Genomic DNA, 72089 nt, shown 5'->3' on the forward strand with positions numbered 1-72089 from the left:
CTATATTTCACGAGATGCCGTGTTTAATGAACTTGAATTTCCCTTTCAAACAGGATTTCTTAACAACTATCAATCTGAAAAACCAGTGATCATACAAAGTTCTACTTGGTCTATTTTGCCCACTTCTGAAAGTCCATCTTTAAGCACTCAAGGAGCAGAATCTTCAACTCCTCAGTCTCACAATTCTTAGGTACATCCTACTGTCACTCCTCTCACTTCTCACTCATCTACTGGCTCTCCTTCAGGTGGTGAGAGGGGATTATCTGAACATCAGCCTCCTAGTCCCATTGCTACAGCCTTCTTTGATCCTGAATCGGCCTTAAATCTTGCTGAAGCTGCGGTAACTCCTGCTGAACAGTCGACTGCTTCCACTACTCAGGCTGCTGCTGGACACCCGATGATCACCAGAGCCAAGGCTGGCATTTTCAAGCCCAAGGTGTTCATGGGACAAGCAGTTTGGAACCCTCGATCTAGGGAACCAACAAGTGTTGTTGAAGCACTTGCACACAAAGGCTGGAACAATGCTATGAATGAAGAAATTACAGCCTTAAAAGCCAACAAAACTTATGTTCTTGTTCCTCGTCCACCTGGTCAGAACTTAATTGGTAATAAATGGGTGTTTAGAGAAAAGTTCAACTCTGATGGATCTTTCCAAAGACTCAAAGCACGGCCAGTTGCTAAAGGCTTTCATCAAAGACCGGGAATTGATTTTGGAGAGACTTTTAGTCCAGTCATCAAAGCCTCAACAATCAGAATCATCCTTGCTATAGCAGTTTCTAAAGGCTGGGATATAAGGCAATTAGACATAAATAATGCCTTTTTAAATAGGACACTTGAAGAGGATGTTTTCATGGCACAACCTGAAGGATTCGAAGAGAAAGGGAGAGAACATTTTGTTTGCAAATTGAACAAGTCTCTATACGGCATGAAGAAGGCCCCTAGAGCATGGTTTGACAAGTTGAGGGCAACACTGTTAAGTTGGAACTTTCAAAATTCAAGAGCAGATACGTCTCTTTTCTTCTTCAAAAATGGCACCACTTTTATCATAGCTCTATATTATGTGGGTGATATAATAGTGATCGGAAATAACAACAGGAAAGTAAATGATTTTATTGCTGAACTTAACAGAAAGTTTACATTGAAAGATCTTGGTCCTTTACATTTTTTTCTTGGAATTGAAGTGTACAGGGACGAGACAGGTCTTTACTTAACACAGACAAAATATATTGAAGATTTATTGAAAAGAACAAAGTTCATCAATCTCAAGTCGTGGCCCACACCAGCCACAGCAGGGAAGCCAATGTCCCTTAATGATGGAGAGCCATTGCACGACATCACAGCCTACAGAAGCATCATTGGAGGACTGCAATATCTCTGTCATACTTGTCCAGATGTTGCCTATGCTGTTAACAAATTGAGCCAGTTCCTGAAGGCTCCCACGACAGCACATTGGAATGGTGCTAAACGTGTTCTGAGATATCTCAAAGGAAGCATGAACAAAGGCCTTCACATCAACTGTGATTCTCAACTCGACATCACTGGTTTTTCTGATGCGGACTGGGCTTGCTGCCCCAATGATCGAAAATCTGTTGCAGGGTATTGTGTTTATCTTGGCAACACACTTGTTTCATGGTCCTCCAAAAAGCAACACGTTGTATCAAGATCGAGCACGGAATCTGAATATCGTGCTTTAGCTCATGTCTCGGCTGAAATATCATGGATAGAATCTCTGCTGAAAGAAATTGGCTTCCCTCTTAAAACTGTTGTCACTTGGTGCGACAATCTAGGAGCAAGTGCCCTTGCTTCAAACCCTGTGTTTCATGCAAGAACAAAACATATTGAGATTGACATTCACTATGTTAGAGATAAAGTGCTTAGAAAAGAACTAGAGGTAAGATACATACCATCCTCATATCAAGTGGCAGATTGTTTGACAAAAGGTTTGACAAGCTCTCGGTTTCATTTCCTTGTCGACAAACTTGGAGTCATGGATTCCCCCTTGCGTTTGAGAGGGGATGTTAAAGAAAATGAAGCAGAGGAGTACACATGAGACTACTGTACTCTGCACTGTAGAGAATTCACTACTGGGCTATCCTAAGAATCAAGAAAAGATCCTTTCAATATTTTCTGTTATAGCAGTGGTCCTGCCAATGCACAAGTGTCACAATGCCATTTACTGCTGCTGAATTCAAGGAAGATTTTTACCGTTATATGCCAATCATTGTATTTGAAAAGATTCTCTTTTACCTATAATTTTGCCAGCTGTAATGAGCAATTTGCTCACGTTTTGTAATTGGCCACTGGCCATCTTTTTCTATATAAAGAAAACCAAATCTCAGCATTCATTAAGCTGAGAAAATCAATTCACATTATTACAATATTTTCACTTCAAGGGTCTTTGGGTGGAATAAAAAATGATTTCAGGGTTGGGTTTTGAGGGAAGAACAAGAGTAAAATCATTTTGTATGCTCTATTATCTCGTTTTAAAAAAAAATCTTCTAATTTTCTTAAGTCTTGGTTTTGGCTTTAGTATCGGGTTACTAACCGACACCAATGGATTTTTTAAATGTTGGTTTTAGATCGATACCTCAACTTGAGGGTACTCTATAGAGTCAAAATTTTAAATTAAGCAAAACTCAAACCGACACCAAAACTATATCTTTTTAGTATTAAACCTCTACATTGCCTCTCAAATTATTATTGTTCCTTGATACATTCAGCCCTCACCTCCTACTTCCTCTCCTGCTATGCCTTCCATCTCACAAGTCTAGTCAAAGCTTCCATACTGGCTATTTCTAGTCATCCCGATCCAATTCCTTCTGGTCAGGCAGCTAGTGTTCCTAAGTAGAAAATGATATGCAAGCTAAGCTCTCTTCTCTTGAATAGAACAATGCACATTCTATTATGAGTTTACCCCCTAGTAAACATGTTTTGGGATGACAATAGGTATATAAAATCAAGTATTATATATTCAGATGGCTCTTCTAGTGAAAGGTATTATTCTAGATTGGTAGCTAAGGGTCACACTCAACTAGAGGGCATCAGCTACAATGAAGCTTTTACATTAGTGGTAAAATTAGTCACTATCAAAGTGGTCCTAGCTCTAGCTGCAAAAAAAAATGGCTTCTTCATCAGCTAGATGTTAATAATATCTTTCTCCATAGAAATTTTCATAAGGAAGAGTTTCTGACTCTACATCAAGGTTATAGTCTTACCACAATATCTAATTACAAATCTCTATACGGCTTAAAGCAAGCCTGTAAGAAATGGTTAGCTAAGTTTTCTAGTGCACTAGGATGAGCACTTTACACAATTTGCAACAGATCACTCTTTTATTTATTAAACATCAACAAACCAAGTTCATCATACTACTGGTTTATGTTAATGATGTGATTGTTGCAAGTAATGACTTGAGGTAGAGAGATTCAAAAGATGACTCAATGACAAGTTCAAGTTAGAAGATTTGGATACTAAGGTACTTTCTGAGGATAGAAGTAGAAAGATCTAGAGAAGGGTTTCTCATTTCTCAAAGATGTTTTGCTTTGCAGGTCTTTGAAGAATCTGGCTATTTGGGGTGGAAACCAGTAAGCAATCCCATGGAACCTAATCTGAAATTACTAAGTCAAGTACAAGGGGATACAATTACAAATGTATACAAGGATCATTGGGAAGCTTCAACATCTTACCATAACCAGACCAATTGTATCTTTTGTGAACAAGCTTAGCCTGTTTTTAGCAACACCTCAGGTACTTCACTTTACAAGTTGTTCAAAGGATACTTCAGTATATAAAATCTCATCCTAGTTTAGGGGGTTGTTATTTCCTAAAAACTCTGAAGTTAAACTCAAAACTTACACTGATTCAGACTCAAGATCTTGTCAAGACACAAGGAGATCAACATTTGGTTTATGCATACTCGAAAAATCTCTAGTTTCTTGGAAATAGAAAAAAGCAACACACGGTGTCACATTCATCAGCTGAAGTCGAGTATCGTGATATGGCTAACATTATGAAATTGTTTGGTTAGTCTCTAAACTAAAGGAACTTAAACAAGATCATGTCGGCCAATTGAGTAATTTTGTGACTATGCATCAATCCACATTGTAACCAATCCAATCTGTTACGAACGCACAAAGATATCGAAATACATAGACTGTCACTAGGTCAAGAAATAGGTTCAAACAAGACTCGTCAAGACCACTTGGCTAACATATTGTTCACCAAGGATTTTTTTCATATACAATTCATATATTTTGTAAGAACTATTATTTTCTGTAGTGACAAATTATGTCCAGTTGCATTCCAGTTGCGTCTGGGACTCGTAGTGTTTTGTCTGGAGTTTGTACTGTTAGTGTTAGTCCATGTCAGCAAAGATATTTTAGGTTTTAATTGTTCAGATTGTAACATCTGTCTATTTCGGGTTTCCTGGTTTAGCTGGGTATAAATAAGACTTGTGGGTATTATGTTGACGAACTTTTTGATCGGAGATTAGGGATTACGTTTCTTTCTTCTTGTTTCTTCTTTATGTTCCATGGCAGGTGATCTTTGAGCTTGAAGGTATTACTCCAAAGTTGCAGATCAGAGCTTGAAGTTGTTGAGTTCAAACTGAAGGGATTTCAGTATCATCTTCATCACCAGATCTGAAGAGAGTTCAGATTGAAGAAGTGTTGAAGAGAGCTCATCATTCACACAAGGGCATCTTGTGTCTAATCAAGGGTCTTGGTTTGTATGGGTATGAATCCACTGTATTTTGTAAAAGATTTTATTGTTTACAATATTGTTGGTTTTTGTAAGATACATCTTTGAATATAGTGAAAGTTATTACCCTAGTTCGGGGAACCCAAGCACTAGCCGCCTAGAATGAGTTTCTAGGGTAGGTGAAGCTTGTAAAATTCTGGTGTTGAATCTTTAATTTTGTTCCTTTTATATTCAAGCTTAAATCAAGATAAAATCAATCTAAATATGAAAAAGATAGGTTAGACAAGAACTTGGAGTTTACAATTGGTATCAGAGCCAGCTATTTCTGTTAGAAATATTGATCCTTAGAGTTCTTGCAAGATTCGTTGTACTGAAATTCATTGTTACTACAATTCTTGATTTTTTCTGCATTTTTTCCTTTCTGCAACACCCAATTGGAAGTAACCCCCTTTCTAGACACGACTCTGGGAGTATACTTCTCTCTATCTTTATTTTGTTTTTCCTTGATTCGTACAGGAATGGAGATGTTCAGAGAAGGAGGGTCCATATCACGACGCCCAATGCTGGAAGGTGCCAATTACCCATACTGGAAAACCAAAATGCGAGCATTCTTGAGGGTGGTGAATGAAAGAGTTTGGATGGCCAAAGAAGATGGTTGGACATGCCCAACAGTGATGGATAATGGTGTCACCAAACCAAAACCTATGAGCTTGTGGACTCTAGATGAGATGGAGAGGGCCAATTTTAATTCGAAGGCCATGCATGCTCTATTCAATGCAGTGTCCACAAATCAATTGAAGATCATTGCGAACTATGAGATGGCCAAAGAGGCTTGGGAAAAACTACGAATTAAAAATGAAGGAATGGATGCAGTAAAGAAATCCCGTCTTCATGCTTTGGCAAAAGCATTTGAAGATTTATCAATGGAAGAAGAAGAAACGGTGGTTGAGTTCCATGCTAAATTGTGTGACATATCAAATGAATCTTATGCTTTGGGAAAGACTTATTCAAATGCAAAGCTGGTTCGTAAAGTCCTTGGAGTTCTACCTAGGAGATTTATGTCTAAAGTAACCTCCATTGAAGAAATGAGAAACGTGGAGGAATTGGATCTTGATGAACTGATTGGATCCTTGCAGAATTATGAAATGTCATTAACAAGGTGGAAGAAAGAAAAAAAGAAGAAGGATGTGAACAAAGAAAAAGGGGACAATAGTATTGCGTTCATTCACAAAGAAGAAAAGAAGTCTATCCCAGATGTGTCTGCTGGTTTCTCAGATGAAGCTGTAGATTTGATGACCAAGAACTATGCAAAATTCTTGAAAAATAAGTACAAGAAAGTGTGTTCTAAGGGTAAGGAAAATGTTCCCAAAAGAAATCCTCTTGGGAACTTCTGGCATGGTCAGCAACCCAGTGACAATAAGAGCGTGGGCATTCAATGTAGAGAATGTGATGGGTTCGGACACATTCAGATCGAGTGTGCCAACACTCTCAAAAAGAAGAAAGCCCTTGTTGCCACCTGGAGCGATAATGACGAAGAAAAAGATTCTGTTGCAAGAAAAAGTTCTGATGAGGATAAACAGGTAGTGGCTTTCATGGCTCAAAGTCATCATTCTATTGAGTCTGAGGATGATTGGGTTTCCACTGTTTCTGAAGCTGACAGTAATGGAAGACAAAATGCATATGAAGAGATGTTTGCTCAGTGGGAATATATGACCAAGCAGATTAGAGGTCTGAATAGTGCCAAGGAGCAGATAGAGTCTGAAAAAAGTCAAGCTAGAGGACACTTTTAAGAATCTCAACAAACTTCTTGATGATAAAGACCATGAGATCTACAAGCTTTCAGCTGAACTCATAAGAGCTAAACAGGCTTTAGAGTTTATCCCTCCAAGAACGGCTGCCATCAATCAAACTCTTCAACTTCAAAAACCTTATGGTGATCGAACCTCTATCGGATACAAGATGTTGTATAATCAAGGAGATAACTTGGGGGTAGAAGAGTCCATTACACCAGTGATCAACCTGGACAAAAAGGCTGGCGAGCAATCGTCACTTCCCTCGACACCTGAGTCCTCAGACCCCACTGGAAAATTCCACGTTCCATCTGGACCTACCAAGGTGAAGTTAGAAGGAAGAAGAATTGCCTCGGAGAATATATCTCAGATGGAGAGATTCATCCCAGTGTGTCACTTCTGTAACAGGAGGGGTCATATTCGATCCAGATGCTATAAGCTGCAGAACTACTTGAAAGTTATGATCAATCAACCTAAGAGTTTTCAAAAACCTAATAAAACTCGAGGGGAAGGATCTCGAAGTGAGTGGAGATTGAGGTCTAATCGTGAATCGAATGTTGGGTTGGTGGCTCAAGTTTCACTGTCTGCATTTTTGGAAGGACAGTGGTACTTGGATAGTGGTTGCACTCGACACATGACTGGCAACAAGAAATTGTTAGTAAATTACAAAGAAGCAAAGGAGGGAGCTGTCACTTTTGGAGATGGAAATAAGGGCCAGATTATTGGGAAAGGAGACTTGGTGATGAGTAGAGCTGCACCTCTTACTGAAGTTCTGTATGTGAAAGGGCTCAAGGAAAATCTGATAAGCATCAGTCAACTTTGTGATGCAAACACTACTAGAAAAACGGGTTTTAGTGACACACATTGAGTAACTCTAAAACTATATAGTGACACTCCAATGCGCGTCACTAATGAGGGTGACTGGAAAGACAGTTTTTAGTGACACTTCACACGTGTCACTGAACTTTTTTACATTCATTTTCTGCGCGTCACTATAAGCGGTAACAGCCACACACATGAAGTGTCACTATATCTTTTTTTTATTTTTTATTAATATTTTTAGAGATATAGTGACACACAAAAAGTGCCACTATATTAAATATTTTTCTAAAAAAAATATATTTATTTATTTTAATTCAGATTTTATATATTATAAATAATAATTTATATTAATTATATACAAATATAATTAAATATAACAATAATAATTTTAATTAAGTATACAATATTTTGTATTAATCATTTTGCCAAAATTACCACAGTTTACAAATATATAATTTTTTTTACTAATACTTATCTTTTTTCATACAAAGAATCCAAATTTACAGTATGAATATCAACACTTCAAACCCAGAAAATAAGAAATAAAATTAAAGTTATAACTCAAACTTTACAAAATACATTTCTGAAAAAATAAATTGCTCATTTTCTAAACATGAATAGTCCAATCACAAACTTGGGCCATGATAGAACTAGAGTCTAACAATCAATATCAAATATTTCTGGCCAAAATCTATTGCCATTTTCACCATCTCTATACACATTTCCAGTCTTTGAATCACCATTTCTGCTTTATACCTTACTTTGCTTTTCTTTTCTTTCTTCTCCTTCCGCTTCTTCTCCAAACATGATCACCCCAAACTTTTTTTCGTCCACCTGCATACACACACAGAAACATAGAATGGAGGATGACTACTAATTTAATAAATTAACAAAACTCTTCATTTCAGATCAATATAAAATTAAATAAAATATCAAAATGATATATAACAATTTCTTTTACTTGTTCATACAAATGGATTGCTGGGCACTCGAGGAGGCAGATCGGGAGAGAGAAATATTGGAGAAATTATAAAGGTTTTACATGGACTGGACTGCTGGGCGCTCGAGGAGGATCGACGACAACGACAATAGTCCGATAAAGCTGCAATCGGCGACGGGAGCAGAGAAGGAGCCCAAAACTTAGACAATAGGGCGGAAAGAGTGGCGGGGTTTCACGGGACTGCTGGGCGCTCGAGGAGGATCGACGACGACGAAAATAGTCCGGCAAAGCTGCAATCGGCGACGGGGGCGGAGATGGAGCCCAGAACTTAGACAATAGGGCGAACAGAGTGGCAGGGTTTCACGGGGTTTCCTTGGGCTTGGACGGGGAAAATGTTTATGGTGATGTCTGCCGTCGGGGTGGGGTAGATCGCAGAGAGAGAGAGAGAGAATTCGATTGAGAGAGGAGGCAGGTTAGGTTTGGGGCTTTAGGGTTTCAAACTATCCTTTTATATCAGATTTATTTATTTAGTTAAATAAATAAAATTAAAGTTTTTTTTAAAAAAATAAATAAAATTAAAGAAATTATTAAATTAAATAGCTAATCATTTGCATTTTTTATTAACATATAGTGACATGCAAGGCATGACTGGGTACCCAAGTCCCAACGCGCCTAGCGCGTCACTATATCTTAATATTAAATTTATTTAATAATAATTAAATATATTATTATGATATAGTGACACGCTAGGCATGTCGGGACATGCTTTTGCAGTCCCTCCTGGCATGACTCTATAGGTCAGCAATATTTTTTAAAAAAAAAAAAAAAACTATTAGTGACCCTTCATAGTTTTAGTGACACACATTACATGAGACTAACACTAAAAATTTAGAGTCTTATTATGAGTGTCACTAAAAATCACTTCTAACTCTTTAGTGACACGCACTTTTGTGCGAGTCACTAAAGAGTCTCACTAAAAGGCCAAATTGTAGTAGTGAAATTACACTGTAAGTTTTTCTAAAACTCATTGTTTAGTTTCATCTGATGGATGCTCAGTCTTAACAGGGAAGAGATCTAGTGATGGTAGTTATTTGTTGGACAATGTTGTCCTATGTAATAGTGCATCATTGGATAAATCAGATATTGAAGACTTTACTGCTATTCCAAAAGTTTTAACCAAAAGAAATAAGAGTGTTAAATCATCACCTCGTCTTTCAAGAGCTCATTCACTATTATTAGTGCTATGGTATGGTCTTTTAAACCTTATATGGTTGAATCTTTGGTTTAAACAAAGAAAGGGTGACGTATTTGTCCTAGTGTATGCTAGTTCTGATCATGTTGTACATCGTACTCCCTTGCTTCAAAAGCAATATGATACACACATGATACGTTGTCTACTATTCCTCATTGCTTGTTTATGTGTCATCATGTGTGATAATGAAAGTTCCACAAACATTCCTCAAAATGCATGTTGACTCAAAATATATATAGATAACAGATATCATTTTTTAGAATTGGTTGAGTAAAAATACATTGGATAATCACATATTATTCTTGATGCTCTCTTGGATTTTTGTTTACTAAAGCCTTGAATTCTCGTATTAATGTGTGCAACTTGGGAGGTTTTTTTTTATCTGTTCTATCTGATTAATTCGTTGTGGTATATGATCATTATCTTTCTCAGTTTGTTCAGCTAAGGCTTGATTGCTATCATTTTTTTCTATGAGGCACTTCATGTCCCATCTACAGGTTCTCTAGTTCTATCGAGGAAGCTCTAAATAGGTGAATTTTCCAGGATCTTTTGAACCTTTATTTTTCCCAGCTAAAAAGGCTACCTCTTTTAGATGCAATGGGAAGAGCTCTCTTTAGTCCATTTACTAATAAGAAGTATGCTCCTGTTGGGTTTTATGCCCTAAATAAAACTCATTTCAATATAATCAGATTTACTTATTAATATAGATCAGAAATAACATTTAATGTTGCATGGTTCACATGATTTATTTCATGATTATATGTACATAATGTATAAATTCATCTGAAACCCTTTTCACATACTTGATCCTGTTTATTGTGCTGTCAACACATTGGAAAGTAAACATTACTATGTGAATAAAGTTTCCTAGATTTATCAGACATAGGGTTTTACTGATATGATAATCTACAACAGAGTTTACTTGCATTTGGAGAAGTGCTATGTTCTTTCCAGAGCATTGGTTAAAGTAAAGCTCAGGTTGGATGCATGGAGTATGCATCGGAAGGGACCGATATTGAACTTTGACTTAGATTTATTAAACTTACCGTAATATCTATTCAAGTCAATATCGCCTAGTTGATCCTAGATCAAATGTTCTTAATCCTGTTATGATTAGGCTCAATCTTGAAAGGCTATTCGTGTTCTTTGATTTGTTAGTTAAGCCTACTTTTAGGTCAGGGTGATACGTACATTTTGGGAACACTGTAGTGCAATTGAGTGGGAGCGCTATCATAAACATGGAATCTATAGCTTCTATCTGGCGAATAGTAAGCAAAGGATGATCTCCTTCGAGCTTGACCAAACGAACATAAATGGTGGAGTACTCATTTCACATAAGCTGAAATATCATTTATACGGGGTCAAGTGTTTTAAGGAATAAATACATTGTAGGGTGTAACGGTAATTTAATCCCTTTACAGTGTAGATCATTCATATAGAGGATCATTGATCACATTAGGATTATAACAATGGATAACTAATGATGTGTCTATATGGTGGAACATATAGAGCATTCTATATACTGAGAGTGCAATTCTAAGTTCTATGCGTGGATTCAACGAAGAATTAATAAGTTAGTGAATTTTAGTGCTAAATTCTTGATCTACTTATTGGAAGCTCGGTTATATAGACCCATGGTCCCCGCACTAGTTGAGATAATATTGCTTGTAAGACTCATGTAATTGGTTTTGATTAATCAATTATAATTCTCAAATTAGACTATGTCTATTTGTGAATTTTTCACTAAGTAAGGGCGAAATTGTAAAGAAAGAGTTTATAGGGGCATATTTATTAATTATGATACTTTGTATGGTTCAATTAATAAATATGATAAATGACAATATTATTTAATAATTATTTATAGTTATTAAATAGTTAGAATTGGCATTTAAATGGTTGAATTAGAAAATTGGCGTTTTTGAGAAAATCAGATGCAGAAAAGGTAAACCTGCAAAATTGCAAAAAGTGAGGCCCAAATCCACTAGTATAGGGCCTGCCACTTTTGTAGGAAATTTAAACTGATATTTTCATTATTTTAATGCCAAATAATTCAAACCTAACCCTAGTGGAATGCTATAAATAGATAGTGAAGGCTTCACGAAAATTACACTTAAATTTCTACACTTCTGATTCAGAAAAAACTGAGCCTTCTCTCTCCCTATCTTTGGCTGACCCTTCTCTTTCTCCTTCCCTCTTCAATTTCGAAAATCTTAGTGTGAGAGTAGTGTCCACACACAGCAAGTGATACCTCAATCATAGTGAGGAAGATCGTGAAGAAAGACTTTCAGCAAGAAGGAGTTTCAGCATAAAAGATTCAGAGAAAGAGATCCAGGTTCAGATATTGATAATGCTCTGCTACAGAAAGGAATCAAGGGCTAGATATCTGAACGGAAGGAGTCATTATATTCCGCTGCACCCAATGTAAGGTTTCTTAAACTTTATATGTGTTTAATTTATCGTTTTAGAAAGTTCTTATTTAGGATGTTAATAAACATACTTGTGAGTAGATCTAAGATCCTGGTAAAATAATTTCTAACAACTGGCCTCAGAGCCATGGTAATTGATTTACTTGCAAGAAATTTGGACTTTAAAACGATTGTTTGTTTGTTTTTGGATGGTATCATGTTGTATTGAGTGTTATTTGATGATTGATTGATGTTTGTAAATTTTCGTAAAAAATAATTGCGATTCTGTTTCTAGAATTATTTTTATTGGATAGTATGGAAAAAATTAAGCAAGTTAGCCTTTTACAAAACTCAATTTCGATTTTTTTTGAATTAGTTATGATTTTTTGAAGATTCAAAAAAATCGGAGCTGTGCTGAAATTTTCCTGCGATCGCGAAAACTGTCCGTACAGCTCACAATTTTTTCGTTTTTCTTCGATTTTTCATGCTTTTTCATGGAATTAACTTCCGATTTTTTGTATAGTTTTGTATATATACTATTACTATTCCTAATTCAATTCTAATTATCATTTTGAATTAATTTAATTTTTTTTAATTTAATTCAAGATATTAGTGTAATTTGAATTTGAATAGAATTAGTATCTATCTTCTTGCTTAAAAATCTATCTTATTTTTAAATTTGATTATATCTTATCTTATTTTTAAATTTAAGGTCAGATTTTATATATATTTTTAAATTAAATCTTTTTTTTAGATATTTTGACCTTATTTAAATTTAAAATAAGATAATTATAATCATGTAATTTTAAATAGACGTAAGATATTTTGCTAACTTTTAAATTTTGTTATTTTATTTATTTAAATTAAATTTAAAATCTGAAAAAGATATTTAACTTATCTTTTCTAATTTTTATTTAATTTTTATTTATAAAATAACATTTAAATTTTAAAAGTAGTTAGCAAATTTTGAAATGATATTTAGGTTGGTTGAAACCTAATTTTTCAAAATTGTAGGTTTAATTTTAAATTTAAATTTTTTTTTAAAATTTTGAATGATTCAAATTTTTTTTAAAATTTTCGAAAAAATTATTTTTTAATTATTTAATTTAAAATTAAATAAATCCTACATCCAACTATCCAGCTAACCTTGTTGCAGGAGTATGTGTTTTAGCTTGTTTGTAAGTTTTCAAAACCTATTATTACTTGATTGCAAATAGCCATGGTTACTTTTTGCCAGATCTAATGATCTGATGGCTCCCTTGGTCAAGTTAATAATTTGTAACAGGTATATTTACAATCTTCTTTCATCTGTGTATGACCTAGCAACATGATAGGACCCATCCAAAGTGTCCTGTGTGAGCCTATGTGTTTAATTTTATTATAGATGCATATAGGTTAATACATTTTGCTAAAATAAATTATCATAGTTCTTGATAGAATTTATTTAGGCCCATTTAGTTTTTTGGCCTATTCAATTAATAACAGTTGTTCTTATTAAGGTTAAATTCCTCTCTTTTGGGCCTTGTGTGAGAGTTGGGAGCCATAGTAGTGGGTACGACATACTGAACCCAGCACCCCCTCACATGAACCACCCCAATTGTGAAGGCCCATTTGCCTGATTTGAATAACTGTACTAGGTTAATTAAACTAGTTTAACCTAATAAAATTGATTAGCAACATAATTAATTTCATTTATTTTGAAATTAATTTAAGAAAATTATAGTTTAAAGAATTCTTTATTCTAAGCTAAACTATATGTATTTTCTTGTATTTAATTAAATATAGAATTATAACCATCTAGATTCTTTCTAGAGCTTAATTTAAATTTTTCATTAAATATTCCTATTTAAGTTGATATTTAGTTATCTTCAACTAACCAACTTAAATCTAAATATCTCTTGGATTTAAAATTTCAAAATTAAGTTGAGGAATTTTAGGCATTGGTTATTAAGATTCTTTAAGATATTTTTTTTAAGTTAATATCTTTTCGAATATTAACTTAAAATGGAATATTTTAGATATATTTTTAAGTTAATATCTTTTCGAATATTAACTTAAAATGGAATATTTTCAAATTAAGTGGTTACAACTTAATTTTTGATATTTAATTAAATTTAAATTTGAAAAATATTTAAGTTCTAGATTTTTTCTAATACAACTTAAATTAGATATTTTTTCAAATTTTGTGGAAAAGATACTTAGTCAAATAAGATATTTTCTAGATAGTTATTTCTAGACTACTTATTATTTCTAATATTAAATAGGAAAATATTATACATTGTGAAATTAATTATTTATATAATTAATTTTGGTACAATTTATTTTAAGTATATTTTTCCTAGTATTAAACTAGAGACTAATAATTAAGCCTTCTCTACACTTAATTATTTATTTCTTGAATTTAATACATTTAATTAATTTGAAAATTAAATATCCAAGTTGATTTTCATCATCATACTTAAATATTTCTTTTTCATGACACTTAATTAAATAGAAAATTATTTTTAGTTGAAATTTATTTTTTCAACTAAATTTAAATAATTTTCAAAATATATTTTTTCTTTATTTTATTAATCAATTTTCGAAATTGCATTTCTTAAATGCTAGAATTTTGAATTTTATCTTGAAAAATAGATTAAGTTGTAAATTAATTATTTATTTTAATTAATTCTTGGATCAACTTAAATCAATGATTTTTTTTCATTTATTGATTAATTTAAAATAAATTGAATTAAAATATATTATTAGAAATTGAATTAATTAGTCAAAGGAAAATCTAGATAGGTGATATTTTTGCTTGAAGTATTTTTCTAGTGTATTTAATTAAATAGAAAATTAATATTTAAGTTGATTTTTATCATCATACTTAAATATTTGAAATTTTTCTGATATATATTTAATTAAATAGAAAATTATATTTTTTGTTGTAAATTAATTTTATTAATTAATTTTGGGCCAACATTAAATTAGAATAATTTTTCCAGGATTTATTTTTTATTTTAACATGCATTTTTCGAAAAATTGTATTCTTAAATACTTTAATTTTTCGAAATGCAATATATATTTATAGAAAATAAAATTTGAGTTGTAAATTAATTTAAATTAATTTTGTAACAACTTAAATTGAATATTTTTCTAAATATTTATTGAAAATTATTACTAAGATGGAAATAATTCATGTTATTTTCTTATCCATCTAAGTAAAATTTATAAATATTAAATTAAAATTTATATTTAGAATTTTTTATTCTAAATTGGAAATTTTAATTAAATAAATATATATTTAAAATAAATAGATTAAATAAAGAGAATCAAAGAAAATACAACTCTCTTTAAATAATGAGCTTTATTATTAAGATATTCGATCTCCATTGTGGGTTTTACACCGCGTTTGTTTTAGTGAGTAATCCTCCCTAATGGAGGAACGTTCATTAGCAATTTCGCACCGTTTAACCTCGCATGATAAGTAGTTTGTAAGTGTTTTGTATGGTATGGATCACCCTAATGGTGGCGACCATACTTGACTTGCAAATTGCGAAACAATGGTGGAAGCTCATAAGATATAATTGCCTTGACTCTCGCCTAAACGGGACAACGCTGAATTCCAATCTTGATCGAATAAAAGGTTGCTAGAATGTTTAACATTCTAGACGAGCTGACAACTCTATTCAATGAATGGTAGCTTTGACTCTCGCCTAAACGGGACACTGATATCAGTTTGTTGAAAACCTTGGAAATTATTTAGGATTATAAGTTTTAGTATTTTCACTTGTCATTCCTACTTGCTATATGCTTATAATTTCTGATTGTGTATGAATTTATATTGAACCATGTTATTTTCTGTTATTAAGTTGTAGTTTAATTTCGAATCTTCATTGTTGGTCTAACTTGGCTTGTTTATCTAATGAGATAAATCCCTAGTGGATTTTCACCATTAGACATACATAATAGTGTTAGATTTCGAAAGATAAATATTGTATATGCGACATCTAGCTGTTCATCAATTGATGACACCTTAGACTAGTATTTTTATGATATGAAACAAGAAGATTGTATAAATAAGATTACTTTGACATTCTCTAATCGAAGCATCGTTGGATTCTTATTTATAAACGAAATTATCCTAATTCCTCTTAGCTTATTCATTTCGAATTAGCTTCAAAATATATCATTGGATGAATGGTCTATAAATCATTTCATGTCATTATATTTTCTCTTAAGAAATTAAATGACGCATATGATTATAATCCCGAAATTCTATTCCCAATTGATATAAATCCTCAATCTTAGAAATCTCTTACTTGTATGGGCAAATCAGACTTAGAGTTAAATTAGTAGTGCTGGTCCAAGATAGAATTACTCATTATATTTGGTATAAATTTAAGTCTTTGACTTTAATTTTAGATTCCAAATAGAGATTTACTTATATTTCTAATTCCAGAATACAATACAGTTACACTTTCTCAAGTGTTTAATATCCATCTTCTATTAATGGATTAAAACTGTATGGAATATGAGTTAGGTATTCTGTGACAAGGATCCACTTGCAGTATTCTAAGAACTCTTTGATGAAACTAAACCTATGTCATCAATAGACACTACCACATTTTTTTTAATCTATGGCATTTGTATCTTGTTCATAGTGGATTTGACAAGATCAATCTCTGCAAAGAGTTAATATGCCTATATCCACTGAAAGTAGTTCATCTCATTCGCAGATGGATGTACATTCAGGGGTGGATATGAGTTTTTCGTTGTATTCTTAAAACGATTACTCTAGATTATACCTTTTAGCAAAGAAATTTGAAATGTTTGAAAATTTTCATTAATTTCTAGCAATGGTTAAAACCATTAAGGTAAGTGGTTAAAGATCTTGCGAACTGATAGGGGTGGAGAAATAGTTAGTAGATATGCAGTTCAAAGATCATTAAAATTGATTTTTGAATTATATCCAAACTTACCTCCCCAGAAATTTCGAGTTGCATATTGATGATTAGTTACTAGTCGTTGCCTAATTCCTTCTATGGTAATACAATTTCAGAATGATGTAATGGTTGTATACTTAATGTAAATCATTACTAGATTCATGGATAACCTAATCAAATCTTAAGAAAAGCTAGAACTGTTAACCATGGTTTGTTAGCTCTTCTAAGTGATTAGGGGTGGACCATCCCATTGTCAATAGATAAGAAAGTGTTTGTTCAAACAAATACTACTTTTCTAAGATAATGACTAAGTCTGAAAACAAGTAGCAAATATAGGAGATATTTTTCTTGATTCCAAAAGTGTTCTATCATCTTATATAACATATGATGATCCCACTGCCTCTGTTGTCTTGTCACAATCAAAGAGGTTAATACCATTTAGTTTTCTTAGACATGATTCACGGTACCTCGTCGTAGTGGGAGAGTTTCTAGGTACTCACCTTCTTATGACTTGGGAGACACTAGTGATTAAAATCCATTGTTAGTTTAAACAAGTAATGGATTGTCAAGATAAGAAACTAAGAAGAAAGCCAATAGAACTATGGTTTAATCCATTCACATTGAATAACCTAAAGTTTTCTATTACAAGGACATAAAAGGAAATTTTTCGTTTATAAGTCCATTCAATGGACTTAACAAAACTTCTTGTTCCTAGTATTATAGGTTTGAGTTTGTCTAAACCTATGGCTTGTGGTATACCTGGTAATTACTTACTCTAATGCAAGCAACTTACTTTAGTAAGATGCTAAAGCATTTTCTTTCTAATGGCAATCTATAGAAGCTTCACAACTTCTTAGACATAGATTTTATTTATCTAAGGAAAAGTCTTAACTATTCCAGAAAAGATAAAGCCATTCTTATATCAACAGTGAGAGGTCTTAGATATGCTTTTGTATGCCTTAGACCAGACACCTGTTGTTGAGTGGCAGTAATGAGTAGGTATCAGATTAATCCAGGAGAAGAACATTGGAAGACAATCAAGTAAATCCTAAGATTAAGAAGAGGAACTATATGTTAGTCTATAAGGGTGTGTTTAAAACTCTTAGACTACACCATATCAGATTTCGAAATTTGCCTTTGTGCTAGTAAATCTTTCTGATAAGACGGTGATTACTCTGGGGGTGGAATAGTGATTTTGGAGAAGTGTAAAAACCTATCTGAAGTCTCTAGGTCTACCAGAGAGGGACTGAATGTTAAGGTTGCAGGAAAGGTACTTATTCAGTCTAAGGAAAGTTCTATACATCTTTGGCACCATTCCAAATTGCCTTAAACTACTAGTGTTAATAACCTGATTAACCAAAAAGTAGTTGCCAAAGGTATAAAATCCAGTATCCCAAGAGAGTAGACATATAGAGAGGAATTTCACATTATCAATGATTTTTTGATTAAAGGAAGAGTAATGGTGGAGAAAAGGTTGTGATTAATTCAACCTTTCAAATCCTATTACGAGGAGTTTACTACTACTACACTTGATTTGTATATCAAGGTGTTGAGATTATTTGAAACGCACTTTTTGTTTTATATTAGTGCAAGTGGGAGTTTGTTGGGTTTTATGCCCTAAATAAAACTCATTTCAATATAATCAGATTTACTTATTAATATAGATCAGAAATAACATTTAATGTTGCATGGTTCACATGATTTATTTCATGATTATATGTACATAATGTATAAATTCATCTGAAACCCTTTTCACATACTTGATCCTGTTTATTGTGTTGTCAACACATTGGAAAGTAAACATGACTATGTGAATAAAGTTTCCTAGATTTATCAGACATAGGGTTTTACTGATATGATAATCTACAACAGAGTTTACTTGCATTTGGAGAAGTGCTATGTTCTTTCCAGAGCATTGGTTAAAGTAAAGCTCAGGTTGGATGCATGGAGTATGCATCGGAAGGGACCGATATTGAACTTTGACTTAGATTTATTAAACTTACCGTAATATCTATTCAAGTCAATATCGCCTAGTTGATCCTAGATCAAATGTTCTTAATCCTGTTATGATTAGGCTCAATCTTGAAAGGCTATTCGTGTTCTTTGATTTGTTAGTTAAGCCTACTTTTAGGTCAGGGTGATACGTACATTTTGGGAACACTGTAGTGCAATTGAGTGGGAGCGCTATCATAAACATGGAATCTATAGCTTCTATCTGGCGAATAGTAAGCAAAGGATGATCTCCTTCGAGCTTGACCAAACGAACATAAATGGTGGAGTACTCATTTCACATAAGCTGAAATATCATTTATACGGGGTCAAGTGTTTTAAGGAATAAATACATTGTAGGGTGTAACGGTAATTTAATCCCTTTACAATGTAGATCATTCATATAGAGGATCATTGATCACATTAGGATTATAACAATGGATAACTAATGATGTGTCTATATGGTGGAACATATAGAGCATTCTATATACTGAGAGTGCAATTCTAAGTTCTATGCGTGGATTCAACGAAGAATTAATAAGTTAGTGAATTTTAGTGCTAAATTCTTGATCTACTTATTGGAAGCTCGGTTATATAGACCCATGGTCCCCGCACTAGTTGAGATAATATTGCTTGTAAGACTCATGTAATTGGTTTTGATTAATCAATTATAATTCTCAAATTAGACTATGTCTATTTGTGAATTTTTCACTAAGTAAGGGCGAAATTGTAAAGAAAGAGTTTATAGGGGCATATTTATTAATTATGATACTTTGTATGGTTCAATTAATAAATATGATAAATGACAATATTATTTAATAATTATTTATAGTTATTAAATAGTTAGAATTGGCATTTAAATGGTTGAATTATAAAATTGGCGTTTTTGAGAAAATCAGATGCAGAAAAGGTAAACCTGCAAAATTGCAAAAAGTGAGGCCCAAATCCACTAGTATAGGGCCTGCCACTTTTGTAGGAAATTTAAACTGATATTTTCATTATTTTAATGCCAAATAATTCAAACCTAACCCTAGTGGAATGCTATAAATAGATAGTGAAGGCTTCACGAAAATTACACTTAAATATCTACACTTCTGATTCAGAAAAAACTGAGCCTTCTCTCTCCCTATCTTTGGCTGACCCTTCTCTTTCTCCTTCCCTCTTCAATTTCGAAAATCTTAGTGTGAGAGTAGTGCCCACACACAGCAAGTGATACCTCAATCATAGTGAGGAAGATCGTGAAGAAAGACTTTTAGCAAGAAGGAGTTTCAGCATAAAAGATTCAGAGAAAGAGATCCAGGTTCAGATATTGATAATGCTCTGCTACAGAAAGGAATCAAGGGCTAGATATCTGAACGGGAGGAGTCATTATATTCCGCTGCACCCAATGTAAGGTTTCTTAAACTTTATATGTGTTTAATTTATCGTTTAGAAAGTTCTTATTTAGGATGTTAATAAACATACTTGTGAGTAGATCTAAGATCTTGGTAAAATAATTTCCAACAGCTCCTTCTATATTAGTATTTCTGATTAAAAGAGGACGGCTACATCTCTGAGGGAGATTGAAAGCCGTAACTGGTTGCAAAAGAAAGATTTGGAGTGTCTAAAGATAGAAAAGAAAAAAAAAAGGCTGCTTAATAAAAAAAAAAATTGAGAGAGTGAGCCAATGTTCTCACATGAGGTCACTTGCACACACCAAAGAAAAATCTTGGTTCAAAGTCCTATTAAAAATTCCTTGGTTATTGTCTTTCTCAAGTGTGAGTGAATGTGTGGATTGGAAGAAGTTGTCTCATCTTTTTATTAAGTATGGCTCATTGTGAAGTTGAATGAATTTGTTCTTTGCTCAAATGAGCATTGCTCACTTGTTAATTGATTAGGCCGTACTCATTGTGTTTCCTCTTTACAAGTTGAACATGTTAATTCTTAGATATATCATTTGGCATGTTTTTGATTGAAATAAAAATAAATCTCATTTGTAGCATTATTCGTAATATCGTGGTAATCTGATTATTTTGCTTGGTCAATCTCTCATTTGTTTATATCTAATATCCATATGTTTTAGGTCATGTTGTGAGATGGTTTGACTTTCTTCTTTAATGTTGTAATAGATACTTTGGAATGTTTTTACAATGAGGAGTCTCTGTTGCATTTTCTGTCTCCATTCAGGGGGAGCTCTTTGATAAACTTCTTATTTTCTTAGGGGGAGAATTTGGTTTTGGACAATATTATTGACATGGATTATGCTCAATGAAGGGGGAGAAATACTTATCCTTTGTGTGTAAAGTGTTTGCGCTTTTGTTTGTTTAGACTCTGTTATATTTGATGGTTCCTTTGTTTTGCACTAGTATTGTTGTCATTGACCATAATTTGTCAAGGGGGAGATTGTAAGAACCATTATTTTTTGTAGTGACAAATTATGTCAAGTTGCATTCCAGTTGCGTCTGGGACTCGTAGTGTTTTGTCTGGAGTTCGTACTGTTAGTGTTAGTCCACGTCAGTAAAGATATTTTAGGTTTTAATTGTTCAGATGGTAACAGCTGTCTATTTCGGGTTTCTTGGTTTAGCTGGGTATAAATACGATTTCTGGGTATTATGTTGACGAACTTTTTGATCGGAAACTAGGAATTACATTTCTTTCTTCTTGTTTCTTCTTTATGTTCCATGGCAGGTGATCTTTGAGCTTGAAGGTATTACTCCAAAGTTGCAGATCAGAGCTTGAAGATGTTGAGTTCAGTCTGAAGGGATTTCAGTATCATCTTCATCACCAGATCTGAAGGGACTTCAGATTGAAGAAGTATTGAAGAGAGCTCATCATTCACACAAGGCGATCTTGTGTCTAATCAAGGGTCTTGGTTAATATAGGTATAGATTCACTGTATTTTGTAAAAGAGTGTATTGTTTACAATATTGTTGGTTTTTGTAAGATACATCTTTGAATATAGTAAAAGTTATTACCCTGGTTCGGGGAACCCAAGCACTAGCTGCCTAGACTGAGTTTCTAGGGCAGGTGAAGCTTGTAAAATTCTTGTGTTGAATCTTTGATTTTGTTCTTTTTATATTCAAACTTAAATTAAGATAAAATCAATCTAAATATGAAAAAAATAGGTTAGACAAGAACTTGGAGTTTACATATTTAAAAGTCAAGATGGGACTTCAATATGTGGTCCATCGATGAGGAAAAATATCAAGATAAGTGAGCTGAATTAGAGTTAGTGAGCTAAGTTAGTTAAGCTGTTAGTTAGACAGTTACAAACTTACAGTAGCAATTAGTTAGTTAGTTCCCTACTCTGTATTTTGTATAAATACTGCCTTGTATATTATTCATGATTGATCAATTTACATCTATATCTTTCTTCAATTCTTTCTTTGTAATAATTCATGTCAGTAAGATAACATCACTTTCTTTCTATTAATCGGTGTTTGTCAATGCGTATTAATTTCCACTGCAACACGTTATATATCATGAACCATGGCCGGCCAGAGGGTGGGGCAGCCGGGGCCTTGGCCCCAGGCCCCACAATTTCGAAGGCCCCAGAAAAATTAAAATTAATATTATATATATAAAAAAATAAAAAATATAATATATATATATAAATTTTGGTTCAATAATTACATAAAATAGCTTATAGCACAGTTGGTAATAGAAGAGTTTTATGTTGAGGTGTGGGTGCCGAGTTCGATTCCTACTACCTTCACATTTTATTTGTTTTAAAAATTCAAAGGTATGGTTAAAATTTGTAAAAGATATGTATGTTTATTTATTTATTTATTTATTTTTATTTATTTGATAAGAATATAATAGTTTAAGATATATTCAATGCATTACCTAAAAATATATATATATAATATAATGTTTAGAAATAAATTTATAGTAAATTGTTGGGGTTTTTTTTCTTAAAAAAAATATTATTTAAAAAAAAATATTATGTTATAAATATTTTTAGTAAGGAGCAAAGATTATGTTTAGTAAACAATTTTTTAAAAATTACTCTTGATGCAATCAAACGGATAAAATAATTTATTGTAATTCTAATAAATAAATCAAATATTTTTAAAAAATAACTAACAAGAATATTATAACTTAAATAAAAAATATATTTATTAATTATTATTTATTTTTTAAAATTTATAAAAACTTATTACATATATTAAAAAAAATTAACATAATTTTTGACATACTATTGATTTTTTTTTTTTTACAAAAGTCCTAAAATATATAACACTTCAATAAAGATGTATTAATTATAATTAAATATTACGTTAAGTTACCTTATATGGTGAGAAAAATTATTTGTTATATGAAGATAAAAAATTAAATTATATTGTGTCAAAATTTCAATAATAATCTCAAAGTAAAAATAAATAAAATTATATAATATTTATTTTATTTTTTTTGTAAAAAAAGCCCCGTTTCAAATTTTGCCCTAGACCTCTCAACACGGGCCTGTCATGAACTATAGTAAAGTTGTATTCGACTTTCCACAAATACTTACAAATCCAACAATGAGCACATGCATGTAAAATTAGTTTTAGTATTCATAAAACGACAAACAACATTACAGTCGAGTCGACTACGGAAAGTGTGAAATCCATAGTTTTCTCTCAAAGTAAATTTTATCATACGTAAGTAAACCATTGGGATCAATTTGGCATGCATATATTAATTATTAATTATACATACAATAATAATAATAATAATAATAATAATAAATATCTCATTAATTTAATTAAAATCTACTTGCAACTTCCCATGCTTACTCGATCCACTGTTTATTCATACATACCATTGGCACTTTCGGAAACCACTACCGATCGATCCAATTGCTTAATTTTCTAATTACATTGGATATGATAATCCTTTGATCTCCATGTGGTCAAATGTAAAACGTACGTACGTAGCAGTTATATATGATAATTAATTATATTGATTTGTATTGTATTTTTGTGACTTCATGCCAAACATTTCATTCATCTATATCTACGAACACTTACTAAGTAGGATATAGCGGTTTGCTATATATCCTAGCTTTTACCATTTATTTATCATTAAAAAGCTCTTGGAGCTTTCTAGTCCACTAGCCTTCTAAATAGACATAAAAATAATTTCATTACTTTAAAAAATTAAATTATAGAATAGCATTTAATTAATAATTAAAATTATGCCGGCAATGTAATTTCATAACAGATTGACACAAACTGTATGTTAGAAAATATTATATGCAACCAGTTTTATTTTCTTATTATATCATGAATTCCTCAAGGCAGTATTAATTATTAATTAATATCCATGCAATATATACTATATAAAACAATTTTAGGTATAATTAATTATACATAAAGGCGAAGAGAGTGGCGAAAGAGGAGATCTGGCCGGTGATCAGTTTAAAATGCTGTTCTTTAATTCATACGTACTTTAAGTAATTAATTATACATGCATGCATGGCATCGCAGGAAAGAAAAAAAAAAGTGGAATCCTATAAATAAATGGATTTCCTCCAAATGTTTCTTAACTCTACAAACCAAATACTACCAAAACAATTCTATAGATATTGCAATAATGGGAACCTACAATAACTCAAGTCTAATAATCCTTGGCTTATTGCTGATAGCCACAGCCTCATCAGTGGCAAATTCTTTGGACATTATCTCAGTCGTTCAAGTGAATGTTGAAGGCACCCTTCACTGCTCTCTCCCTCCAGTCCCATCTGGCTCCCCTACCCTCTCCGGAGTCTCCGTCTTTCTCTCCTGCGACAACGGCCTCACCACCATGGCCAAAGCAACCACCGAAGTTGATGGAAGCTTCAAGATTGTGTACACTCCACTAACTATCTTTCTCTTTGACCAGTTGAAATGTGCCATCTTTGTCAAAACCCCTATTGCTAGTTGTAATGTTTTCGCCGGAGCTTTGATAAAAGCAACCCTTGTCTCCGTCAACTTGCTTGACAGCATTGCTAACTACAACAGTGGAGATTTTCAAAACATTCTTTAATAAACTATGTACCACTTATACGTACGTACGTTCTACGTATTTCGTACGTCCGTATGGCGTATTTTTATAGCATGTTTTATTTTAATTAAATAATGTGGCTCTGCTTGGACAGACTATGTATGTTTTCATTTGTTTAGGCATTGTAATGTGTGAGCTCTATTTACATATGTGCTACTTTGTATTCTACCGGTAACATTATATTATTAATTATAGAAATGGGATTTATTTTCGTTTGTTGAATCATTCATCTAACTATTGTTAATTATAGGAAGACAAAAGAATCAAAATTCAAATTAAGTAGTGTACATAAAATAAAAGTATCAAAGGGACAATATATGCTTATTCAAGTTTTTTTTTTTTTTTGATAAATGAGATATGTGTATTGCTCATAAAAACAACCTAACATACTACAACAAGCAATTTTTATAAAAATAAAATTTAATTTTCTTTGGCATAATATGATCAATTCTATATTTAACTTCTTTTTTCATACAGTTGATTTTTTCATTGCCACTTTTGATTACAAAAAATTTCATTATGATTCCTCCAAAAGAGTATAAACCAATCCCACCATTGTTGCAGCACACACTTGTCTTTAAAACTTTCACTACTACAAAATTAGGCTTTATCTTTGATTTTTAAAATACTAGCTACCGAAGACAATAGAGGCAAAGACGTAGGTTTCAAAAATACCGAAGATGTAAAAGTGACCTAAGTCTTCGGTCATTACAAAATAACCAAAGACATAGGTGGAGCCTATTTCCAAAATCACGAGGGGACATGCCTACGACTTTGGTTATTACATAATAACAAAAGACATGGGGCATTTATGTCTTCAATTATTATGTAATAACCAAAGATGTAAGAGTTTCCCATTTGTTTTCTTAAAATTATTTTTTTATCGAGATTTTCAAAAATTCAATATAATAAGATTAAACAGATGAAATGAAGATGGAGATTTTTACGTGGTTCAGGTATTAATGAACCCTAGTACACGAGTCAATTTTATTGGACTAAATAGCCTTGCAGTTTCACCCCCAATATTCTTGATAAGCTTAAGAACCTTAACTTTTTGTTGTAGTGTTTGAATAATAAATTTCCAACCTTTTGCTGTCAGGGATAATGTAGTGTTTATAGACTAAGTACGGTATGGATATACCTGGGACCTGCTATAGTTTGTGTGTAACATGACCCGCTAATGGAGTAAATACATATAATACACTGACTTAGGACCCACGGATTGAGGCCCACCCGTGGGACTGTGATCTTCCGTACAGCTGGGGACCATATGATGTTGACAGGTGGCATGTGTATGTTGGCTCTGTGTAGTGTAGATGTCAGAGAAGTGGTCGTCGGACAAAGGGTATGTTTCTCTTGGTGTGTGCGCACTTTTATGGTCTCACACAGGGGACAAAACCCTGATATTGCAGGATTTAGTGTCGAAGGATCACCAGGTTTGCATAACTTTCCGTGACGTCTCTTGGAGTGACCTTCTAGAAGTATCTCAATAATTCATCTAGAGGATCTTTGTTATTCCTTCTTTCCTGCTCTTGATGTCTTCTTGGATCCGGAGTAGTCTGGATTAGGATGAAAGTGACCTATAATGTGGACGGGCTAGTGGCCCATCTCTCCATGTGGATCTGGCCCATTACCTTGGTTGGACCCGTCTTCAGGCTTCGATTGACTATTCTTGTCTTGAATATGCCATGTGTCCTCTTTCCAAAAATATGGATGACATTTACCCCTCCAAGCTTTCTAAACTTGAGAGTTACGAAAGCTACAGTGTTCTTTCCTAGATTATTATGGTCATGTGGAAAATTTGAAAAAGGGGGTAACCTTTTCATTTTTTATACCTTTAATTGTGGACAGCTATGAACCCTCAAGTTCTAACGAGTGGATTACATGTGTTCTCAGCTTCTTCGTCCATGTACTTCATGTGCATTAGTAAAGTGTGTGATATGCTTAGGCTAGCGCACTACTACAAAAAGTAGAATTCGCGACGGTTCTAAAAACGCTTTTTTTTTAGAACCGTCGCAAAAAAAATTGTCTGAGTGTTGAAAACCGTCGCCTATAATATACTATAGGCGACGGTTTTTAACACTCGTATAAATTAGGCGACGGTTTATAAGTGTAGAATTTTCTTTTCTTTTAAAAAAAATTAATGCACTATCCCGACGGTTTAAAACCGTCGGACAAAATATTGGCCACAGTTTTAAACCGTGGCCCATACTTTACCCACGGTTGAAAACTGTCGGGAAAAAGGTTAATAAAATAACACCCTCGCTCCTCACTCTCATAAAACACTCAATCTCACTCTCATCAAAACCCTCGATCTCACTCTCACTCTCACTCTCACTCTCATCTAAAGATTCCAAACCCTCAACTCTCTCTCTCTCTCTCTCTCTCTCTCTCTCTCTCTCTCTCTCTCTCTCTCTCTCTCTCTCTCTCTCTCTCTCTCTCTCTCTCTCTCTCTCTCTCTCTCTCTCTCTCTCTCTCTCTCTCTCTCTTTCTCTCTCTCATGGTGAGGCACCTCTGCCCCCACCGACGACGCACCTCTGCCACCTCTCCACTGCCGAGAGCCACTCCGCCGATCACCACCATCCTAAGCCGACCCCAAAAATCCCAAAGTCTTTCGCCCTATTCACTCCCATTCTCGTTCATCTCTCTCCGGCATTAGTGGCACCATATTTGTTAATTGTAATCTGGTTGTTTTTGTGAAAATTGTTGTTGAATCTCTTCAATATTAACGTATTCGTTTGATTAATTTTCACTTCACAGGTACATTTTTAAGAGATTTGAGAGCTTTTTTCTCTGAAGAAATCCGAAGAAGTGTTAATCGTCGTTCTGGAGCTTTTTTCTTTTACAGGTACATAATGACCCTTATTATTCTATTCTTAGAAAAAAAAAATTGTTTAAAAGGTGGAATGGTGGCTGTAGCTGTGAACTGTATTTGGTAGTATTTGTGGAAATAGAGATGTGGATTGTTGTTTTGTGGACTACTTCTAATAAGTGTATTTGTTTTTGGGAAAAATACGAGGGTTAAGAGTAAGGGAGCTGAAATGGGAATGGTGATATACAAGAATTTTGGTCTTGTTGATCCATTCCAGTTATACATGGTGGATTTAGAGGAAAAAAGAAAATTGAGGAGAAGAGGATCTGATCTTGTTGGTGTATAAATGAATATCATTTACATGCCCTATAAGTAATAATGTCTTTAAATAAGAAAAGAAAGTAATACTGAATGTATTAATAAATTATCCTTTAAGGCTAATGTGAGTGAGTGAGAGTATGATTACTGAATACTAATTAGGGTTCAAATAGTGATGTTCTAATGTATGGAATGTGATTAACAACAGACAAGTAAGATTACATACATAATTTTTATCTTCCTTGAACTACGAAAAATGAAAGTTTGTTTTAATATGTAATATATTAAATAAAATAAAATACAAATGGTCCGAATTTTGGAGAGCGAATTTTCTCTGTTATATTTTTGTCCTCAAGCGAGTCTAGTGCCTAGAATTTTGGCTTGTGAGTTGTGACTCTGATCGGGACTAATGCTTTATTATGGGACATTAATTTAGGCTACAAGTTTTATTTAATGAAACTAAATTTTATTGTCCACTGCCCACCTATATATAAATTTTTACTGTCCACATTTAGGATTTTGTGTATAGCATTTAATAATGTCTAGCTCTCTCTATGTATATATATATAGTTACACTAGCACTGGTGCTCTTCACACCTATCAATGGTGCTGATTTTTCTTGCTCTTCTTTGTTCCAGATTCTATTGGAGAATGTGAATTACAGTAAAGGTTTAGATCTTTTGGAACAAGCCTTCTCATAAGGAATTCAAGTTGATGTTTTGTTGTTTAATACCATTATTAAGAAAGCATGTTAAAAGGTTGAGATGGTTTTTGCTTCTTATGCATTGATAATGCCTTTCTTGGACTTATGATATATGTGATTGAGTTTGTAAATTTTTTTTAATTTGATTAGGTTTCTTATGGGGTAGCCCCTCATTACGCTGGAACTTTGCTTGATGGGACTAAGTTAAATTCCAGCTATTATAGAGGATTCCTTTCAAGTTTATGCTTGGCCAAGGTAATTAATTATCAGTATATTGATACACGAGAATTATTTACCTGCTCTGCTCATGATACAAATTTAGTTTCTCATCTAAGTGAAGTAAAAAATGTTACATATTTAGTTTCAAGTTTATGATTGGCCAAGGTAATTAATTATCAGTTTATTGTTGCAAGAGAATTATTTACTTGCCTTGCTCATGATACATAATTAGTTTCTCATCTAAGTGAAGTAAAAAATGCCATGGAGTTTTAGTTTACTTTGTGTCAGCTTTGTCCTAAGGTATATATATCACATGAAATTCAATAAGAAACAAATTAAATTTAAAATTAGGTTTCTCTGTTTTTGTAATTTTCTTTCTTCTCTTTGTATAATCAGTTTTATTTGCTATTTGTTTCCTTGCTAGTGGACTTTGTTATACATCAAAATTTTTTTTTTTTAAATTTCATGAGCAGAAGAAGAAAAGAAAAAGCCTTAAAGCATGTATGTGTTTTTGATGTGTTTTTGATATGAAAGTCTGTAGGAGAAAGAGTACTTGCAAAGTTTTTGATATGTTAGAAACGAAAAACATGTATGTGTTTGTAGTTTTATGACTAGTTAGATTTTCTTGTCTTTTTGCCCACATGACCCCATAAATCAGTTTCTTAATTTTAGATGTTTTTACAGGCCTATCTCTGCTTCCAGCGATATTATTGTTCAAGTAGGAATTTCAAGCTTTCCACTTCATAAGGTGAGGAAAAACATGATTTTGTTATGTCTAGAAAATTGACTATTTAGTATTAAGCTTAATAATTTCAAGTAAAAATATTCTTACCTATGTAATAAATATATAAATATGTTTTTTATTCTCAGTTGGTATGGCAGTTGCATCTGTCATTTATTATGTTGAGAAATAAAATTACTCTCTAACATTTGAATATTAATGCGTTGTAGGCTTGTAGTTTTGTAACAATTGGAAACTATATATATAATCTTAGGGCCAACTTCAATTGAGTTGACCTTTTATGTGTCACTACATTCAACATTTCATTGCTCTCTAAATTTAAACTTATTGATTTATTTTTTACAGCAACATGTTATTTATTTATTTATTAGATTGAGTAGCACATGCCCAATGAAGTCTATCATGGTTGGAAGAAGCTTCATGTTTCTTTGCACTTTGCACTTTGCTTTTTAACTTTATACTTTACAGAAATTCACATTATCCGCCTCATTAAATTTAAATAAGTTCAATTTAAAATGTTCTCCTACAATTAATTGAAAAGCATCCAAAAACAATGAGGGGATTTCTTATTATTGTCCGCATAATAAAATTACTATTATAAGCCACGGTGTAAAACCGTAGCCTATAGTATATGCCATGGTTTTAAACCGTAGCCTATACTATAGGCCACGGTTTTAAAATCGTGCCTATACAATTATAGGCGACAGTTTAAAACTGTGGCCTATAGTATAGGCCACAGTTTTTAACCGTAGCCTATACTATAGGCTACAGTTTTAAACTGTCGCCTATAGTATTTACTATAGGCGACGGTTTTAAACTGTGGTCTATACTATTTTCTCGACTGTTTTCAACCGTCGCCTATTCTACCCAGTATTCGCGACGCTCGTATAGGTGACGGTTTTATGAACTGTCGGGAATTTTTTACCTGACAGTATAAAACCGACAGGAATTTAGAGTTTTTTAGAAGTGGCGTGATGACGGTTGAATCATGCCAGCATACCTATAAAAATACTATAATTGAAACCACCACGATTCGCATGGGTTGCATTCAATGTCAACCTTTCTACTCCTAGATCGTTGGATTTATTTTGTATTTTTTGGGATGTAATCTGGGCCATTAATATAAGGGGCACACAAATCGTCAGCACTTCCCTTATAAATAGAGCACAAAATTTCTATTCACCACTTTTACCTCTTTTCCATTTTGAATCCAGACTCTTTGAGAGAGAAAAAAGATAAACCTCTTCTAGTGAATGAAACATTATTTTGACTAGTACCTTTGCCTTTTACTTTGGATTTAAGCATGAAAGAACCTTGGAGCACCACCCCCAAAACTAACGACTCCTCCTCCAGACCCATCGAGACTGCTAGATTTCTAGGTAGCTATCAATAGACTTATAGCTCGGGCTTGTAGATTTCTAGATTTCTTACCTAATCTGTCTTTGTTTAATATTCTTCATGTGCTAGAATTTTATTGTAATCTTCTTTCTATGATTTCTCTTACTAACTCTGGTGACTATTCTTTCAACTTTTATTCCTGTTATGGTGAAATACAGAACAATTTAAGGAAGTTGATGATTGGGATGGGTGAAAGAATAGGCAGGCTTTACTATTTGAATTCTGATATTGTCAACAACATTCCTTTTGTTTTTTCAATTTATGATTCAAAAATAACACCAAGTACGGTTTGGGATTACAGATTAGGGCATTCATCTTGTATCAAAACTCATTCTCTGAATAAAGCCTTGCAATTAAATTCAAATATTTCTAATGACTTTCATTGTTTTGAGTGTCATTATGTTAAATAAAAAAGTTACCATTTGTGTCTAATCACAATGTTACTACTGCAATTTTTGACTTAATCCATATTGATATTTAGGATCCTTTTAATACTCCTACTATTGATGGTTGCAAATACTTCATTACTATTATTAATGATCATAGTATATACACAGGGTTCATTTCATCAAAACTAAATCTAAAGCTCAGAAGGTCATTCCCAATTTTTTATAGCTTATTAAAACTCAATTTGGTAAATCAAAGGCATATATAAGATCTAATAATGCCAAAGAGTTATAATTTACAAAAAAATTTAGCTCTTTAGGTATTGTTCACTATCACTCATGCGTACAAAGACCCCAACAAAATTTTGTAGTTGAAAGAAAGCATCAATACCTCTTGAATGTTGCAAGAGCTTTATTGTTTAAATCATACATTCCTTCATCTTATTAGAATGAATGTGTTGCTACTACTGCTTATATTATCAATAAAACACCAACTCCCAATTTAAAGCTCAAAACACCTTTCGATATTTTGCATTCCAAACCCCCATCTTATGAACATTTTAGAGCTTTTAGATGCCTAGCATATGCTTCTAATCTTAGGGCAGATCCAAGTTCACACTGAGGTCTACACCTTGTATTTTATTTAGGGTATCCTACTGGCATGAAAGCATATAAACTTTTGGATTTAAACACCAATCGAATTTTTTTTTTAGTGATGTTGTCTTTCATGAAGCCATTTTTCCTTTTGTCAATACTGATGTTTTGCCATCAGAATACTAAAAAAAAATTTCTTGCATCAATGTCTTCCTCATCTCATTCCTCCATTCATTTTGACAATCTTGTGCCTGATCATGCTGCAACACCCCAGACTGTTAGGCCATCTAAACATATCACAAAGCCTTCATACTTAAATGATTACCACTGTTATCTGGCTTCTCACAATCTCTCTGTTTCCTCACAAGATAACATGCCAGCCACTACACACTCCTTATCGAAGGTGCTTGATTACTCCAGGCTATCTCCCAAATTTTGAGTTGTTGTCCTGTCCATCTCTAGCCATCAAGAGCCTTTCTGTTTTAGTCAAGCTAAAGGCATTCCTAAGTGGGACCATGCAATAGACACTGAAATTGATGCCTTGGAGAAAAACTACACTTGGATTGTGGTTAGCCTACCTACCTGCAGAGCAACATGTGATTGGTTGTAAGTGGGTTTATAAGATTAAGTACAATGCAGATGGCTCAGTAGAGAGATTCAAAGCTAGACTTGTGGCTAAAGAGTACAATCAACTTGAAGGCATAGATTACTCAGACACATTTGCCCCAGCCACAAAATTAGTTTCTGTCAAACTTATCCTAGCCTTAGTAGTTGTTCATGGTTTGTTCTTACACCAGCTTGATGTTAACAATTCATTTCTTCATGAGACCTTCATGAAGATGTTTATATGACTCTATCTCCAGGGTATAGTCCTAATGGGGAGAATCCATTACCACCAAATGTTGTTTGCAAGATTCAAAAATCATTGTATGGTTTAAAGCAGGCCTCTAGACAGTAATTTGAAAAGTTTTCTACAGCTTTAACAGAGGAAGGTTTTTCACGCTCTACAACATACCATTTAATGTTTATCAAGCACTCTCCTACCATTATCATCATCTTACTGGTTTGTGTAGATGATGGCATACTTGCTAGCAAGAATCTCAAGGACATAGAAGTTCTCAAGATCAAATTGAATGATGTTCAAACTCAAGGATCTAGGAGATTTGAAGTACTTTCTGTTGGGTTTTATGCCCTAAATAAAACTCATTTCAATATAATCAGATTTACTTATTAATATAGATCAGAAATAACATTTAATGTTGCATGGTTCACATGATTTATTTCATGATTATTTACATAATGTATGAATTCTATTTAAGTCCAGAACATATCAATTTGTTAATGATTATAGTGTTGTCAACACAGTGGAATGTAATCTTAATTATATGTTCGAAAGTTTATTCCCTGATTTGTCAGTTCACTGGATTTAGACTGACATGATAATCAGCGATAGGTATTCTTATACCTTGGATAATTGTTATGTCCTTTCCAAGACATTGGCAAAGTTTACCAGCATCGGATGTATGGAGTATACATCGGAAGGGACCGATATTGAACTTTGATTAGATATATTAAAATTTACTGTAATATCTATTCAATTCAATATCACATGTTGATCCTAGATCAAATGATCTTAATCCTGATATGTTTAGGTTCGATCTCAAGAGTACTATACATGTTCTTTGATTTGTTAGTTAAGCCTACTTTTGGGTCAGGGTGATACGTACATTTTGGGAACATGATAGTATAATTGAGTGGGAGCGCTAACATAAATATGGAATCTATAACTTCTATAGGGATTTAGAAGTGAAACGATGATATCCTTCGAGCTTGGCTAAACAGAGATAAATGGTGGAGATCTCATTTCACTTCGCTGAAATATTATTTATACGGAGCTAAGTGTTTTAAGGATAAAATATATTAAAGGTGTAACGGTAATTTAGTGCCTATTCAATGTAGATCATCTATTAGAGGATCATTGATCAAATTAGAATTATAACAATGGATAACTAATGACGTATCTATATCGTGGAACATATAGAGCGTTCTATATACTGAGAGTGCAATTCTATGTTCTATGCGTGGATTCGACGAAGAATTATTAAGTCAGTGAATTTAAGATATAAATTCTTGATCTGCTTATTGGAAGCTTGGTTATATAGACCCATGGTCCCCATACTAGTTGAGACCATACTGCTTGTAAGACTCAGTTAATTGATTTTGATTAATCAATTATAATTCTAAAGTTAGACTATGTCTACTTTATGAATTTTCACTAAGCAAGGGCGAAATTGTAAAGAAAAGAGATTCTAAGTTTATTTATTAATTAAGAGACTTTATATGTCTAATTAATAAATATATTAAATGACAATATTATTTAATAATTAATTTTTAGTTATTAAATAATTAGAATTGGCATTTAAATGGTTGAATTTGAAAATTGGCGTTTTTGAGAAAATGAGATGCAGAAATGATACAACAGCAAAATTGCATAAGTGAGGCTCATTATCCAAGGCCCATGGCCGGCCACACTTATAGGGTTTTATCATTTATTTTTTCATTATTTTAATGCCAAATAATTCTAATTTAAACCTAGGTGGTTACCTATAAATAGATAGTGATGGCTCTCATTCACACTTAATTCTGTCAGATGAAAACTGAGCCTCCTATTCTTTTCTCTATAGGCCGAACCAATTCTCTCTTCTTTTCTTCTCTAAATTTCGAATTCCTTGAGTGAATGAGTGAGTGCCCACACACATCAAGTGGTATCTCAATCATAGTGTGTAAAACTGTGGAAAATCAACCAACAAGAAGGAGATTCAGCATCAAAGGAATGAGAGAAAGAGATCCAGGTTCAGATATTGATAATGCTCTGCTACAGAAAGGAATCAAGGGCTAGATATCTGAACGGAAGGAGTCATTATATTCCGCTGCACCCAATGTAAGGTTTCTTAAACTTTATATGTGTTTATTTCATTGTTTTAGAATTCATATTAGGATGTTAATGAAACATACTTGTTAGTAAATCTAGATCCTGGTAAAATATATCAAACAGCAAAGGGATTTTTGTATCCCAAAGACCATATGCTCTTCAACTTCTTGAAGACTTTGGATATTTAGGGAGTATACCTATTAACACCCCTATGGAAGCTAATCTGAAATTGTCACAGGATGCAAAGGATACCTTGCCTGATCCAACTTTGTACAGAAAAACAATCGAAAAACTACAGTACTTAGTCATAACAAGGCCAGACATTGCTTACTCAGTTAATAAACTGAGTCAATTTCTCACTACTCCTAGGACAAAGCATCTAATTGCTGCTCAAAGAATCTTGCAGTATATAAAATCTTATCTATGCAAAGGAATCATATTCTCTGCAACATCTGATCAATTAAGAGCCTACATAGATGTAGATTTGGCAGCTTGCATAGACACAAGGAGGTCCACAACAGGATTTTGCATATTTCTTGGAGACTCTATCATTTCCTGGAAGAGTAAAAAGCAACATACAGTCTCGAGATCTTCAGCTAAAGCTGCATATCGAGCAATGGCAAATATTACTTGTGAGTTGGTTTGGCTATTGTCATTGCTAAAAGAATTGTAAATCGAGCATAAAGGACCTGCCTTTATGTATTGTGATAACAAGGATGCTCAACATATTTTAGCAAACCCTGGGTTTCATAAGAGAACGAAACATATCAAAATTGACTGTCTTCTTATCAGAGAGAAGGTTAAAGAAGGCTTGATCAAAACTGTTCATGTCGGTACCAAAGAACATGTAGTTGATATCATGACCAAGGTACACTTTCCTAACCAGTTCAAAGCACTTAAAGACAAGATTAGATTAGCTGATATATACCATTCATCTTGAAAGGGAGTATCAAGATTGAATTAGTTAGGAAGTGTGAGTGTTAGTTTTCAGATAGTTGTTAGAGTGTCTTTTCAGTTAGTTTTCGTAACTAACTTACTATACACTGAGCTATATAAGCTCCACTCTTGTACCTTTACATTATGATCAATTCCAATCAATAGAGAATATTGTATACTATATTTTTCTCTCTTTTCTTTCTGCAACTAATATTATCATTGTATAGTGTGCTGATCCATTTTTGTAAATTTGTTTATTTTGTAAGTAGTTTTAGTCCAATTGATTGTTTATATCGGAGGCCTCTTGAAGGTGGTCTCAAGCTATTTTATTTAAATTTCCAAAATAATTTGGTTGTATATATAAGACGTTTTGTTTGTAGTAACTCATATTCTGACTTTATATATCTTTTAGCTAGACAATTAAATTATTGGCTAGAAGTTTATCTGCGTCGTCGACGATAGTTATTTATTGTACAACATTTATTTCAAAAAGAATAGAATAATATGATTTTAAAATTAAAATAACTTCACCATAAATTTATGCTTTATTAGATAGATATGGATAGATTTGGATGAGTATATAATAGAAGATTATGTATATACTAGCAAAAAGCTACGTGCGAGGCACGTATACTAAATTTTATGTTAGTTTTTTTCTATGTTATTTGAAAGTGATACAATTAAAAATTAAAGAAAAAATATTATTAGTTATTAGGTGAGATTATTATTATGTGTATCTAAATATTATATTTTATAATGTTGTCAATTAAAAGTGAATACCGAATGCAATATATTAGTGTTTAAGAAAGCTAGATGATTTAAATATGTTCTTAAGTTAATCCAAAAAGAAATTAAAAATTGATGTCCCAATACTTAAAGAAACATTACTTAAATGGGTGTAAGATAAAAAGAAAATTAAAAATCAATCTCTAAATTGTTGATAATTGAAGATAGCACTTGTCTAAAAATTGTAGATAAGAAAACTAATGATAGTCATTGGTGGATTTCAATCTTCATTTGCTTCGATAGAGACAATAGTGTAATTTTTGTATTTTGCACTTTTCATTCTAGCCGGGTCCGCATATATCTAGATTGTCCATTTTTTTGTTAATAAATTGAATATGGTTGTGTCGACAAAAAGTGAAAACCATGTTTAACAAAAAGTGATAGTATTCTATAACAAAATACTATTAAATTATTTGAATTTAAATTATTTTAAAATACTATATTTTATTAAAATAAAACTTTATACGATTAAAATTTCATATTTATCTTTATTCAAAAAGAAAAAAAAAATTGATAAAAAAAAGAAAAAAAAATGAAAAGTTTCTATTATTATCTCTACTGCCTTTCTAGATGTAAATAATGGTCTCTTCTTTCTTCCATATTCTTCTTTATTTTTTGTGTATTGTGTTTCCAACATATATGTAAATTATTACGTAATTTTAAAAAAATTTGCTCCTGGAAACTAATGCATATGTCGAGCACTTAGAATCATTTGTTAGTTGTGAAATTCCGTATTTTAATATTCCCAGTTTGATTATTTAATTAAGTGATTAATTAAATGCGGAATAATGAAACTGGCATCGAAAATGTAGCTTTTTCCGTAGCTACGAATACAACTCGTAACCTGTAGAAACCCAAAAAACAAACAAAGGCATAAAAGTAAAAACACACAAGATTTTTGTACGTGGTTTCAACAATCCTTTCGCATTGTTACTAGTCCACGGCCACGCCGTAGATAAGATTCATTAGATCGGTATCAAAAATACAAAGTAATTGACTTATGCATAAATAGACTCCCTCTTATTGTATGTCGCAAGCTTGATGTATTCCACCTACTAACCGAATCTTGATAAAACTCCAAGAGCTCGAACTCCCTTCGATCACCTTGAAGAGTGCTTGAATCCTCCCGATTCAAGGCTTAAAGGCTATCTCCCGAAAGCCTATACAACCATCTCCCGAAGGTTGTGTGCTTGTATCATCCCGATGCAAGACTTCAAAAGCAATCTCCCGAAAGCTTGTAAAAACCCTTCTCCCGAAGGTGTGCTTGTATCCTCCCGATGGAAGACTTTAGAAGCAATCTCCCGAAAGCTTGTAAATACCTTCTCCCGAAGATGCACTGATGTTCTTCTTCGTTGTAGACTTGAATACAGACTCAAGACAATACAAACAACAAATAAACAGAGTAAGAGTAGAACAACTCTTCTCTACATAACAAAGACACTCTTTTCTTAAGATATGAAAGTGAATAAAAGATTAACAAAACCTACCAGCTATAGGATGTATTTATAATGAATATACATCTCATAGACAGCTTACATTCGGTCTGAACAAGATCTCAACCCACTAGAAACTTCCCTAAAATAATTCTTCAATAAGTCCAGGAATTTCCGTTTCTGTACCTACAGAATTGTGGGCAGTAACTACAACTTTCCTTTTATAGAAAAGGAAAGTTTAGCTCCGGTTTTCTCTTCAAAAAATCTGATCTGAGAAAATGGGAAACTCAACACAAGATCAGATTACACAGGTGGTTAGATAAAAACGAAATGGGTAACCAAACTTACCATTTTTACCTTTTTTCCAAAAATAGGAAAGCTAGACAACTTTTCTTTCAAGTTTGAATACACCAAATAGGAAACCATATTAAAGTATACCAGCCGAAATTATACAAAGAATAATAAAATATTTTTGTCAATTAAATATGCCAAAAATGGAATTAACAATCTCCCCCTTTGGCACTTTGATTGACAAAACATTTTATTATGAGAAAACCTGCATCAAGTGTTAGAAACCAAAGCAAATAGCTTTTTAAAGATACAAGAGTATAGAAAATACTCCCCCTACATGAAAGCACTCTAACACATAAAACATATAACTTTTTTTGGACGGAAAAGCTTGCAAACCGATAATGTAATGTCCCCGCTTCAAGCCTCCATTGGGTCCTTACACCCACGGAATGAATGGCTCTTATACACGAGTACGCCACTCTAGCTGCTTCCTGGATTGATGACTGGCCCTACAGACCAACACGAGTGTTTCCAGCGTGCTTTGTCCTCACTCGCACGCTTCCTGGGAAAACTTCCCAGGAGGTCACCCATCCTTGAAATTGCTCCAGGCCAAGCACGCTTAACTGTGGAGTTCTTTCGTGATGGGCTACCGAAAAACAAGATGCACCTTGTTGATATAGGTAGTACCAATCAATCCATTTAAGCTCTCTTCAACTGTGTAGTCCCATACCTACACAGTCTCAGAATCATCCCACTTGACCTTCCCCAGGCGGTGTGGAATTGTACAGCTTACCCGGTATTTCCCCTTACGGATCACGGGACTATTGACTGTCACAATCACCCCCCCTTACGGGGTCCGACGTCCTCGTCGACCACACTTCCGGCTGGGTCAAGGCTCTGATACCATTTGTAACGTCCCCGCTTCAAGCCTCCATTGGGTCCTTACACCCACGGAATGAATGGCTCTTATACACGAGTACGCCACTCTAGCTGCTTCCTGGATTGATGACTGGCCCTACAGACCAACACGAGTATTTCCAGCGTGCTTTGTCCTCACTCGCACGCTTCCTGGGAAAACTTCCCAGGAGGTCACCCATCCTTGAAATTGCTCCAGGCCAAGCACGCTTAACTGTGGAGTTCTTTCGTGATGGGCTACCGAAAAACAAGATGCACCTTGTTGATATAGGTAGTACCAATCAATCCATTTAAGCTCTCTTCAACTGTGTAGTCCCATACCTACACAGTCTCAGAATCATCCCACTTGACCTTCCCCAGGCGGTGTGGGATTGTACAGCTTACTCGGTATTTCCCCTTACGGATCACGGGACTATTGACTGTCACAATAAGAAGGACTGTCCACAAAAGGGTGATCAACTCAAGGATGACAAACTTGTCCCAGCTCGAGTATTTGCACTAACCAGAGGGGAGGCTGAGACTAGTAACACTGTGGTTGCAGGTCAGATTTCTATCTCTGGAAAACTATGTACTGTTTTATTTGATTCTGAAGCTACGCACTCATTTATTGCTTTGAAGATGATAGATAAGTTAGAACTACCGTATGTAAACTTTAGTTATAAGTTCATGACGGAGTTGCCCTCGGGCGAGGTTATGATATCATCTAGAGGAGTGCGGGATGCGCCAATAAGGATTGCAGACAAGGAACTTAGTGGAGATCTGATAGAGCTGGAGATGAGGGATTACGATCTTATCTTGGGTATGGATTGGCTATCACGACATGGAGCAACAATAGACTGCCGAAAGAGGACAGTGACTTTCACCCCTGAATCTAGAGAGGCATTCAAATTTGAAGGAATCAAAGTCAAGTCAAGCTTACCGCTAGTTACAGCCCTGAAGGCACAAAAGATGATACGTGCGGGATGTCAAGCATACTTGGCCAGTATAGTAGACAAGTCAAGAGAAACCACCCTCAAGCCAGAGAATGTCCACATAGTATGTGAATTCCAAGAAGTTTTTCCGGAAGACCTACCAGGGCTACCCCCAGATAGAGAGATAGAATTTGTGATTGAGTTAGCGCCAGGCACAGCACCAATCTCGAGGGCTCCATACCGCATGGCTCCCAATGAATTGAAGGAATTAAAGGCTCAACTAAAAGATCTTTTAGACAAGGGGTTCATTAGACCAAGTTACTCACCTTGGGGTGCGCCAGTGTTGTTCGTCAAGAAGAAGGACGGTAGTATGCGGATGTGTATAGACTATCGAGAGCTGAACAAAGTGACTATAAAGAACAAGTATCCCTTGCCTCGCATCGATGATTTGTTTGATCAGTTACAAGGGGCGATCGTCTTCTCAAAGATCGACTTGAGATCTGGGTACCACCAATTGAAAGTCCGAGAGGAAGATATACCAAAGACGGCATTTCGAACACGGTATGGGCATTATGAATTTCTAGTGATGTCATTTGGGTTAACCAATGCCCCAAGAAATTCATGGATTTAATGAATAGAGTATTCAAGGAATATCTTGACAAGTTTGTGGTGGTATTCATTGATGACATACTCATTTATTCAAGGACAATGGAAGAGCACGATGAGCACTTAAGGCTAACTCTAAGCAGACTCAAAGAGCACCAATTGTACGCCAAATTCAAAAAGTGTGAGTTCTGGTAGGAGAAAGTGGCGTTTCTAGGCCATATAGTGTCCAAAGATGGGGTAGAGGTGGACCCTGCGAAAATTGAAGCAGTGAAGAGCTGGCCAAAACCAAAAACCGCAAGTGAGGTTTGGAGTTTCCTCGGACTAGCTGGATATTATAGGAGATTCGTTGAAGGGTTCTCAAAAATAGCCACACCATTGACGAATTTGACTCGAAAGCAACAAAAATTTGCATGGACAGATAAATGTGAGGAAAGCTTTCAGACATTGAAAGATAAACTCATAACAGCACCCGTCCTGTGTGTTCCAACTAACAAAGACAAATTTGTAGTATATTGTGACGCATCAAAGCAAGGGCTCGGCTGTGTGTTGATGCAGAATGAGAAGGTGGTAGCCTATGCCTCTAGGCAGCTAAAGGAGTATGAGACAAGGTACCCAACTCATGACTTAGAGTTGGCAGCAGTGGTCTTTGCATTGAAAATCTGGAGGCACTACCTCTATGGAGAGAAGTGTGAAATATACACAGATCACAAAAGCCTAAAATACTTCTTTACGCAGAAAGAGCTCAACATGAGACAGAGGCGGTGGTTGGAACTGGTAAAAGATTACGATTGTGAGATACTATACCATCCTGGAAAGGCTAATGTAGTGGCGGATGCACTTAGCAGACGCCAGTATGCAAGCTTATCAATGTTAAGGGCATTAAAAGTGCCGTTGCAACAGGAAATCGAGAGATCTAGAATAGAGTTAGTAACAGGAAAGCTAGCTAACCTCACAATTGAATCAAATTTATTAGAGAATATCAAAGAAGAACAAGCCCAAGAAGAGTTTTTAATCAAGAAGTGGGTCGAACTACAAAATGGGAAAGTCGGGGACTTCTCAGTTAATGAAGAGGGTATTCTACTATACAAGGCAAGGGTGTGTGTACCTAAGAAAGCGGAGTTGCAATCAAAAATCTTACAAGAGGTGCACACTACACCCTATTCTTTACACCCAGGATCAACCAAAATGTACAATGATCTGAAAGGTAGGTATTGGTGGCCGGGTATGAAAAATGATATAGCAGAATTTGTAGCAAAATGTCTTACCTGCCAGCAAGTTAAGGCCGAACACCAGAGACCTGCAGGGCTGTTGCAATCTCTTGATATTCCTGAGTGGAAATGGGAAGATATTGCTATGGATTTTGTGACAGGGTTACCGAAGAACAGCAAACAACAGGATTCTATCTGGGTGATTATCGACAGACTCACTAAATCAGCACATTTTCTGCCTGTGCGCACTAATTACAATGCAGAGCAATATGCTGAACTGTATGTAAAAGAAATTGTAAGGCTACACGGAGTCCCAAAGACCATTGTATCTGATAGAGGTTCAGTTTTTACCTCTAAGTTTTGGGAAAGTGTGCAAAGTGCTTTGGGCACAAAACTGAAATTGAGTACTGCATTCCATCCTCAAACTGATGGACAATCAGAACGAACTATTCAAATACTAGAAGACATGCTACGAGCTTGTGCGTTGGATTTCCCAAGTAACTGGAGTAACTATTTGCCACTAATGGAGTTCTCGTACAACAATAGCTATCAATCTACAATAGGGATGGCACCCTATGAAATGTTGTATGGGAGGAAGTGTCGATCACCACTACACTGGGATGAGGTTGGCGAAAAGCGATACTTAGGCCCAGACCTAGTAAGAGAGGCCACTGAAGCGGTAGAAAAGATTCGAAATAGAATGGTAACTGCACAAAGCCGCCAGAAAAGTTATGCCGACGCAAAGAGACGGAATGTGGAATTTGCAGTGGGTGATAAAGTATTCCTTCGACTGTCACCTATGAAAGGGGTTATGCGTTTTGGAAAGCGAGGAAAGCTAAGTCCAAGATTTATCGGTCCTTTTGAGATATTGGACAGAGTGGGACAGGTAGCTTATCGACTGGCATTGCCACCAGTATTAGCTGAGACGCATAATGTGTTCCATATTTCTATGCTACAAAAATACGTGTCGGATCTATCACACGTGCTGAACTATGAAAGAATGGAGCTAAAGCAGGACTTGAGTTATGAAGTGCAACCAGTTCGCATTATAGAGAGAGGAACGAACGAGTTAAGGTACAAAAGTATTCCTCTAGTAAAAGTTCTGTGGAGCAACCGTTCAGAAAGGGAGGCAACGTGGGAAATGGAGGGAGACATGAAAGAACAGTACCCCGAACTTTTTGGTAAGTCTAATTTCGAGGACGAAATATCCTTTAAGGAGGGTAGAATGTAATATCCAGTTTATATACATATATTGGTATTTGGTATATTAAGTGTGATACATTTATATTGTTATTATTATTATTATTATTATTATTATTATTATTATTATTATTATTATTATTATTATTATCATTAATATTTTTATTGTTGTTGTTGTTGTGCGTGTGTGACTAGAAAAAAAAAAGATATATATATTAAATAGTGAGATAAATAAATAGTGAAGCATTAGATTAGTTAGTTTAAAATTTAAAATTTAAATTTAAATCAGCATAATTTTATCTGATTAGTTAGATTTTTATTTTTAAATTTAAACCTATTATACGATAGGTTATATACGTATATACTCTAGAACCCTAGCAGTCAGATAGTATCGTATTCCTTTATTCTCACCATCTCTCAATTTTTTTATCCTCTCTATTGAACCAAATCAATTGTTTTAATCTTAAGAGCTTCGGGGTCAGCAATCAACCGATCATCGTTCCGTGTCTTCGAAATCTTCAGGTAAAATTCGTAGTTGTTTTTATTTTCGTTTTCAGAGAAATAGGCTTTCATAAAACTATCATATCTCTCTCTCCATAGGTCCGTTTTCAGTGATCTAGATACTGTTTTAAAGATAATTTAATGATCTATATTTTTTATGAAGAAACTCTTTCCTAATTCGGAGTATTTCGATGTCAAAAAAATTCATGTTTTACACTGACTGTCGATTAACAGTTTTTTAAAATTACTTTCCGATATTGCCTTAGTAAAAGTGTGATATCTCTCTCGATATCTATTACTTTACAGCAATTCTTGTACTGTTAGAAAGATAATTCAATAATTTATATTTTCTTTGAAGAAACCTTTCCCTAGTTCGGAGTTCTTACCAGTCAAAAGTTAGGATCTTTACTCGGTTATGGTATTTCGTTTTAAGTTTTGTTTCAGAAAAAGTGTCTTGTAAAAATTCAATATCTCTCTCACTTTTGATCCATTTTAAAAGATCTTTATCTCGTTTTAAAGCTTAGGAAAATAGCTACATTTTTTATGAAGAAAGTATTGTCTAGATCGGGGTGTAACTATTTTTAAAACTTTTATTTTTGGGCTGTATTCAGAAATCGGCATGATCCAGGATTTTAAAGAAACTGTTTTGAGAAAACATGCATAACTCCTAGGTTATAGCTCCGATTTTGATGATCTTTATACCGTTAGAAAGGTCTTTCAATTAACTAAAAACTTTGTGAACAGTAGGACTTCTAATTCAAACGTTTTATAAGTCAAATTCTAGGCTAAACTTGCTGTACAGTAAGAGTAATAAATATATTGAGTTTATCGGTGGACTAAGGGTTTCACTAATTGTTATAGGGCCTAGAAGGTATCGTAGGAGTTAATTACAGCGGAGTTGAGGTAAGGAAAAATAATTATACTTTATACTTGCTTTTTATATGGTTTGAGTATCTAGTATGACTGCTTGAATAAATTGTATTGAAACTGTGGAATGTGATAGTTTCGGTGAAATAGTGTTTTATCGATGAATTGTATATGGTTGTTTAATCATGTTCCAGGTACTTGGAAGTGGTTGGAAACCACACATGTATGGTGATGTGGTAAGTGAGGCAGTGTACGTAAGGGTGCACTGGTTATTGGTACTGCGTTCTGGTTAAGAACGTAAGACACTCCAGATTTGTATGGAAGCTGGAGTGTGATTGTGAGTGTGAGTGTGTGGTATTTCAGTATTTGTGTGGCTGCCTCTATTTATACTTATGATTAGTTTGTTGTATGTTTGATGTATATTTTTGTGCTAAGATGTGTAAATGTTGGTACATGGTATTTTATTTTTCCTTACTGGGCTTTGCAGCTCACCCCTTATTTACCCCCTATGTGCAAATAAGTAAGCCTGTAAGCTTTCGGTGACAAGTTGAGTCTGGGCAGCATGGGGTGTATCTCGTGTGATCATGTAACTGCGTGTGGTCTTGGCCATCTTCCGCTGAAAGTTTTTTTTTAATTTATTAAACTTATCGAGGATGTTGTCGTTTAAATTTTCTATTACTTTTTCCTAAGTGGTAATACTTTATTTTCAACTGGGTACCCATGTTTTGAAATGTGTTATTTTTTTTAATAAAGGCAACATTAGTATCTTAACGCCAGTTTATTTATGGCATCTTATTTTACATAAGTAAGGGCGTTACAAATAACACAGCAACTTTTTAATCGGAAAAGTGCACAAACCACAAACAAGACAACTCCCCCTAAAACAAGGATCCAGAGTTGCGACACACAATCCAAAAAAAAAAGTTACTACTCCCCCTTTTTGTCTATCAATGAGCCAAGGATAACAAAAAATTATTAACAAAGTCATAATAGTTTAAGCACACATAAAAAGCTAGAGAAAACAAAGAGACACATAAAACACTAATCACCACTTAAGAGCAAAAAATAGTGTCTAAGAATATAATGAAACATAACAAGAAAAATAACAAGAATTTTTAAGAAAGCTCAATTGACAAACTCAATCACAATTTTTTTTTTTTAAAAAAAAAAAAAAAAGACAGAAAAATAAAATAACCTTGATATTTTTGTAACTAGAATTCACAATGACCGCTTGTCTTTGTCCCTGATGAAAAAATCAAACTCATAAGAATAGTCAGAAATTATTTTATCAAGCTAATGAAGTAGTAGAATGAGGTCATACCGGTTACACAGGAAAAATTGACTCAGTCACCAAGAATATTAAAGCAAATCAAACAGTATGTAACAGCTTTATAACATCATTTTCGAGGATAGAAATTTTTTACCACAAACTGTGTCAAGCATAAGTGTGTGAAAGTGTAAGCAGGGAACATTGCCCAATTTGTCAAAAAAAGACTTTTTCTGATAAATTGTAACCATAGGAGACGCTGTCACACTACCTCAATGGTAGCCCTTTTCAATGGTAGCGTATCTTCTACATAACTCCTAATTACATAGTTCCAACTTACTCAGAGATGGCTTTCACACATTGAGATAGGTAGCTCTATTCATCCAATGGAGCTTGAACACACAGTTTTTAAACATCATTATTCGAAAATGGTAGCTTACATAACACTGTTTGATGAACCCGAATATTCCTGTGAGGAGTGAACAATTTTCCTGACAAACCTGTATGACACCATAACATTACAACATTAGCAATAAAATAATGACTGTAATTCTTATAAGGTTGAGAATTTCTTCTAGGACAAGGACAAGACATTATGAACTCTAAGACAACTCAAATATCAAGGATTAAGAAGAACAAAAACATTAAACAGTACAAACCCCTAAGGATTTCCTTAGAGAAATAAAATGGACCGAGTCAAGAGCTTTAGTAAAAATATCTGCAATTTTTTTGCTAGTTTCAACATATTCTAAGACAAGAATTTTATTTTCCACAAGCTCTCTAATAAAGTGATGACGAATGTCTATGTGCTTTGTGCAAGAGTGTTGGACAGGAGTCTTAGAAATATTTATAGCACTAGTATTATCACAAAAGATGGTTAAAGTTTTCAAATCAAACCCATAATCTGCCATCATTTGTTTCATCCATAACAATCGGGTACAACAACTACCCGCAGCAATATACTCAGCCTCAATTGTGGACAGAGAGATTGAGTTTTGCTTCTTGTTGTGCCATGAAACAAGATTGTTTCCAAGATAGAAACATTCACCACTAGTACTTTTTCTATCATCTGCATTACCTGCCCAATCAGCATCACTATTATTTTTGAAGATCCACTTGGTTTCAATGATGATTACAAATGGTGGTCTTGGAATCATTTTCCAGACTTTGTTTCGAACAAACTGATGTAGCTCATCCTGCATAGTAAGAAACCAATCTTCATCCATTAGTGCTTCTTTTACAGATTTTGGTTCTAACGAAGAAATAAAACATAAAAATTGAATTGTATTAGCATATTTTCTTCTTGTAACCATGCTCTCATCCAAGTTTCCAAGGATGAGATCTGAAGGATGATTCTTTTTAACCCTAGAGGATGGTTCCCTCTGAATTGGATCAATGATTGAATTTGAAGAATGCTCGAATTCTTTTGTTGTTGAAGTTTCTGCAACAACAGAGTCCTGCACTGCAGCAGCTTCTGTAGCTTCGTCAGGTTCCTTTTCCTCGGCAGCAGGCTCTTCCAGCAAGTCTTCAATCTCTTCTTCTCTTGAAAACTTAGACAAATCTTTTAGATCATCAACAACAACATTAGCAGATTCCATAACAGTTTGGGTTCTCATGTTATACACACGATATGCCCTACTATTGGTGGAATATCCTAAGAAAACACCTTCATCACTTTTAGCATCACGATCTCTTAAAATATAACAAACACATCCAAAAACATGAAAGTGACTTACATTTGGTTTCTTACCTTTCCAGATTTCATATGGTGTTTTGTGAGTACCTGGACGTAAGAACACTCTGTTGATGGTATAGCAAGCAGTGTTAATTGCTTCGGCCCAAAGACGCCTCGTAAGCTTCTTGCTATTCAACATTACTCTAGCCATTTCTGTTAGAGTACGATTCTTTCTTTCAACCACTCCATTTTGTTCAGGAGTTTTAGGAGCAGAAAATTCATGAGAAATACCGTTAGATTTACAAAACTCATCATATATAGTATTTTCAAATTCTTTTCCATGATCACTCCTAATCCGAACAATCTTACCAATGTTACAATCTTTTTCAACTCTCAATTTTAAACACAGAGATTGAAAAACCTCAAAAGTATCAGATTTTTCTCTCAAAAAATCCACCCATGAAAAACGAGAAAAATCATCAACACACACAAAAATATACCTCTTACCGTTCAAGCTTTCAACGTGGATTGGACCCATTAAGTCCATATGTAGGAGTTCGAGAACTCTGGAAGTATTCACATCAGAAACACTCTTATGAGAAATTTTCAGTTGCTTACCAAGCTGACATGGTCCACATTTTCCTAAAGACTCCTTACCTAATTTAGGTAATCCTCGAACAATTCCTGCATTAGACAATCTTCTCAGATTTTTAAAATGAATATGACCAAGTTTTTCATGCCATAAATCAGTAATATTATCATTGATAGAATGACAAGTAGCATATGTAGGGAGATTATAACAATTGTCACTAGATCTGAGCCCTTGCAAGACAATTTCATCAAGAATATTATACACATAACAATGATTACTATCAAAGCTCACAGTATAACCCTGATCACAAATCTGACTAATGCTAAGAAGATTAGCTTTTAGTCCATCAACCAACGTGACATTCTTTAGTCTAGGAAGCCCTTCAAAATTGAGAGTTCCTATCCCTATGACTTTTCCAACGAGACCATTACCAAAAGTAACTTCTTCACACTGCATAGGTCTAATGTTCACAAGATATCTTTTTTCACCTGTCATGTGTCTAGAACAACCACTATCAAAGTACCACATGTTAGTAGCAATAGTTTTAAAACAAGAAGAACCTACCAAGCATTTATTTTTGACAACCCATTTTTGTTTTTGTAAAACATGTTTATTTCCAAGGTAATTAGATTTAAACATGTTTTGCATAGTGATGCATTTAGGTCGAATGTGACCTTTTCTCCCACAAAAATGGCAAATAGGGATGAAACGTCTTCCATTCCCTTTGGAATTGTCAAACTTACCGTGGTGTTTCTTTTCTGTAACAGCAGAGTGCTTTGCTATAGAGACAAAAACCTGCGAGGTAGAAACAGTTCTTCCAAAAACAAAACTATTAGTTTTAACAAAAGTGGTATTAGAATTAGGTTGATTAGAAACATAACCCAGACCAGCATGATTGGTTTGGCCAGATTTTTGAATTTTTTCAAAGATGGTGGAACTTGGATTTAGCAATTTCACATTCTTTTTAATGTTATCAAGTTCCTTGGTTAAAGAAATAATTTTAGACTCTTTTAAAGATAGTTCAGATTCACAACATTTAAGTTTATCTTCCAACTCATTAATGTTGTTACACAAGACTTTATTATCTTTAACCAGGGAGCGATTTTCAGCACATGTTTCCATCAACTTACCAAACATTACCTTGTAGGATTCAGCCATAGAATTCTCATCAATTTCTGACTCATCTGATTTGGATCTAGATTCTTCCTTGTTGTCATCGATCGAGGTATTATTCATGCACATGAATTTTCCTTTTTCCTGCAAATTTCTTGACAAAACACTTGTTAGAGCAACTTTTTCTTTTTCATCTTCACTACTTTCAGAATCATCACTCCAAGTAACATTCAATCCCTTTTTATTTTTCTTTAAGGTATTGGCACATTCAGATTGAATATGACCATACCCTTCACACTCTCTGCAACGAATATCTTTGTTAGATGAAAAAGGTTTAGAGGAATTGTTACCTGAAATGTTACCATTTGAGTTCTTTGAAAAGTTCATTTTATTTCCAACAGATTTCATGTATCTTTGGAAATTTTTTGCTAACAAGGCCATTTCATCATCATTTTTATCATCAGAAACAATATTTTTAGAATCATTGAAAGCAATACCTTTGATTTTCTCATTCGAGAGACTTTGCTTACTCTTTTTCTTGATCTGTTGATTCAATTCAAAAGTTCTTAAAGACCCCATGAGTTCCTCAACCTTCATTTTGCCAAAGTCTTTTGCATCTTCCATTGCAAGCAATTTTGTGTCAAACATGTCAGGAAGAACTCGGACAATCTTTCGAACCAAGACAGATTCATCTAATTTTTCTCCCAAGGCAAAAAACTCATTAGAAATATCAGATAATCTTTCATAAAAATCATTTAAAGTTTCAGTTTCTGACATTCTCAATTCATCAAATCTAGTTTGCAACATGGTAAATCGTGATCTCTTTACATCAGCAGTACCTTCAAATTGAATTTGAAGGATTTCCCATGCTTCCTTTGCAGATTCACAAGATGAGATTAATTTAATAAAGCCTTCACCAACACCATTAAAAATAGCATGTAAAGCCTTATTATTATAACCAGACAATTTTTCATCTTCAGTGGTCCAACTGAGTTAAGATTTTACCTGAGTATTACCTTTTTCATCATTTTCAGTAGGTTGAGACCAGCCTGTAAGAATAGCTCTCCATGCCTTCTCATCTTGCGATTTGATTAATGCTCTCATCCTGACCTTCCAATAAGTATAATTTGACTCATTTAACAGAGGAGGTCGAGAGATAGAGCTTCCTTTTGCAAACAAAGACATCTCACACAAAACAAGTTAAACGAAATAACCTCAAGATCTCACCAAGAATTTAGTTACTTGCTCTGATACCAATTGAAATTCCGTATTTTAATATTCCCAGTTTGATTATTTAATTAAGTGATTAATTAAATGCGGAATAATGAAACTGGTACTGAAAACAGTTTTTCCGTAGTTACAGAATACAACTCTGTAACTCCAGAGAAACCCAGAAAAATAAACAGTGCATAAAAGTAAAAACACACAAGATTTTTGTACGTGGTTTCAACAATCCTTTCAGATTGTTACTAGTCCACGAGGCCACGCCCAGAGATAAGATTCATTAGATCGGTATCAAAAATACAAAGTAATTGACTTATGCATAAATAGACTCCCTCTTATTGTATGCCGCAAGCTTGATGTATTCCACCTACTAACCGAATCTTGATAAAACTCCAAGAGCTCGAACTCCCTTCGATCACCTTGAAGAGTGCTTGAATCCTCCCGATTCAAGGCTTAAAGGCTATCTCCCGAAAGCTTATACAACCATCTCCCGAAGGTTGTGTGCTTGTATCATCCCGATGCAAGACTTCAAAAGCAATCTCCCGAAAGCTTGTAAAAACCCTTCTCCCGAAGGTGTGCTTGTATCCTCCCGATGCAAGACTTCAAAAGCAATCTCCCGAAAGCTTGTAAATACCTTCTCCCGAAGATGCACTGATGTTCTTCTTCGTTGTAGACTTGAATACAGACTCAAGACAATACAAACAACAAATAAACAGAGTAAGAGTAGAACAACTCTTCTCTACATAACAAAGACACTCTTTTCTTAAGATATGAAAGTGAATAAAAGAGTTAACAAAACCTAACAGCTATAGGATGTATTTATGATGAATATACATCTCATAGACAGCTTACATTCGGTCTGAACAAGACCTCAACCCACTAGAAACTTCCCTAAAATAATTCTTCAATCAGTCCAGGAATTTCCGTTTCTGTACCTACAGAATCGTGGGCAGTAACTACAACTTTCCTTTTATAGAAAAGTAAAGTTTAGCTCCGGTTTTCTCTTCAAAAAATCTGATCTGAAAAAATGGGAAACTCAACACAAGATCAAATTACACAGGTGGTTAGATAAAAACGAAATGGGTAACCAAACTTACCATTTTTACCTTTTTTCCAAAAATAGGAAAGCTAGACAACTTTCCTTTCAAGTTTGAATACACCAAATAGGAAACCATATTAAAGTATATCAGCCGAAATTATACAAAGAATAATAAAATATTTTTGTCAATTAAATATGCCAAAAATGGAATTAACAAGTTGTAAACTTTGTTCGATTTTTTTTCGCCATTGGTGCTTGGTTTTGTGAACTTTGATAAAAGTCACGCTTTTTTTTTATTATTATTACTTATATATTTTGTTATTAAGTTGTGAAGAATAAAAAAGAAAAGTGCGAATTGGAATATTATGTGTGTTCCAGGGGAATGTTCAAATTGTAATAGGAAAAGGAATACAATAAATAATTAAAGAAAACTCAATCGTAGATATACAATAAATTTGAATGAGATTAGCACGTATTTATATCTATTTATATATATATAAATAAAATATGTATGCTTTACCCAATTTTAAGTTCAGATATATATTGTGTTAATTTTTATAATTTGAAATAGTTGTGTTATTTATTATTTACCTTGCCTCATAATTATTTTCTAAATAATAAAATTGATTAATAACAAAAACAAAAATAGAATAAAATATGTATAACTTAGTACAATAATAAACAAATGTATACTTATATAGGTACCTTGCACTATTATTTGAAAATAACATGTATATAATTCACATACAGAGCTGTGTTATCATAATGATTCATCAATTTCTCATAAACCATTTTATTTTTAATATAAATAAAAAGTCACCCATAAATTTCTCATAAACCAATAATTCGGTTATACAGTTATGTAGAATAGATATGAAAAAAAAAACATGAATTTAAGGATTATGTATGGAGTCGTACAAACATATAGATTTGTGACAACGACAGACAGGACACCCAGCAGCTATCTCACACCCAACATAAGATACTTTTGCAATGTCTGCAGCAGTTTATTCTTCTTCTGGCCTGAAGTATAAATTGACTGCAATTTATTTGCTAGTAACACTGTATTAATTAAAGTTGATGAGGGTTTTTTTTTTCCTCTGTTCATTATTCCATCCTATTTTTTAAAACTCCCAGTAATCATGAACTAAAACGGGAGAAGTTCAATCTGAGTAACTTCTATTGTAGAAGTTAGCAGGCCAATGCAAGCAATATATTTTATAGTGGCTGCTTAACGAGCAAAAGAAAGACCAATCAGCACAAACCTTTTATACATTTGGTTTGCAAAAGTAGTAAGAAGCATAGTTCAGGTAACAACAATATACACAAAATATAACATAACGCTAATAATAATATTATCTAGATTATTTCGGCAAACACTATACATTAACCACAACAAAAGAGATACTACATTCAAAACCTATAAATATATATATATAAAAAAAATGGCTCCTGCCAAGCTTACAATCATTTTCAGCATTGACAAGTTTTTCTCCTTCCGAAATAAAGGCGTATTATAGATAACTAAAATTAGACTAGAAAGATTTTGAGCAAAAGTCCACCTGACCACATTATGGGCAGCATAATTAAAATGTCCAAAAATGCTCTTCTTTTTTTTTTGTCTGTTCGTTTTTATCTCAGTTCTGTTTGCCCCTCCTAGGGGCTCTTCCTAGCAAAAGAAATATAGTTGTCAATACCATCTAGAGACTTTCTCCTTAATATCTATTTTTTCCACGATTTGATCCCTTCCCCTCCCAGAACCAGCCACTATGTTTCATATTACACAATAAGTCCTTTACTCAACTAGCAAATCTTATTAGAATTCAACTTTGTATCATCAATTGTCAATGTAAAGTACTATCAAACAACCAAGAACAGCTCTAATTCTATTGGTAAGAAAAGTAGCTTGTTGAGTAACCAATTTCAAGCTTGATCATCACCTAAATTGCAATTTAGAAAAAAAAGAAAAAAAAATTGCACTATTTTGGTCTCAAGACACTCAAACAACAAAGAACGTAATGAACAGACACACTGCTCAAATGGCTTGTAAGGTTTGTCAAATATATAATCCTTTCCCATTCTAAGGCCTCAACTACAGAACTATGACAGCAAGAAAGTGTTCAACTTCAAATTTACCACAACTTAACTAAAAGACAGAAACAGACGCAAGCAAGAATTAAAATATGCAAACAGTCACGATCCACAAAAATATTGCATGCTATATAAAATCTTACAGTTAAACTTGTTAAGGAGTAGTACTACAGGAATTAGCTGCAACATGTAACAGTTTATATACATAATAAGATAAAAGGAATCTTCAAGACTCCTTGTCAAGGGGGCCGAGATAATCACCATCCACACTGACCAAAGCTTGAAATTCCCTTTCAGCTTCAAGCCACTTGGTCCCTATAACAATGACCCGAACCACCACATTTTTCTCAATTGTGGGCTGCTTGTCACTGTGGAAGACTGGATTTTCCCCAACAGTATAGGTGTAACCGGGCATCTTAAGAGAAGAGAGATAAGCATTCTCAATGGGACCACATTTCAAGAAAACTCCATGCTTGAGCACCTTGTGTACAACACCCTCCACTATCTCTCCCCTGAAAATCTTGAAACTGATACAACTGAACCGTACAGGGAAAAGCACATCCCCAGAGTGTTGCCTTACTTTCCCTTCTCCTATGTGGTCTAGAGTTGTCACAGCAAGAAGGTATCCAAGATCTTTGGTTGCTTTCTTAGTAGCAAACTCATCAAGCAAACGGACGATAATGGACTTTTGAAGCACCAATCCTTTGGTATCCAAATTCTCAGCAGGGATTACAACATTCCATGGCAACTGGACTTTCAGAAACATTTTTCTTACTTTTAGCACCTGTCAACACTGGGATTTAGGGAAGAAAAAGCTACTCATCGAATAGAAAGAAAAAAAAAAGGGGGGGAGGGGGGACTCAATGCCCAAACCAGAAGTCACAAAAAATTGACATTGTCTAAGGTTGGAGGCCCAAAATGGAAGAAATTCATGTACATGCAAAATGACTGAATCAAAGACTCATGCACACATACTGAAAATCATAGCATTCATTCGTTTCTAAGATTTAAAAGCAAGCGAATGAAAGTAGTGATTTTCTCAGTGAACTTTACAGTAGTTTCAACAATTTATTTAAGGAGCAATACTCCATGTATTTTAATGAAATAAGTACGAAAGAAAGAAGAAAAAATTGTTCCAGCAAAGCAATAATCAATTCCATGAAACTTCATTAAATCACAGAGCCATTGCCATCCATACACGTTCGACAAAACCAAAATGTCCATCCCATCAAGACAATGGATATACAAAATAAGCCATAATTAAAACAGAAGAGAAGGAAAAAAAAAAACTTACAGTGAGGGGGGATGGCGCAAGACAACGAGAAAGAAAATGCAGAATAAGACTCGACCGCGAGAAAAGCCGGAGCCTGAGCCGGATCCGGCGGTGAGGGACAAAAGAGTTTTAGGTTTTTCAGATAGAGAGAGAGAGAAGAGGCAGACTCGGGAGTCTCTTCTCTTTATTTATCGTTAGTGAACCAGCCCCGATTATTTTATTTTTTTTAAGCTGCTTTAAAACTTTTTTTTTTAAGGAGATTTGCTTCCCCAAGCATACAACATAGTGTTGTAAAGGGAAATTTGATTTTGTATGTTGTATAATGTATATGTGTTTACAATTTTTCTCTAAACTCATACTAACTAATATTTATAGGATACGATAATTTTTATGATATTTTTAAAATACCACCATTTACATCACTTCTATTTCTACAATTGGACTCCCTATCGGACACAATCAGACCCATCAGACCACCCATTGGACCCCCATCAGACATACGTCTCCTACCTCACAAACTTACAGATTCATTAACCCCATTGGACCTCATCGAACCTATATCGGACCTTGCCCAAATTTGAGATTCTAAAAAACGAAACACGAACTCATCTTTGACATTGTGTCCGATTTGGTTGGGGTGCATCGTGGGTGCGTCGTGGGTCGGTGGGGGAGCGCTGTGGGGGATGGGTTCGGTCCGTGGGGTGGTGGGTTCATCGGTCAAGTGGCGGGAGAATGGATTCGGTCCGTGGGTGGTGGGAATTCGAAAGACAGAGAGAGAGAGAGAGAGAGACAGAGAGAGAGAGAGAGAGAGAGAGAGAGAGTTTAGAATGAGGGGGCAAAATTAGGTTTTAATAAAAATTATCCCATTTTACAAATTTTATATAGTTTTAAATTAGTGGACCAATTTTAGTCCCTATTATGCATACAATTTCAAATTTCCCGTTGTAAATAAGCTATAACATAGTGTTGTAAATAAGCTATATAACATAGTGTTGTAAATACAACCAAACCCTTGTGATCTGAGTGCTATTATCCCTGGTATTAGTACAATCAAAAAGGGAAATAAATCACTACTCTTTAACTAAGGGGGCCGAACTTCTATAAAAATATTGTGTATTTTTTACTTTCTTATTCTTATTGTGTACACATACTCAGGGCCGACCCTGAAAATATATGGGCCCAAGACGAAATAAATTTTGGGGCCCTCAAAAATACATTAAAAAAAATATCAAAAAAAGAGTGTTATGGGATTTGAACCCATGACCTTGAATATTATGGCTTTCACCTCAACCAACTAAGCTATAAATATTTGTTGTTTATAATACACTTAATTTTACTTAAATAAAAACTTAATAATTTTTTTTATTTTTTATTTTGGACCCCGAAAAGTGTGGGCCCTAGGCACGGGCCTAGCCCGCCTATGCCTAGGGCCGGCCCTGCACATACTATCATCAGTGATAAATACGACATGTCTATCGGTTAGCAAAATCTAAGGTCAACACATATTATAAATATTATTTGAAAAATCATTTTAAATTAAAAAAATTATAAAATTTTGGAAAAAAAAATTAAATTTTAAATGTATAAATAAATGAATTAAAATAAAGCAACGAGAAAAACAAAACCTAATTTACTCCTTCTCCCAGTCTAAAGAAAACCCTAATTTCCCTAAAAAAAAACTTCCTTTTCTCTTTTCTTCTCCTTGTCTCTCGTCTGCTTCGACCATGGTCGTCGTCAATAGTTTCTTATACCTCTTTCTCCTCTCACTCACCCATGCCACCCCCAGCAAAACCCATATGACCACCTTCTCTTTCCCTTGTTCCTCCTCTCTTGCACGACTCCAAAGAAACCCAGATGACCAGACAACCATTCCTCTGCACGAACCCAGAAGGCTACTGCTCTCTGTCCCATTCTCACATGAACTCCGAGTGATCTCTCTCTCTATATATATATAAATATATATATATGTCACGAAGGAACTAAGAGGTCCCAAAACCACCAAGAGGCGAATTACGCCTTCAAATGTTGTCTTCTTGGAGGATTCAATTCAAGTATACAGTGTCCCCGAAGATTTGGGTAGGTATGCTGGACGATTTGGGGTCTTCCTTCCTCTCTCATGTTTAGAGATAGAAATTTATACCGCGGGCATGTTGGAAATTATTTTACCAGGATCTTAGATCTACTCACAAGTATGTTTATTAACACCCTAAATATGAACTTTCTAAAACGATGAAATAAACACATATAAAGTTTAAGAAACCTTACATTGGGTGCAGCGGAATTAAATGACTCCTTCCGTTCAGATATCTAGCCCTTGATTCCTTTCTGTAGCAGAGCATTATCAATATCTGAACTTGGATCTCTTTCTCTGAATCTTTGATGCTGAAACTCCTTCTTGCTGAAAGTCTTTCTTCACGATCTTCCTCACTGTGATTGAGGTATCACTTGCTGTATGTGGGCACTACTCATACACTAAGTATTTCGAAATCTCAATGAGGAAGAGAGAGAGAGTGGGTTCAGCCAAAGATAGGGAGAGAGAAGGCTCAGGTTTTTCTCTGAAGGAAAAATAGAAAATTTAAGTGTAATTTTCCTGAAGCCTTCACTATCTATTTATAGCATTCCACTAGAGTTAGGTTTGAATTATTTGGCATTAAAATAATAAAAATATCAGTTTAAATTGCCTAAAAAAGTGGCTGGCCATGCTTAGTGGATTTGGGCCTCACTTTTTGTAATTTTGCAGTTTTACCTTTTCTGCATCTGATTTTCTCAAAAACGCTAATTTTCTAATTCAACCATTTAAATGCCAATTCTAACTATTTAATAACTATAAATAATTATTAAATGATATTGTCATTTATCATATTTATTAATTGAACCATACAAAGTATCATAATTAACAAATATGCCCCTAAAACTCTTTCTTTACAATTTCGCCCTTACTTAGTGAAAAATTCACAAATAGACATAGTCTAATTTGAGAATTATAATTGATTAATCAAAACCAATTATATGAGTCTTACAAGCAATATTATCTCAACTAGTGGGGGGACCATGGGTCTATATAACCGAGCTTCCAATAAGTAGATCAAGAATTTAGCACTAAAATTCACTAACTTATTAATTCTTCGTTGAATCCACGCATAGAACTTAGAATTGCACTCTCAGTATATAGAATGCTCTATATGTTCCACCATATAGACACATCATTAGTTATCCATTGTTATAATCCTAATGTGATCAATGATCCTCTATATGAATGATCTACACTGTAAAGGGATTAAATTACCGTTACACCCTACAATGTATTTATTCCTTAAAACACTTGACCCCGTATAAATGATATTTCAGCTTATGTGAAATGAGTACTCCACCATTTATGTTCGTTTGGTCAAGCTCGAAGGAGATCATCCTTTGCTTACTATTCGCCAGATAGAAGTTATAGATTTCATGTTTATGCTAGCGCTCCCACTCAATTGCACTACCGTGTTCCCAAAATGTACGTATCACCCTGACCTAAAAGTAGGCTTAACTAACAAATCAAAGAACACGAATAGCCTTTTGAGATTGAGCCTAATCATAACAGGATTAAGATCATTTGATCTAGGATCAACTAGGCGATATTGACTTGAATAGATATTACGGTAAGTTTAATAAATCTAAGTCAAAGTTCAATATCGGTCCCTTCCGATGCATACTCCATGCATCCAACTTGAGCTTTACTTTAACCAATGCTCTGGAAAGAACATAGCATTTCTCCAAATGCAAGTAAACTCTGTTGTAGATTATCATATCAGTAAAACCCTGTGTCTGATAAATCTAGGAAACTTCATTCACATGGTCATGTTTACTTTCCAATGTGTTGACGGCACAATAAACAGGATCAAGTATGTGAAAAGGGTTTCAGATGAATTTATACATTATGTACATATAATCATGAAATAAATCATGTGAACCATGCAACATTAAATGTTATTTCTGATCTATATTAATAAGTAAATCTGATTATATTGAAATGAGTTTTATTTAGGACATAAAACCCAACAAACTCCCACTTGCACTAATATAAAACAAAAAGTGTGTTTCAAATAATCTTAACACCTCGATATACAAATCAAGTGTAGTAGTAGTAAACTCCTCATAATAGGATCTGAAAGGTTGAATTAACCACAACCTTTTCTCCACCATTACTCTTCCTTTAATCACAAAATCATTGATAATGTGAAATTCCTCTCTATATGTCTACTCTCTTGGGATACTGGATTCTATACTTTTGGCAACTACTTTTGGTTAATCAGGAAATTAACACTAGTAGTTTAAGGCAATTTGGAATGATGCCAAAAATGTATAGAACTTTCCTTAGACTGAATAAGTACCTTTCCTGGAGCTTTAACATTCAGTCTCTCTCTGGTAGACCTAGAGACTTCAGATAGGTTTTTACACTTCTCCAAAATCACTATTCCACCCCCAGCGTAATCACCATCTTATCAGAAAGATTTTCTAGCACAAAGGCAAATTTCGAAATCTGATATGGTGTAGTCTAAGAGTTTTAAACACACCCTTATAGACTAACATATAGTTCCTCTTCTTAATCTTAAGATTTACTTGATTGTCTTCCAATGTTCTTCTCCTGGATTAATCTGATACCTACTCATTATTCCCACTCAACAGCAGGTGTCTGGTCTAAGGCATACAAAAGCATATCTAAGACCTCTCACTGTTGATATAAGAAATTCTTTCATGGCTTTATCTTTTCTGGAATAGTTGAGACTTTTCCTTAGATAAAATCTATGCCTAAGAAGTTGTGAAGCTTCTATAGATTGCCATTAGAAAGAAAATGCTTCAGCATCTTACTAAAGTAAGTTGCTTGCATTAGAGTAAGTAATTACCAGGTATACCACAAGCCATAGGTTTAGATAAACTCAAACCTATAATACTAGGAACAGGAAGTTTTGTTAAGTCCATTGAATAGACTTATAAACAAAAATTTCATTTTATGTCCTTGTAATAGAAAACTTTAGGTTACTCCATGTGAATGGATTAAACCATAGTTCTATTGGCTTTCTTCTTAGTTTCTTATCTTGACAATCTATTACTTGTTTAAACTTACAATGGATTTTAATCACTAGTGTCTCCCAAGTCATAAGAAGGTGAGTTCTTAGAAACTCTCCCACTACGACAAGGTACCGTGAATTATGTCGAAGAAAACTAAATGGTATTGATCTCTTCGGTTGTGACAAGACAACAGAGGCAGTGAGATCATCATATGTTAGATGATAGAACACTTTTGGAATCAAGAATTAAATATCTCCTTTATTTGCTACTTGTTTTTCAGACTTAGTCATTATCTTAGAAAAGTAGTATTTGTTTGAACAAACACTTTCTTATCTATTGACAATGGGATGGTCCACCCCTAATCACTTAGAATAGCTAACAAACCATGGTTAACAGTTCTAGCTTTTCTTAAGATTTTGATTAGGTCATCCATGAATCTAGTAATGATTTACATTAAGTACCCAACCATTACATCATTCTAAAATTGTATTACCATAGAAGGATTTAGGCAACGACTAGTAACTAATCATCAATATGCAACTCGAAATTTCTGGGGAGGTAAGTTTGGATATAATTCAAAAATCAATTTAATGATCTTTGAACTGCATATCTACTAACTATTTCTCCACCCCTATCAGTTCGCAAGATCTTTAACCACTTACTTTAATGGTTTTAACCGTTGCTAGAAATTAATGAAATTTTTCAAACATTTCAAATTTCTTTGCTAAAAGGTATAATCTAGAGTTATCGTTTTAAGAATACAACGAAAAACTCATATCCACCCCTGAATGTACATCCATCTGCGAATGAGATGAACTACTTTCAGTGGATATAGGCATATTAACTCTTTGCAGAGATTGATCTTGTCAAATCCACTATGAACAAGATACAAATGCCATAGATTAAAAAAATGTGGTAGTGTCTATTGATGACATAGGTTTAGTTACATCAAAGAGTTCTTAGAATACTGCAAGTGGATCCTGGTCACAGAATACCTAACTCATATTCCATACAGTTTTAATCCATTAATAGAAGATGGATATTAAACACTTGAGAAAGTGTAACTGTATTGTATTCTGGAATTAGAAATATAAGAAAATTTCTATTTGGAATCTAAAATTAAAGTCAAAAACTTAAATTTATACCAAATATAATGAGTAATTCTATCTTGGACCAGCACTACTAATACAAACTCTAAGTCAGATTTGCCCATACAAGTAGGAGATTTCTAAGATTGAGGATTTATATCAATTGGGAATAGAATTTTGGGATTATAATCATATGCGTCATTTAATTTCTTAAGAGAAAATATAATGACATGAAATGATTTATAGACCATTCATCCAATGATATATTATTGAGCTAATTCGAAATGAATAAGCTAAGAGGAATTAGGATAATTTCGTTTATAAATAAGAATCCAACGATGCTTCGATTAGCGAAAGACAAAGTAATCTTATTTATGTAATCTTCTTGTTTCATATTGTAAAAATAATAGTCTAAGGTGTCATCAATTGATGAACAGCTAGATGTTGCATATACAATATTTATCTTTCGAGATCTTACACTATTATGTATGTCTAATGGTGAAAATCCATTAGGGATTTATCTCATTAGAAAAACAAACATGTTAGACCAACAATGAAAATTCGAAATTAAACTACAACTTAATAACAGAAAATAACATGGTTCAATATAAATTCATACACAATTCAGAAATTATAAACATATAGCAAGTAGGAATGACTAGTGAAAATACTAAAACATACAATCCTAAATAATTTCCAAGGTTTTCAACAAACTGATACAGTGTCCCGGTAGGCGAGAGTCAAAGTATCATTTATTGAATAGAGTTGTCAGCTCTTCTAAAATAGAAACCATTCTAGCAACCTTTTATTCGATCAAAATAAGAATCCAACGTTGTCCCGGTAGGCGAGAGTCAAGGTTATTCTTATTTTATGAGCTTCCACCATTGTTTCATGTTTTACGAGTTTATCTCTAAGTAGTCACCGTAGGGGAGAGTCTAAATAGAGACGAAAACTCACAAAACACTTATCAAATGAAATCTTACGGTGTTAAATGCGTTCAACGAATAACCATCCATAGGGGGACGAAGTCTAGCGTCTCGAGGTTATATTGAAAATATTTAACTTTTGTAAGACCAACAATGGAGATCGAATATCTTAATAATAATCAAGCTCATTATTTAAAGTGAGTTGTATTTTCTTTGATTCTCTTTATTTAATTTATTTATTTTAAATATGTATTTATTTAAAATTTCCAATTTAGAATGAAAAATTCTAAATATAAATTTTAATTTAATATTTATAAATTTTACTTAGATGGATATGAAAATAACATGAATTATTTCCATCTTAGTAATAATTTCCAATAAATATTTAGAAAAATATTCAATTTAAGTTGTTACAAAATTAATTTAAATTAATTTACAACTCAAATTTAATTTTCTATAAATATATATTGCATTTCGAAAAATTAAAGTATTCTAGGACACAATTTTCGAAAATGCATGTTAAAATAAAAAATTAATCTTGGAAAAATTATTCTAATTTAATGTTGGCCCAAAATTAATTAATAAAATTAATTTACAACAAAAAAATATAATTTTCCTATTTAATTAAATATATAAGAAAAATTTCAAATATTTAAGTATGATGATGAAAATCAACTTAAATATTAATTTTCTATTTAATTAAATACACTAGAAAAATACTTCAAGCAAAAATATCATCTATCTAGATTTTCCTTTGACTAATTAATTCAATTTTTAATAATATACTTTAATTCAATTTATTTTAAATTAATCAATAAATGAAAAAATCATTGATTTAAGTTGATCTAAGAATTAATTAAAATAAATAATTAATTTACAAATTAATCTATTTTTCAAGATAGATTCAAAATCATCTTGCATTATAAAATGCAATTTCGAAAATTGATTAATAAAATAAAGAAAAATATATTTTACTTCATTTATTTTAATTAATCATTAAATAAAAAAATCATTGATTTAAGTTGGTCCAAAATTAAAATAAATAATTTACAACTTTAATCTATTTTTCAAATAAAATTCGAAATTCCAGCATTTAAGAAACGCAATTTCGAAATTTGATTAACAAAATAAAGAAAAAATATATATTTTGAAAATTATTTAAATTTAGTTGAAAAAATAAATTTCAACTAAAAATAATTTTCTATTTAATTAAGTGTCATGTAAAAGAAATATTTAAGTATGATGATGAGAACCAACTTAGATATTTAATTTTCAAGTTAATTAAATTCAAGAAATAAATAATTAAGTATAGAGAAGGCTTAATTATTAATCTCTAGTTTAATACTAGGAAAAATATACTTAAAATAAATTGTACCAAAATTAATTATATAAATAATTAAGTCACAATGTATAATATTTTCCTTTTAAATATTAGAAATAATAAGTAGTCTAGAAATAACTATCTAGAAAATATCTTATTTGACTAAGTATCTTTTCCACAAAATTTGAAAAAATATCTAATTTAGGTTGTATTAGAAAAAATCTAGAACCTAAATATTTTTCAAATTTAAATTTAATTAAATATCAAAAATTAAGTTGCAACCACTTAATTTGAAAATATTCCATTTTAAGTTAATATTCGAAAAGATATTAACTTAAAAAATATCTAAAATATTCCATTTTAAGTTAATATTCGAAAAGATATTAACTTAAAAAATATCTAAAGAATCTTAATAACCAATGCCTAAAATTCCTAAACTTAATTTTGAAATTTTAAATCCAAAAGATATTCAGATTTAAGTTGGTTAGTTGAAGATAACTAAATATCAACTTAAATAGGAATATTTAATGAAAAATTTAAATTAAGCTCCAGAATGAATCTAGATGGTTATAATTCTATATTTAATTAAATACAAGAAAATACATATAGTTTAGCTTAGAATAAAAAATTCTTTAAACTATAATTTTCTGAAATTAATTTCAAAATAAATGAAATTAATTATGTTGCTAATCAATTTTATTAGGTTAAACTAGTTTAATTAACCTAGTACAGTTATTCAAATCAGGCAAATGGGCCTTCACAATTGAGTGGTTCATGTGAGGGGGTGCTGGGTTCAGTATGTCGTACCCACTACTATGGCTCCCAACTCTCACACAAGGCCCAAAAGAGAGGAATTTAACCTTAATAAGAACAACTGTTATTAATTGAATAGGCCCAAAAACTAAATGGGCCTAAATAAATTCTATCAAGAACTATGATAATTTATTTTAGCAACAGCAACATATATGCATCTATAATAAAATTAAACACATAGGCTCACACAGGCACACTTTGGATGGGTCCTATCATGTTGCTAGGTCATACACAGATGAAAGAAGATTGTAAATATACCTGTTACAAATTATTAACTTGACCAAGGAAGCCATCAGATTATTAGATCTGGCAAAAAGTAACCATGGCTATTTGCAATCAAGTAATAATAGGTTTTGAAAACTTACAAACAAGCTAAAACACATACTCCTGCAACAAGGTTAGCTGGATAGTTGGATGTAGGATTTATTTAATTTTAAATTAAATAATTAATTAAATAAATAAAATATTTATTTTTGAAAAATTAAAATAAAAAAAAAATTCGAAAATTTAAAAAAAATTTAAATTTAAAATTAAATCTATAATTTTGAAAAATTAAGTTTCAACCAACCTAAATATCATTTCAAAATTTGCTAACTACTTTTTAAATTTAAATGTTATTTTATAAATAAAAATTAAATAAAAAATTAGAAAAGATAAATGAATATCTTTTTTAGATTTTAAATGTAATTTAAATAAATAAAATAACAAAATTTAAAAGTTAGCAAAATATCTTATATCTATTTAAAATTACATGATTATAGTTATCTTATTTTAAATTTAAATAAGGTCAAATTATTTAAAAAAGGATTTAATTTAAAAAATTTAAAATCTGACCTTAAATTTAAAAATAAGATAAGATATAATCAAATTTAAAAATAAGATAGATAATTAAGCAAAAAGATAGATACTAACTATTTTTAAATTCAAATTACACTAATATCTTGAATTAAATTTAAAAAATATTAAATTAATTCAAAATGATAATTAGAATTGAATTAGGAATAGTAATAGTATAAATATAGAACTACACAAAAAATCGAAAGTTAATTCCATGAAAAAGCATGAAAAAACGAAGAAAAACGAAAAAAATTGTGAGCTGTACGGACAGTTTTCGCGATCGCAGGAAAATTTCAGCACAGCTCCGATTTTTTCGAATCTTCAAAAAATCATAACTAATTCAAATTAAATCGAAATTGAGTTCTGTAAAAAAGTAACTTGCTTAATTTTTTCCATAATATCCAATAAAAATAATTCCAGAAACAGAATCGCAATTATTTTTCACGAAAATTTACAAACATCAATCAATCATCAAATAACACTCAATACAACATGATACCATCCAAAAACAAACAAACAATCGTTTTAAAGTCCAAATTTCTTGCAAGTAAATCAATTACCATGGCTCTGAGGCCAGTTGTTGGAAATTATTTTATCAGGATCTTAGATCTACTCACAAGTATGTTTATTAACACCCTAAATATGAACTTTCTAAAACGATGAAATAAACACATATAAAGTTTAGGAAACCTTACATTGGGTGCAGCGAAATTAAATGACTCCTTCCGTTCAGATATATAGCCCTTGATTCCTTTCTGTAGCAGAGCATTATCAATATCTGAACCTGGATCTCTTTCTCTGAATCTTTGATGCTGAAACTCCTTCTTGTTGAAAGTCTTTCTTCACGATCTTCCTCACTATGATTGAGGTATCACTTGCTGTGTGAGGGCACTACTCATACACTAAGTATTTCGAAATCTCAATGAGGAAGAGAGAGAGAGTGGGTTCAACCAAAGATAGGGAGAGAGAAGGCTCAGGTTTTTCTCTGAAGGAAAAATAGAAAATTTAAGTGTAATTTTCCTGAAGCCTTCACTATCTATTTATAGCATTCCACTAGGGTTAGGTTTGAATTATTTGGCATTAAAATAATGAAAATATCAGTTTAAATTGCCTACAAAAGTGGCTGGCCATGCTTAGTGGATTTGGGCCTCACTTTTTGTAATTTTGCAGTTTTACCTTTTCTGCATCTGATTTTCTCAAAAACGCCAATTTTCTAATTCAACCATTTAAATGCCAATTCTAACTATTTAATAACTATAAATAATTATTAAATGATATTTTCATTTATCATATTTATTAATTGAACCATACAAAGTATCATAATTAACAAATATGCCCCTAAAACTCTTTCTTTACAATTTCGCCCTTACTTAGTGAAAAATTCACAAATAGACATAGTCTAATTTGAGAATTATAATTGATTAATCAAAACCAATTATATGAGTCTTACAAGCAATATTATCTCAACTAGTGGGGGGACCATGGGTCTATATAACCGAGCTTCCAATAAGTAGATCAAGAATTTAACACTAAAATTCACTAACTTATTAATTCTTCGTTGAATCCACGCATAGAACTTAGAATTGCACTCTCAGTATATAGAATGCTCTATATGTTCCACCATATAGACACATCATTAGTTATCCATTGTTATAATCCTAATGTGATCAATGATCCTCTATATGAATGATCTACACTGTAAAGGGATTAAATTACCGTTACACCCTACAATGTATTTATTCCTTAAAACACTTGACCCCGTATAAATGATATTTCAGCTTATGTGAAATGAGTACTCCACCATTTATGTTCGTTTGGTCAAGCTCGAAGGAGATCATCCTTTGCTTACTATTCGCCAGATAGAAGCTATAGATTCCATGTTTATGCTAGCGCTCCCACTCAATTGCACTACCGTGTTCCCAAAATGTACGTATCACTCTGACCTAAAAGTAGGCTTAACTAACAAATCAAAGAACACGAATAGCCTTTTGAGATTGAGCCTAATCATAACAGGATTAAGATCATTTGATCTAGGATCAACTAGGCGATATTGACTTGAATAGATATTACGGTAAGTTTAATAAATCTAAGTCAAAGTTCAATATCGGTCCCTTCCGATGCATACTCCATGCATCCAACCTGAGCTTTACTTTAACCAATGCTCTGGAAAGAACATAGCATTTCTCCAAATGCAAGTAAACTCTGTTGTAGATTATCATATCAGTAAAATCATGTGTTTGATAAATCTAGGAAACTTTATTCACATGGTCATGTTTACTTTCCAAAGTGTTGACGGCACAATAAACAGGATCAAGTATGTGAAAAGGGTTTCAGATGAATTTATACATTATGTACATATAATCATGAAATAAATCATGTGAACCATGCAACATTAAATGTTATTTCTGATCTATATTAATAAGTAAATCTGATTATATTGAAATGAGTTTTATTTAGGGCATAAAACCCAACAGGGCAGTGGCGAACCCTAGATTTAAAGTGAGGGGGTGCAATTTTTTTTTTTTTGTAAGGCATGGGCAAAAGGGGCAAAAGTAAAATAACACTCTTTATGGGAATCGAACCATTAACCTCTACCCTACATGTAATGTTGTTTAACCATTATACTAAAGCTAATATTATGTTTATAAATATTATTTTTTATTACAAATATATGTTGTAACTAACTAAATTGCATATACATTTTTTCCCAACTTTTTTTAGGGGGGTTGAATGTCCCGCCTCGCCTACATATGGGTCCACCCATGACCGCAGGGATGGGTAACTGCAAGGACCCACCCCTAATGGGGGTGGGAATCCCTGTCTTGGTGGTTAATGTGACGATGGTGTGGGACAATTTCAATACCCAAACTGGGGATGGGACGAGAATGGAGATAATACTATCCGCACCATATCCAACCCTGATATATATAGTTTCATTTTTATTCTTAACGTATATATAGTATATATATATCATTATATAATTTCATTTTTATTCTTAACGTATATATAGTATATATTTATCATTGATAATCAAAATTTTATATCATATGCTTAAAGTGGTGATTATTGTGGATTACAAGTGTGAAAATATTTTCTTCTCGTTTCTTAGTTTTATCTTTGTTTACTTTTTAATTTGTTGGGAGAATTGAGAGGTATGAGACTATGATATTATGCTTGGGTTATGATTTTTTTTTTCTTTTCAAACTTTGAGACAAATTTATTTTTTATCTTTTATTAGGTTATGCTGTTTTTTTTTCTTTAACTTTGAGGCAGATTTGTTTTTATTTTCTATAGATTATGAAGGCATAATAAATATTTTTGAGAATATTGATGTATTAAAAATTTAAAAGTTTTTTCAATTATTTAATTTTTTTCTTTCTATTTTGTCTTAATGGATACTCGATGAGTTCTCCATAACCGATGAGTATTCTCCTATCCCGAATTTGCTGGTTGTTAGACGGGGATGGGGTCATAAATAGGTAGCGGGAATAGAGGTGAGAATTACATTTCCCCCGTTCAATTTCTATCTCTACTCATGTCCCATTCTCTCTTTTCTCTTTTTTATTTTTTTAACAATTTAATTGTTGATGTATCTGTGAGCATCTTAAACTATAGGTTTGTTTTTGAATATTTTCTGGGTTTGTTTTGGTTTTATCAGATTTGTGATGTTTTGATTTTTTTTTTCTTTATATTTGTGGTATGGTAATGGTGATTTGGTAATGTTTATTGGTTGTGGTTATGAAAGAGGAATTGGAGAATACGTGAGAAAATTAGGGCTTTTCTTTTCAATTTTTATTTTAATTCATTTAAAATTTAACTATATATTTTTCTAATTTAAAATAATTTTTATAATAGATAAATAATTAAATTATGTGAACCAGTCAAATAGAAAAAATTAGATGAAAAATTAAACCGTTAACATTAACATAAGTTTAGGCGGTTTGATAAAAACAATTATTTGGTGAAGTATTTGAGGTTTAGCCACAATTTATTCATAAGTAAAAAAAAAATCACATAGCACAATATGTGGCTTATCCAAACAGGCCTTTAGAAATGACCAAAAAAAACACTCTTACACTACATGGATAACAGAAACAGAAGAGGCTATTTCTTATTATTTCCCAGCAAAATAACAAGGATATTTCCATTTCCTTATTGTAGCTGTTGAACCGCTAAAACCTCAGAAAAGTCTCAAACTTTCATCGTTTTGCTCATCTGGGTCCGATCAATTTTCAACATCTTAATCTCATGAACCATTTATTTATTTATTTCTGATGGCTCTAGTAGCACCCACTCGTCAATTCTACCCAGCCACTTTCTTCGACTCATTCCAAAGCTCCTTCTCCAAGTTCCATGCCACTCAAATTCGTTTCTTCAGGTACGGTTCTTCAATAACACTGACAAAACACCATATCTATGCTACCCAATACATTGTAAAATCTAGCTCAGCCCCAGAAGAAAACCCAGGTAGAAAATCCACTTTTGTGAGTAGGAACCAGACTGATACTCGGTATAAACCTGATAAAAACTTATCTTCTAGTAATTGGATTGATAAATGGAGCAAACATGACCAACACAATCCTCCAAAACAGCCTAGGGCCGTATTGGATTATCGGGATAGTGAGACTGGAAATCAGCCGAGTTCAGGTTTAGTTAAAAGAGCTAGTAGTAATGGTGGTAATGATGGTGGGGGTGGTAGTACAATGGAGAAGATTGTGGAGAAATTGAAGAAATTTGGGTACATGGATGCTGGGAGTGAGAATAAGGAAGAGAAAATAGACAGAGTGATTGAGAAAGGGTCTGTAGAGGATATATTTTATGTTGAGGAAGGAATGTTGCCAAATTCAAGAGGTGGGTTTTCAGAGAATTCCCCATTTGGAATAGAAAAGCAGGTGTTTGGAGGTGATGGTGAGGGTGAGGTGAGGTTTCCTTGGGAGAAACCTAAGGGGAAAGATGGCCAAGAAGGCAGTTTGATGAGGAGAAGAAACCATAGGACTTCACTTGCACAACTTACTCTTCCTGAATCCGAGTTGAGGAGGTTAAGGAATTTGACATTCGAGAAGAAACACAAGACTAGGATTGGAGGAACCGGCGTAACTCAAGCGGTTGTGGACATGATTCATGAGAGATGGAAGACATCAGAGATTGTGAGATTGAAAATTGAAGGACCACCTGCACTTAATATGAAGAGAATGCATGAGATATTAGAGGTTTGCTTGCTTCTTTTGAATTTAAGCTTACAAGTTTATGCATAAATATTCCTTATCTTTCTCTTCTAACAATGGCCATTACCAATAGCTGTTCTCTTTTTTGCTGTTGTTTTCTATTATTATTAATTTTATTAACTAAGTTTTCTGCCTTTGATACTATGCTCAGCGAAAAACTGGTGGATTGGTGGTCTGGAGATCTGGTACATCTCTTGCTTTGTATAGAGGTGTGAGCTACGAGGTCCCTTTATTGCAACTAAAGAAAAGGACATATAATAATACTGAAACATCTTCTACAAAAAGTCTTAGTGATAAATCTACCCGAAATCTAGCCAAACTTGCTTCAGGTATTACTGTAGATACATCCATAGAGAAACTTGTATCGGATAGAAATGTGGATACATCCATAGAAAAAGTTGATTCAGAAAGTAATGTGGATACATCCAATGAGAATTCAAAATCAACTTCCGAGCAGAAGATTGATACAAAAAAGTTTTCAGAAGTTAGGTATGAAGATGAAATAGAAAGAGTTTTGGATAGCCTGGGTCCTAGATATACAGATTGGACTGGAGATGGTCCATTACCTGTGGATGCAGATATGCTCCCAGGAATGGTTCCTAATTATGAACCACCCTATCGAATACTTCCTTATGGGGTACGACGTTCTCTTGGTCTAAACGAGGCGACATCTTTAAGAAGGCTTGCTAGGGTTCTTCCACCTCATTTTGCTTTAGGTATGCATTTTGTTTAGTTACTAAACTCATTATTGTTCATGAATTTACTTATTTCATTCGTAACAAAATCTCTTTGTAGGTAGAGGCAGGCAGCTCCAAGGTTTAGCTATGGCCATGGTTAAACTATGGGAAACAAGTTCTATTGCAAAGATTGCACTCAAACGTGGTGTACAACTGACTACTAGTGAGAGAATGGCTGAAGAACTCAAGGTAATATAAGCTGCACAAATTTTGTGACAGCTACTTTTCTGTTGAGATGCACCATGAAGCACAATAGTGTTTTTAGCTTCAAACTAGAATTAAAAGTAGTGTGTTTAGTTTCTTAACATGCAGCAAGTTATTGGATACAGACAATGACCATCTTTATTCAAGCAGTTCTTGCATGATGTGTGTTTCTTAAGTGGCAGTGATATATACATTTTGGTAGTGTTAACTTAGTCATTATTATATTATCACAGTTCTGTTCCATAATGACAAAATGATGGCTATTGTATACAGACATTAACAGGGGGCATGCTTCTATCCCGAAACAAGGACTTCTTGGTCTTCTACAGAGGGAAAAACTTTTTGACTAAGGAAGTCACTGAAACCTTACTGGAAAGGGAGAGATTGGCAAAGTCCATGCAAGAGGAGGAGGAGCAAGCTCGTTTGAGAGCCTCAGCCATAATCACACCACAATTTGTAATAGCCGAACAATCTGGGACTGCTGGTACTCTTGGAGAAACATTAGATGCAGATGCTAAATGGGGTAAGACATTGGATAATAATCACAAGGAGAAAGTGATGCGAAAGGCAGCAATTATGAGGCATGCTACTTTGGTTAGAAAGCTCGAAAAGAAGCTTGCTTATGTAAGTTCCTTGAAGTTTATATTAGACTATTTCTAATTGACCTATTAAGACTAATTTGAGAATACATTCAAAGACATCACATTATTTTGGTGTGATTTTTTTTTCGCCTTCGGTTCTCATTTTTCTCCTTCATTGATATCATCATAATTTAAAAATTCATATCTTTCTATTTATGCACAGAAATCCAGTTTAGGGGCCAGGAGCTAATATTGTGATGTCTGCTAGAAAGTTTTATTGAATTGTGTATTTTCTTCCAGGCTGAAAGAAAAGTAATGAAAGCTGAGCGAGCGTTGTCTAAGGTAGAGGAGTTTTTGAAACCATCAAATCAGCAGGCAGATCCAGATAGCATAACTGATGAGGAGAGGTTCATGTTTCGTAAGCTTGGATTGAGGATGAAAGCATT

At 33.3% G+C, this 72089-nt stretch overlaps 4 protein-coding genes across 5 annotated transcripts in view; 3 read left to right on the plus strand and 1 right to left on the minus strand.

Annotated features, from left to right (window-relative positions):
* Positions 1-3648: 3648 nt before the first annotated feature.
* On the plus strand, positions 3649-10036 carry LOC133031259 (uncharacterized). Its single transcript, XM_061104720.1, has 6 exons — positions 3649-3747; positions 4539-4557; positions 5215-6426; positions 6518-7309; positions 9286-9496; positions 10000-10036. The coding sequence occupies exons 1-6, from the start codon at positions 3649-3651 to the stop codon at positions 10034-10036; spliced, it is 2370 nt and encodes a 789-aa protein (XP_060960703.1).
* A 14284-nt stretch (positions 10037-24320) lies between these two features.
* LOC115721877 (uncharacterized) lies at positions 24321-25066 on the plus strand. Its single transcript, XM_030650972.2, has one exon. It carries the CDS (start codon positions 24378-24380, stop codon positions 24807-24809), a length of 432 nt encoding a protein of 143 aa, XP_030506832.2. The 5' UTR covers positions 24321-24377; the 3' UTR covers positions 24810-25066.
* Positions 25067-53686: 28620 nt separating this feature from the next.
* On the minus strand, positions 53687-55153 carry LOC115724072 (DNA-directed RNA polymerase V subunit 7). Of its 2 annotated transcripts, none has more exons than XM_030653527.2 (2): positions 54881-55153; positions 53687-54370 (listed from the first exon to the last, which is right to left on the minus strand). In XM_030653527.2, the coding sequence occupies exon 2, from the start codon at positions 54350-54352 to the stop codon at positions 53813-53815; it is 540 nt and encodes a 179-aa protein (XP_030509387.1). In that variant the 5' UTR covers positions 54353-54370; positions 54881-55153; the 3' UTR covers positions 53687-53812. The 2 variants fall into 2 exon arrangements, with proteins under 2 accessions (XP_030509387.1, XP_030509388.1); XM_030653528.2 differs by having other exon boundaries at positions 53687-54379; positions 54881-55092.
* A 13762-nt stretch (positions 55154-68915) lies between these two features.
* The window catches only part of LOC115722331 (CRM-domain containing factor CFM3A, chloroplastic/mitochondrial), a 5369-nt gene continuing 2195 nt past the window's right edge, over positions 68916-72089 (plus strand). Inside the window, exons 1-5 of the mRNA XM_030651522.2 lie at positions 68916-70106; positions 70273-70837; positions 70917-71047; positions 71336-71686; positions 71944-72089. The exon at positions 71944-72089 is cut by the window's right edge and continues 11 nt beyond it. Coding sequence (XP_030507382.2) covers positions 69171-70106; positions 70273-70837; positions 70917-71047; positions 71336-71686; positions 71944-72089 — 2129 coding nt within the window. The 5' untranslated portion in view covers positions 68916-69170. The remainder of the gene's footprint in view (positions 70107-70272; positions 70838-70916; positions 71048-71335; positions 71687-71943) is intronic.

Source organism: Cannabis sativa, chromosome 9 (genome assembly GCF_029168945.1).
Source record: "Cannabis sativa cultivar Pink pepper isolate KNU-18-1 chromosome 9, ASM2916894v1, whole genome shotgun sequence".
NCBI classification, from domain to species: Eukaryota; Viridiplantae; Streptophyta; class Magnoliopsida; order Rosales; family Cannabaceae; genus Cannabis; species Cannabis sativa.

Bases quoted from the DNA above. Each gene is read 5' to 3' on its own strand.
- LOC133031259 (XM_061104720.1), top strand. From the start codon at position 3,649: ATGTATACAAGGATCATTGGGAAGCTTCAACATCTTACCATAACCAGA. The intron at 6,427-6,517 runs GTCTGAATAGTG...TTGATGATAAAG, and splicing joins TATGACCAAGCAGATTAGAG to ACCATGAGATCTACAAGCTT. The intron at 7,310-9,285 runs GTGATGCAAACA...CTCATTGTTTAG, and splicing joins GATAAGCATCAGTCAACTTT to TTTCATCTGATGGATGCTCA.
- LOC115724072 (XM_030653527.2), bottom strand. From the start codon at position 54,352: ATGTTTCTGAAAGTCCAGTTGCCATGGAATGTTGTAATCCCTGCTGAG.
- LOC115721877 (XM_030650972.2), top strand. From the start codon at position 24,378: ATGGGAACCTACAATAACTCAAGTCTAATAATCCTTGGCTTATTGCTG.